At 53.1% G+C, this 69,435-nt stretch overlaps 2 protein-coding genes across 13 annotated transcripts in view; both read right to left on the bottom strand.

Moving 5' to 3' along the window:
* The window catches only part of SEMA4A (semaphorin 4A), a 33,560-nt gene extending 22,726 nt beyond the window's left edge, over positions 1–10,834 (bottom strand). The window contains exons 1-3 of one of the 12 annotated variants that reach the window (XM_009183345.4): positions 10,648–10,834; positions 1,769–1,936; positions 1–57 (exon numbers count right to left, since the gene is read on the bottom strand). The exon at positions 1–57 is cut by the window's left edge and continues 104 nt beyond it. In XM_009183345.4, coding sequence (XP_009181609.2) covers positions 1–57; positions 1,769–1,907 — 196 coding nt within the window. In that variant the 5' untranslated portion in view covers positions 1,908–1,936; positions 10,648–10,834. Of the gene's footprint in view, positions 58–1,768; positions 1,937–2,708; positions 2,948–2,996; positions 3,391–6,982; positions 7,128–7,197; positions 7,356–9,632; positions 9,717–10,647 lie in introns of those variants that run through there. The other 11 variants (XM_009183353.4, XM_003892811.4, XM_031653690.1 and 8 more) reach the window with 11 other exon arrangements.
* A 6,232-nt stretch (positions 10,835–17,066) lies between these two features.
* On the bottom strand, positions 17,067–65,098 carry LMNA (lamin A/C). The gene is made up of 13 exons (XM_021924783.2): positions 65,034–65,098; positions 43,041–43,645; positions 26,057–26,213; positions 22,603–22,728; positions 22,156–22,326; positions 21,822–21,947; positions 21,031–21,251; positions 20,719–20,938; positions 20,126–20,233; positions 19,922–20,041; positions 19,411–19,500; positions 18,403–18,672; positions 17,067–18,078 (listed from the first exon to the last, which is right to left on the bottom strand). Exons 2-13 carry the CDS (start codon positions 43,394–43,396, stop codon positions 18,052–18,054), a joined length of 1,992 nt encoding a protein of 663 aa, XP_021780475.1. The 5' UTR covers positions 43,397–43,645; positions 65,034–65,098; the 3' UTR covers positions 17,067–18,051.
* Between the last annotated feature and the right edge of the window lie 4,337 nt (positions 65,099–69,435).

The following is a 69,435-nucleotide window of genomic DNA, read 5'->3' as shown; positions in this document are numbered from 1 at the left end:
TGTCAAAATCCTGGAGGCCCTTCTGGTGGAAGAAGCTGAGTGCCCTACGTTCATCCCCTGTTGGAGGTAGTAAGAAGGAGAGAGTCATGAGGACTTGGTGGGCAGCTGACTCCTGAGATATAAGTAGGGGAAGGGGAAGGGTTGCCTGAGTGTGCTCCCCGGGCCTTGGCAGCTAGACCCACTCTCCTCCACCAGCAGTTCTCCCCTTCACCCCACCCTGCCGGCAGCCACAAGAGCTTTGTGTGTTGAGCCCACAGTAGAGAGAAGAGGCAGCCAGAGACAGAGTAATGGGGACAGGAAATAAAGTGAGGCACAATGGATGCTCTTCCAGGCCTGGGACAGGGAGGGCTACCATGGGGGAGGATGCCTTGGTCCTCAGTAGGACGGGGAGCAGCAGGCAGACAGACAAACAGGAAAGTGTTGGCAGCCACAAGCAGCAAAGCTACATGCAGACAGGAGGGTGTGTGTCAGAGGGTCCCTCTCGCCACCCCCCAACCACCCCTGCTTTCTTCCTCTTCTGTTAAAGGAAATTCCCACCAGTAGAGTCACCATGAACAGAGAGGAAGCATTTTTCTTCAAAGATCTGTGTGGGCATGGCTGGATGTCCCCTGGGCAGAGATAGTGAGCCAGGTGTGGGAGGCTCATCTCGGTCCTCTCCATGACCTTGGCATTGTGGGGTGGGTGGGGGTGTATGTTCCTGTCCCACTGGCACATCAGCGAGGAGGAAGGAGCTCCTCAGATCCTCTCTTATTAGCACTTGCACTGTTGCATTAGTTAGAAAGCTGACTAGCTAACTGATACGTTTGTAGGCTCAGGGAATCTTACACAGGACAGAGGGGAGGAGTTGGGGAATATGGTGCAGCTGCGGGCTGGAAGGGCTGGCCTCAGGGAGGAGCATCTCCCGGAAGCCAGGCCTCCCCCAGAGCTGCATAAATCCCTCAGTTACTGAACAGATCACCCTGTATTGATGGTCTGCTTGCTCATGTGCTTCCCCCTTTGTGACTGTGAACACCTTGAGGGCAGGGGCTGAGGCTTATCCATGTTTGTACGCCCTGCATCCAACACAGAGGAGGTCTCTGCATCAGTGGGCAATATACGTTTCCTTTACTGATTGCCCCAGAAAGATGCTAAAGACACAGCCACGCCCAGTCACCTACAACTCCTGCAGTGTCTATATCCTTTCCTGAGTCTTCTCCCTAGAGGTGAGGGGACCAGCAGCCTCCACAGTCTCAGTAAGAAACGAGTCAAGCTGTGCTTGCGTGTGGGTTCCAGGGCCCATTCTCCGACCAACCATCCCACAGTCCTGGACATGGTATGGTCCAGCATGATCTATGTGGTTGGCATGGACCTGGTGTGCCCTGGGTCACCGGGTCCACGCATGGTCTTCTAGCATGGGCCTTGATTTTGGGGTACTTGGGAGTGTGAAGCAGTTAGGAGTTTGAGGTGCCCAGCTTGGTGACAGTGATATTTAAGGATGGAAAGAAAAATTACCGATTTTGGAGAACTGGAAGAAGCAGTGCCCGTGGCCCCGTGGCCCCGTGGCCCCCTGTTTTTCTCAATCTGCTCTCCAGTGGCTTTTCTTTCCATTTGGACTTCTATTTCTGGCTGTGTCTCTTTCTCCGAAACCCTCTGTTTCTCCCTGGCATCTCTCTCTGTGTCCCCGTTTCTCCATGTCCATTTCCCCCCTCTCCTCTGTTCCTCTCTCCTTCCTCCACCCACCTCCAGCTCTCTATTGCCATCCCCACACTTGCTGCCATCATACACTTACCTGCATAGTATCTGACCCTGGGCATGGGCCCCTGCCCGCCTCCCCCCGCGGTCATCGTCGGCAGCAGCAGCTGGAGCAGTTGGAAGAGGAAAAGGCCCAGGAGGCTCCAGGGGTCCAGGCCCAGGGCTGGAAGGGCCATGCTCAGCCACAGACTGTCACCAGGGAGCTCTGGGGAAACAGGCACCCGGGCACTTTCTGGGTGAGCAGTTCTTACCACATCCCCCCTGGGGACCAATAGGAGAGCCCCAGGCAGCAGAAGCGTGTGTATTGGTTGGGGCGGGGGGGACATTAGGGCAGGGAAGGTTCCCTATCTAGAAGGGCCCTAAGACAGTCTCACTTTCATCATCCTTCCAAGCCTCAGCCTGTCACCTCACTGTCCCCTGTGGGTGTCCCCTATCCTTCTTCTTCTGCTGTCTTCTCACCAACAGCTCTGGTCTGCCTTTTCTTGCCTTATTCTTAGGACGTCTTTCCTGCCTTTCCTCCTTTGCCTTCCCTCTTCTCATAGCCCAAGCCCAAACCGTTGCCTGGCTCTGGGCAGGGGACATTTTGGGGAGCAGGTTCCTGTACCCAAAATATAAATTCCTCAGACCTTACTCTCCTGTCACTTTCAGATCTGTTGACACCTGTGCCTCTTACTCAGCTCTGACCTAGGTGGGCAGACCTTTGAGTCTGTCTGCTCTAACCTCTCCCCCAGCCCCAGCTGGGCTCAGGGTCTTTGAGGCTCAGTCCTGCCTGGCCTGATTCTTCCAGGGAGGCAATGAGGGTCCATCCCGCCAGGTTGGCTATCAGCATTTCCTGGGGAGCTGCCTGGGCAGGGGTGGCTGGCCGGCTCCCAGCCTCTGCAGCTCCCCGGCCCCCTTGTCTCTTGCTCCTGTGTCTGCCTCCCTGGGCCTCTACATAATCTTTCCCAAGACCACCCACCCCAAGCCACCCATCTCACCTCACATACCCTTGAACCAGCCACAGTGGGAAACTCGGTGTCTGGATTCTAGGGCGGGGGTGCCATTCAGGAGAAAGAAGAAGGGGGATTCCCAGGCCCCAGAAGCAGGGGACAGAAGGCTCAGCCTGGCTGGAACGGGAGTGCGGCCCTCCAGGTGCCCATCATGCCAAAGCCAGAACTGGGAGCTCTGGGCCAGGGAAACCGGAATTTCCACCTCTCGAGTTGTGACAGATCCTGGCTTGGGTGGAAGTTGGTGGTTTGGGAGGGAATAAAAAGAGGTTCACCCACCTCACAAGAGGCACACCTCTCTCTCCCTCCTCTTGCTCGGTCCAACCAGAAAGTTTAAGAGGCCCTTCTAGGTCATTTCAGTGATTCCCCTGTCTCTCCATCATGTCACAGCCAGTCTAACCAGCCTAGCAGTGGTTTCTCCTCTTGCTCAAGATTTCCCAGATAGGGGACATGACATATTCCTCTTTTCACTTACCCACAAGGTGGGGTCTCTCCAATCCTACCTACTGGGAAGTCCCTGCAGTGGTCTAACCTTTAAACCTCCCACTCTCAGCTGGGCCATAATCTTTCTTAAAAAATGAAAGAATTGTATTAGGCTCTTATCTGTGATTTTGCTGAGGAAGTCCCCCTTGTAGTCTAATCTCCATCACTCCTTGACATCAGGCCAATAGGAAGCCCAAAAATCAGGCCAGTAGGAAGCCCAGAACATTTCTCATCTGAACTCATGCTCACTGGACCACACTTTGGAGGCGCCCAACCCCCAAAGATGGCTGCTTACCCCTCCTCAAAGGCTCCAGGGGGAGCCTCATAACGCAGGGTTAATGAGGCATCCAGCGGCAAGAACTCCATGGCCTACAAAGTGGGTAGGTTCCTGCCCACTCAACACGGTCAGCTGACTGCACGTTAAAGAGCACAGACATCCCCGGGCTAATCCAACTCTAATAAATAATCCACTTCCATCTGACATGCACATTCCTCCCTGGCAGGAAGTCCTTCCTGCAGTGTAACTTCCATCCCTCCTGCTACAGCACCAGCCAACATGGGGGATGTTACAGCTCAGGCTACTCCTTATAATTCCTCATCTGAGGTACTCAGCCTTCTTTCGTCTCTCTCAATTTCCCCAGGGGTTGGTCTCAGACATATCCTGCCTAATAATCGTTTCTGTCAAGACTTGCCTAGGACTCCCCCAGACTCTCCCAGAGGCTGTTTGCCAGGTCCCTTCCAGCTTCTTAGAATCAAGAGAAACTCCCATTTATCCAGACCCTACCTTCTGTGTCTCCCCAACCCCCAGCTCAGATTTGGGAAGCCGGTCTTCCCCTGGGCCTCTCTGCTTAAACAGATTGGCTTATTTGGGTCACTGGGAGGAGTTCTGATACGGGGAGGTTGGGGGAGTTCCAGCCCCACATGATGTCCTATTCCCGCCTTTCTGGAAGTGAAAGACTCCATGCCCTGCCCCCAGTTCTTCCTCCAGACATCCAGAATTCTCCCAACTCCAGACGTCCTCTTCCCCAGCCCCTCTAGCCAATATGAATAGTTCACACTATCAGGCTTTAGTCCTCCCAACAATTTTAGCAGCTAGGTACGGACATAATCCCATTTTACAGATAAAGAAGAGAGGTTACACAGCTAGAAGCCAAGTTGAATTCAGATCTGCCTCATTCAATAGCAAATCTCTTAGCTACAAAGACTCTACAGAGTCCTAGTCGTTCAGTCCTCCCTCCTGCCCCAGTCCACAGTTCTGAGCCACTTGGATAGAGAAGGCAAGCGTGGGCTGGGAGGGTAGTGAGCTTTGCCTACTCTAGGTTAAGAAACAAGATCTCTGAGGTGATTTCTGAGGACTTTCAACAGGCCAACACCAGAACATTAAACCAAGCATGGGCTTTTTTTTTTTTTTTTTTTTTAGACAAAGTCTTGCTCTGTCGTCGCCAAGGCTGGAGTGTAATGGTGCGATCTCGACTCACTGCAACCTCCGCCTCCCGGGTTCAAGCCATTCTTCTGCCTCAGCCTCCCAGGTAGCTGAGACTACAGGCATGTACCACCAAGCCCGGCTAATTTTTTTTTGTATTTTTAGTAGAGATGGGGTTTCATCATGCTGGCCAGACTGGTCTCGAACTCTTGGCCTCAAGTGATCTGCCCAACTCGGCCTCCCAAAGTGCTGGAATTACAGGCGTGAGCCACTGTGCCCGGCCCCAAGCGTGGCCCTTATGAGCGTGCTTATTTGGGTCAATAAAGCGTTTCAGAGGTAACAGAAACCTCCTTGAAGGAAGGCTGTGAGTTACCCACCCCTGCCTCTAGCAAGAGCCTCCTGGTCAAAAAGAGCCCAGTGGGAAGGGCACCCTGCCCCCAGCATTGCACCCTTCACACCAAAGTCTCTGGAGTCAGACCCCAAGCCCCACTGCCATCTCCCTTGCTTCAACTGGCAGGGCCCCAGCCAGTGCTGGCTTCACGGGCACGAGACCTGTGTAGCCACACAGGGCCCTGTGCTCAGAAGGGCCACGCTTGGATTAATGCTCTGCTGTTGCTCTGTTCAAAGTCCTCGTAATACTTAAACAAGGGGTTCTACTTTTGTTTTTTTTTTGAGATGGAGTCTCGCTCTGTCGCCCAGGCTGGAGTGCAGTGGCCGGATCTCAGCTCACTGCAAGCTCCGCCTCCCGGGTTTACGCCATTCTCCTGCCTCAGCCTCCCGAGCAGCTGGGACTACAGATGTCCGCCACCTCGCCCAGCTAGTTTTTTGTATTTTTTAGTAGAGACGGGGTTTCACCGTGTTAGCCAGGATGGTCTCGATCTCCTGATCTCGTGATCCGCCCGTCTTGGCCTCCCAAAGTGCTGGGATTATAGGCTTGAGCCACCGCGCCCAGCCCTTTTTTTTTTTTTTTTTTTTTTTTGAGACGGAGTCTCGCTTTGTCGCCCAGGCTGCAGTGCAGTGGCGCGATCTCGGCTCACTGCAAGCTCCGCCTCCTGGGTTCACGCCATTCTCCTGCCTCAGCCTCCAAGTAGCTGAGACTACAGGCGCGCACCACCACTCCCGGCTAATTTTTTGTATTTTTGGTAGAGACGGGGTTTCACCGTGTTAGCCAGGATGGTCTTGATCTCCTGACCTCCTGATCTGCCTGCCTCGGCCTCCCAAAGTGCTGGGATTACAGGCGTGAGCCACCGTGCCCGGCCGGGGTTCTGCATTTTTATTTTGCACTGGGCCCCACAAATTATATAGCAGGTCCTGCACACAGCATCAAAGAAGCTCAGGGCTGACAGGGTATTCAGACATACCCCTCTTGACAACTGTGCAAATGAGGAAACCAAGGCCAAGGAGAAGTACCTTGGCTGGGGATGGTTTCAGGCAGCAGGTCAGGTGGGGTGGCAGTGGGAAGGGGTCAGATGTTCAGGGATCCGCCCACAGGGGCTGTGCTATTTTCATGGCTCTAATCTGGGAGTTCCCCCAGCCCATTTCTCCACAAGTCTTGGAGCCCAGCCTTGGGTCCTGCCATGACAACAACACTGAGTGTACCTTCTGCCCTGCCACAGTCCAGCTCCTCCCCTGCAACCCCTACACAGCATCTGATGGTAGCCCCTTCCTGCCAGGTTCTATTGTGCAGAGGAAAGGTCTAGATGTGGAGGTAGGAGGGGAGATGGAGAGGTTGCTTCCCACCCCTACTCCATGCTACCTCTGAGCTTCAGCCAGCCCCAGGCACTCAGTCTCTTCTGAGCCCCTGCAGAGCATGGATGCTTCACTAAAGGAGCAGCTCCTGGAGCCAGGAGAGAAGCCACTCCTGGCTTCAGCAGAGATCTGGCAGGTCCAGTTTCCCCCACCTCCTTCTCCCTTTCAGCTTCAGGGGCAGCCCACAGAAGAGCCCAGTCCTGGAGAGCTTTGCTTCCTGGCTTCCCTGACTTAGCTCCACCTGCCCTGGCCCTCATCTGCTCTCTTGTTATGATCACAAGCAAGTCAAGTCAACTTATATGTATTGAGTGCCTAGCGTGTGTAGGCACTAGGGACGTCCCCAAACCTCTACGCCCCCTGTGTCCCTCCACCTCTTCCCATCCCCACTGTCTCCCAGCCTTTTTGCCACCCACCAGCTCAGTCCCTCCTAACCCCTTACCCAAGAGCTTCCCAGGTCCCCTCCTCCAGTCTGACTAGCTCTGGAAGGCTGCGCTGAGTATCACACACAATGGCCGGACCCCTCTGTCTGCCCCCTCCTTAGGGCAGAGCGAGCACCAGACAATGGCCCCGCCCTCTCCCTTCAGAACTGTCAGCTCTCCCGCTCCCTTACCTGGAGCTTGGGGATGCCGCTGCGTTTCCCTCCCTCTGGAATGCCAGGCTTTCCGGTCTCCCAGTGCCTCAGCCCCTGCCACACCCCCACCCCCATCCTCAACCCCATCCCGCCTCACTGGTCCTCAGTCACCATGGCGACCGCATCTCTAAGTGGGAGGGACTAGAATCTCCCCATATTCTTCCTCCTCCTACCCGTGTCCCACTGCGCCCCACCTTCTGTGGCTCCTGGATTCGCACGTGTGGAGGAGGAGGGGCTCCAGATGCGGGAGGAGGTGAAAAGGGGGTACAGTAGCTTCCAGTCCCTGCTCAGCTCCCTTGCCCACCTTCAGCAGGCACCACAGTGCACATGTCCCCACCTGGGTTCAGGGGGTCAGCCGGGGCTAATTCCTCTTTACAGCCGGTTCCTCTGGGTTTCCCTCTACCCTGGGAACTGTGTATATGCCAGGGCGACACAATTGGACTGCAGCCTGGCCCCATGCAAATTCAGTTTGCCAATGAGGACACAAGTGAGCCCACAAATATCTATGCAAATACGCAAATAAGCCAAGGGACAGACTGTGTCAAGAACCCCAAGGAGCCCTCTCCTATTCACAGTATCCTGACTTCTGAGGGAGGGGGTCCACTGCCAGGTTCAGGTTCTGCCTCTCCTTCCTAAGCTGCCTGAGAAGAAGGTGACTCCCCCAGAAGCCTTCTCTGGCTAACATCCTCTGAGACGTATTCAGAGGGAAAGGTTGTGCTGTAGAGGGCAGACTTCAGAAAGGACTTTCCAAGGGTCTAGACTAGATGGGCATAGGGAAAGAAAACTGAATTGGATTCTTTCCCATTCCGGGAGGAGAACAGGCAGGCAGTGGTTTGTATGGAGCCTTTCTGGGAGCCAAGCCTGTGCTCTCTCCCAGCCCTGATCCTAAACAGCCTTGTTATTAGAGCTCCCTTCTGTCCCCACTGGGCCCTAACTTCACTGGTAAAATGAGGAGTTGAAAAAGACCCTTCAGGCCGGGCGCATTGGCTCAAGCCTGTAATCCCAGCACTTTGGGAGGCTGAGGCGAGCGGACCACCTGAGGTTGGGAGTTCAAGACTGCCTGACCAACATGGAGAAACCACATCTCTACTAAAAATACAAAATTAGCCGGGCATGGTGGCGCATGCCTGCAATCCCAGCTACTCAGGAGGCTGAGGCAGGAGAATCACTTGAGCCCGGGAGATGGAGGTTGCAGTGACCTGAGATCATGCCATTGCACTCCAGCCTGGGCCACAACAGCAAAACTCCATTTCAAAAAAAAAAAAAAAAGAAAGAAAAGAAAAAGACAAAGCCCCTTCCAGGCTGGCCTCTGTCTCAGCTGGCAGGGGACTAGAAAAGGCACCATGAGTCTGGGATGAAGGGTCCTGGATCCCAGGCCTGGTTGCCTGTAGCCTGCTGTGTGATGCTGGGCAGAGCACCTCCCTGCCTCACATCCATAAAATAATGGCTTTTCAGCCTGCCTGGGAGCAGCATGGCTCTGCCAGACTTCATAGTATTTTTAAGAGGAAGGAAATGAGTGTGCCGGTGTCGGCCCCGGGTAGAGGGTTTCATGGACCAAGACTGGTTCCCCTTTAGATCTGAGTTGGGGTGGTGGTTGAGCATTTGCTTTGGGGTGAGGCAAGGAGGGCATGACATGTGCTGAAAGCAGAAGTGGACCCTGAGCGAGTCTGCCATGTCCCCACTGATTCCTGACACTCCACTCTCATTGCCCCTCTGCATCTCAGCTGTGACGACTCAGAGGGCCTGCTTGTTCAGGCTTCTCTCCCCTGGGACTGGGACACGTGATATGAGATGAAAATGGTGGGGAGTAGAGGACCCTGAACTAGAATGATAACAGGAAGGAAGTGGGTGAACTACAGGAAGCCGTCACACCCCCACTGGACATCCTTGGGTCCCTGCCCCTATTTTCTTCCCTTTTAGGGGAATTGGGCCCAGTCTCTGTGGCAGAGAAGGAAGGAGTTACATTTCTGAAATAATCCAAGGGAATGGGGGAGCCTACAGATCCCACCTGGCTCCACTTCAATCCAGGTCACACAGCCAGACTTCAGGGGCCTCCCCTGGCCTCGCCATATGAGAGTCAAAACTTCCAGAAAAGAGCTAAATGGTCTTGGTGAGAGGGGAGGGACAGAGTCCAGGGTGGTGGCCATAGCCACAGTTAGAAACTCGCTGGAGTGAGCTGGACACCCAGGCCTCCTGTTTGCAGTTCTGTGGGGTGGAGAGGGAGAGAGAGCCTTTCCACAAGCTTATCTCCATTTCTCCTGCTGCAGCATACATAATTCTATTTCCTCTGGTTTGTCTAGCTTCAATTTCCCCACGTGTGGGAAGGTGAGATGTTGGGACCCTGTGTCTTTGATTGTAGGGGGGCAAGGAGTGGCTGATGGAATTTAGAAAATGAAGGCCTTGGGGAAATGAGATGGGGGAGTGGAGGGAGGAGACCCAGGCATCCTGTTCCTTAGGATATGCCCCTCAAGATCCCTGAGGCTGCCCCTCCCCCATTCGAGGCTAGAGGACCACCCCCTGTGTTGTCCATTGGACACTCCATGTCCATAGTCCCAGAGTTCTGGCATCCCGCCCCTCCCTCTTACCCCAGGGACCACAGTCCCCCTTCCCCACCATTTTTAAGCCTTACCCCCAGCCCAGAAGAGGAGACCCTAACCCAGGCGTCCAAGACTTCCAGCAGAGTCTGCACCGGACAGGGGGTGGAGCAGGGCCAGGCATGGCAGGGAGGGGGTGGGGGCCCTTCCAGCCCCCTCCAGTGCCCCAGTTCCCAGGCAGCTCTTAAAGGGACCAAGGAGAATTAGCCAGGGGCAGCTTAAGGGGGTGAATGTAGAGGAAAGTAGGTGGTGGGGAGAGGACTGGACTTGGCAGGGGCAGGAGAGCCAGAGTGGGGACCACCTGACACCTTCCCTACTCCCCTGGAAGACCCCAGGGTCCTCTGCCTCACTTTTCCCTCATCCCATGAGACCCCCATGCAGGCAACCCAGCTTCTGACTCCACCTCCTCAGATCCTGCCCCCTGTTCCCCTTGGGCTCCTGCCCACTTCCTCCCCTCCCCCATATGCGTGCCACCTCAGTCTCCGGTGAGAGCTGCCAGCTGGCACCAACTGGTACTAGGCACGGAGAATCAGCCCAAGAAGTGGAAGGGCCTGAGGCCTGGTCCCAGAAGGCGGGGGGAGGCCAGGACCCCAGAGTCAGTCAGGGGGCGTAGGAGGCACCTTCCCTTCCAATTGCCTCTCCAAGTCTTGTTTTCTCTGCCCCTCTGGGCACAGAGCAATGGGGGCACCGAGGCTCTGAGGAGAACCCTGGCTCACCCGCTCCCTCGGCTTCCTGATGGGCTGTCAGGATTGTGACACAGAAAAGGAAAACGACTTCGTTATGCCAGGAGGGGCTGGGGCAGCTGAGAGAAACCCACGGCAGAAGAGAGGGACAAAGAAAATGGAAACAGAAGATAGCAGACAGACAAATAGCAGAAAGCCTCAATTCTCCTATCAGCCCTCTACTCACAACCCTCCCTGGCTTCCCAGGGCACTGCAATTAATTTCAAACTCCCCTCAGGGTACCGTAGGCCCCTCCCAACCCTTTAGTGCGGGAGTGCTTTTCCCCAGGCAGCCTGGACTCTGCCTTTTTCTGAGTTTCTGTTCCTACCTTATCTTCCACCTGGAAGATGTACTCTTCCGGGATAGTAGTTCTCATTTCCACTTGATGAAACTCTTCTTGTTCTTTCATGCCAAAACAACCCTCTCCTCTGCAAAGCCCCCCTGGTCCTCCCACAGTATTCTGAGTTGCCACGGTATTTTCTAAGAATCTGGAGTCTTGGGTGACTTGGGGTAAACCTCGTCTCTCACTGGGTCTCAGCCGCCTTAATTAAAATGGGAATGGTAATAACCTGCCCACTAGTGGTTCAAGTGAAAATTAGTTCCACTCTTTGGGATGATACTTGGCAGTAGGTCTCAGGTTCTGCAAAAGTGGTCACACAGCTGGGCATGGTGGTGGCACGTGCCTGCAGTCCCAGCTACTCAGGAAGCTGCCAGGAACCCAAGGCTGCTGTGAGCTATGATGCTATGATCAAGCCTTTGAAGAGCCACTGTACTCCAGCCTGGTCAACGTGGTGAGACCTTGTCTCAAAAAAGAAAAAAAAAAAGTCCTCACACTGAGTGATTCAATTTCTAAGTCTATGCATCTACTTTAAATACTTATAAAGCACCTACAATATAGTCAGGCACTGCACTAGGTACTGGGGACTTAGCATGAAAAAAACAACGAAAGACCTGCCCCTCAGATGTATGTATTTTGGTGGAAGACACAAATACACAAGTGTAATGTATGTTCAATAGTGTTCAATGTCCCGGAGAAAAATAAACAAGAAAGGGTGGCTGGGAAGTGGTAAAACTCGGGATGAGGAAGATGCTACTCTTTCATAAAATTTGGTCGGGGCTGGGCATGGTAGTGTAATCCCAGCACTTTGGGAGGTCGAGGCGGGTGGATCACTTGAGGCTAGGAGTTCAAGACCAGCCTGGTCAACATGGTGAAACCCTGTCTCTACTAAAAATACAAAAATTAGCTGAGCATGGCAGCGCATGCCTATAATCCCAGCTACTCAGGAGGCTGAGGCATGAGAATTGCTTGAACCTGGGAGGTGGAGGTTGCAGTGAGCCAGATCGCATAACCCACTCCATCCTGGGTGACATAGCGAGATTCCACCTCAAAAAAAAAAGAAAGAAAGAAAGAAAGAAAAAATTGGTGTGGGGGCTGGGCATGGTGACTTATGCTTGTTATCCTAGCAGTTTGGGAAGCTGAGGCAGGAAGATTGTTTAAATCCTAGGAGGTCGAGGCTGCAGTGAGCCATGATCACACCACTACACTCAGCCTGGGTGACAGAGTGAGACCCTACCTCAAAAAGTAAAATAAAATATATAATATAATTTGGTCAGGGAAGGCTTTACTGGACACTGACATTTGAATAGAGATCTGAAGAAAGAGTGAAAACAAGGCATGCAGATACCTGATGAGAAAAATGGTCCAGGCAGAGAGAACCATTAGTTCAGAGGTCCTGAGGCAGATGTGTACGTGGCGTGTTCTAGGAATATCTAGGCAGCCACGGTAGCTCCAGTGGGGTGAGAACAAGGGAGAATAGTGACAGATGAGGTGGGAAGGGTCATCACGCATGGCTTTGTATGCCGTTGTGAGGACTTTGGCTTTACCATTTTCGTGCTTTGGGAAGACTCTGAGGGTTCTGAGCAGAGGAGTGACCAAACTGTTAAAGGATCCCTCTGCTGCTGTGTGGAGAATAAACTGTACAGAGCAAAGGCAAGAGACCAGTTATAAAACTAATGCCATAATCCAGACAACAGGTGATGGTGGTGGTGGCGGCAGTGATGAGAATGGCCTGAATTCCATTGTATTTTATTTTATTTTGTATTTTTTTGTATTTATTTTATTTTATTGTATTTATTTTATTTTATTTTGAGACGGAGTCTCACTCTGTTGTCCAGGCTAGAGTATAGTGGCACAATCTAGGCTCACTGCAACCTCTGCCTCCCAGGTTCAGGCAATTCTCCTGCTTCAGTCTCCCGAGTAGCTGGGATTACAGGCGCCCGCCACCACAGCTGACTAATTTTTGTATTTTTAGTAGAGACAGGGTTTCACAATGTTGGCTAGGCTAGTCTCAAACTCCTGACCTCAGGTGATCCACCCGCCTTGGCTTCCCGAAGTGCTGGGATTACAAGTGTGAGCCACTGCGCCCGGCCGGATTCCAGACATATTTTAAAGATGGAGTTTTACTAATGGACTGAATGTGAAGTATGAGAGGAAAATGGAAGTTAAAGATGACTCCAGGATTTATGGCCAAAGCAACTGGAAAGGATGGTGCGGTCATCAGCTGAGATAGAGAAGATGATAAGTAGAGCAGACTGGGGGTAGGTGGAAATCAGAGTAGCAGTGTTGAACATGTTAACTTCGAGATGCCGTCAGACCTTCAAGTGGGGATTCCAGTCTGGGGTTCCAGGCAAAGGAACAGGCTGAAGTGTAAAGAGTCACCAACATAGGCACAGTAGTTAAAGCCATAGGCCTGGAGGAACTCTCTTGGGGCCTGAGTGTAGACAGAGAAGAGAATTGAGCCCTAGGGCACTCCATCTCTTAGAGGACAGGGAGAAAAGAAAGGATCAGCAATGTAGGCCGAGGACCAGACTCCTATGACAAACAAGGTCAAGTTAGATGAGGACTGAGAAGTGGTCACTGGGTTAGTAATGTGCAGGGTGCTGGGGGCCTTGACAAGAACAGTCTCCTTGGTGTAAAGCAGGGAACAGGTCAGCAGCTGAGAGTAAAGAGAGAGGCAAAGGTGTGAAATCGCCCTCTGGAGAATGGAGGCGACTGGGTTAGGGATAAGAGTTTGTGTGCGTGTGGTTGTGAAATGAAAGATTTCTAGTAGAGACAGGTTTCACCATCTTGGCCAGAGTGGTCTTGAACTCCTGACCTCGTGATCCACCCACCTCAGCCTCCCTCTCTTAATCTTTTATTTTATTATTATTATTTTTTAAATTTAATAGAGACAGGGTCTCGCTATGTTTCCCCGGCTGGTCTCAAACTCCTGGACTCAAGCAATCCATTCTCCTTGGCCTCCTAAAGTGCTGGGATTACAGGTGTGAGCCACCACACCTGGCCCCCTCCTAAGCTTAAGGACTGATATGAAACTGGGGTGCCTATAGTCCCAGCTACTCAGGAGGCTGAAGCAGGAGGATTGCTTGAGCCCAGGAGTTCAGGGCCAGGCTGGGCAACATAGTGAGGCTCCAAGTCTAAAAAAAACCAAAACACCAATAAACAAAAAGCAATATGAAGAAGATAATCTTGCCGGGCACAGTGGCTCACGTCTGTAATCCCAGTGCTTTGGGAGGCCGAGGCCAGTGGATTGCTTGAAGCCAGGAGTTCAAGACCAGCCTGGGCAACATGGCAAAATCCCATTTCTACTAAAAATGCCAAAAAAATGCAAAAAAAGATTTTGAAAAAAGAAGAAGAAAGAAAGAAAAGGAAGAAGGGAGGGAGGGAGGGAGAAAGGAAGGAAGGAAGGAAGGAAGGAAGGAAGGAAGGAAGGAAGGAAGCTGGGTGTGGTGGTGCATGCCTGTAGTCCCAGCTACTTCAGAGTCCGAGGCACAAGAATCACTGGAAAACAGGAGGCAGAGGTTGCAGTGAGCTGAGATCGCACCACTGCACTCCAGCCTGGGCAACAGAGTGAGATTCTGTCTCAAAAATAAAGAAAAGAAAAAGATAATCTTTCTAGGCCAGGTGAGGTGGCTCACGCCTGTAATCCCAGCATTTTGGGAGGCCGAGGTGGGCAGATCACTTGAGGCCAGGAGATCGAGACCAACCTGGCCAACATGTGAAACCCCGTCTCTACCAAAAATGCCAAAAATTAGCCGGGTGTGCTGGCACATGCCTGTAATGGCAGCTACTCAGGAGGCTGAGGCAGGAGAATTGCTTGAACCCAGGAGGTGGAGGCTGCAGTGAGCTGAGATCAAGACGCTGCACTCCAGCCTAGGTGACACAGCGAGACTCTGTCTCAAAAAGAAAGAAAGAAAGAAAAGAAAGAAAGAAAGAAAGAAAGAAAGAAAGAAAGAAATGGATTTTTAAAAAACTATTTGTTCTTACCTGTTTTCTTTAAAAAATTATTAAAAATAAATAAATAAGGCCAGGCATGGTGGGTCATGCCTGTGATCCCAGCACTTTGGGAGGCTGAGGCAGGTGGATCACGAGGTCAGGAAATCGAGACCATCCTGGCTAACACAGTGAAACCTCATCTCTACTAAATATACAAAAAATTAGCCTGGCATGGCGGCGGGCGCCTGTAGTCCCAGCTACTCGGGAGGCTGAGGCAAGAGAATGGCATGTACCTGGGAGGCGGAGCTTGCAGTGAGCCGAGATTGTGCCACTGCACCCCAGCCTGGGTGACAGAGCGAGACTCCGTCTCATAAATAGATAAATAAATACCCTGAGCAAAATAATAACTTTTTTTTTTTTTTTTTTTTTGAGAGGGAGTGTTACTCTGTCGCCCAGGCTGTAGAGGCTGTAGTGCAGTTGTGTGATCTCGGCTCACTGCTACCTCCGCCACCCAGTTCAAGCAATCCTCCTGCCTCAGCTTCCCGAATAGCGGAGATTACAGGCACGCACGACCACACCCAGCTAATTTTTATATAGTACAGACGTTTTGCCACGTTGGCCAGGCTGGTCTCGAACTCCTGACCCCAAGATCCGCCTGCCTCAGCCACCCAAAGTGCCGGGATTACAGGTATGAGCCACTGCGCCCATCCCTTACCTGTGTTTTGAATTTTACCATATGATATATATTTTTGTTGTTGCTGTTGCCCAAGCTGGCCGAGAACTCCTGGACTCAACAATCCTCCTGCCTCAGGCCAGGAGTTGCTGGGACTACAGGCGTGCGTGTCACCACGCTAGGCCAAGCATGTATTACATTTTAACAACAACAACAATTTTTTTTTACATAATGAAACGTGGCTGCTGAGTGCTGACTTGTGCTGTGAGCATCATGTGAGGTGACCACGTGTGCGGACGCCTTAACTGCTGAGTCCCCGGCTGCTGCCCCCGCTGCGCTGCCAGCTTGTGGGGCAGTGTTTGCATGCGGTCCTATGCCCTCAGCCTTCCTCCTCAAGATCTAGGAACGTCGCCTGCTGCCCCTAGTGTTCACCAGCCCACAATGCCCGTGTAGCCAGCTCACCAGGGTTCAGCTGAGCAGCGAAGGAACCACCCCCCCAGCGCCACCCCCCCAGCCAGGATGCACGGGCGCCACCGTGGTGGGGCTCTGGCGCCCTGAGGTGCCCGGCTCAGGAAGTGCAGGTGGGTGTCCTCACTTTGGGAAACACGGACTCCTTCGCTGACATACATCTAAGACCCCACATCTGTGGGGCCTCAGGGTCTTTGCTGAGGCCTAGGAGAGGAAGGGTTTCCTTCTTGGAAACTGCCAACCCAAGCAGGGACCCCTTCTTCAAACCTCCTTCCTCTTAACTTCCCTTCCCTAAACGCACTGTGGTGGAATCAGGAGTGTCCAGCATGACCTCAGGGGCCCTTCTCCTCTCAGCAATTTTGCTTTCTCACATGTTTTCCCACGATCCCAGCCAGACATGCCCTTTTCTCACTGACTCTTGACTGCAGGCTCAACTCTGCCCAGGAAACATAAACTTCCAGAATCTTGGGATCTGTGCCACCTTTGAGCTGAGTGGCTTGAGTTCCAGGGGCCTAGCAGACAATACCTACCTCTCAAGACAGTACGAAGGCCAAATGAGATGCTGCAGAAATGCTTTGGAAACTAGGAAGGGCCAGAGAAAGGCTGGCTCCTATAGCTCATGTTCTCTGTTTGGGGCTCCTCCCCTCAGTCTGGGCACCTCATTCCCCCAGGTTGGAGCCCCCTCCGAGTCTCCTACTTGGCCTAACACGTCCCTTTGTCTGCAGTCTGTTTTCTGACTCCCACTGGGGTGTAATTTCCCTGAGGACAGTGGGCATCTTGTTTTGTTCATTTCCCAATCCCCCAAGCACAACATGGCACAAAGTGACATCAACTGCTCCTTTCCTCTGCCCTCTCCTGCAGCTTCTGTTCCCTCCTCCCTGGGTGTCCTTGTCCTTACATCCTGATGTCACCACCCTCAGACTGGATCTGTATCATATGTCTTATATTCATGCTTCATTCAGGGCCCAGCACAGAGAAAGCACTCAGTAAATGCTGGTGGATGCAGGAAGTTAGTTAGCAAAAGCCCTCCTTCAGGCTCTGCTTCTCTGAAGGGCTTCCACTGGGAGAGAGTCATACAGTGGGTGGTGATGCTTATATCAAAGCCTTTCCCCCTCAGCCACCACCGAGTGCTCAGATGTGCACCCAAAGTGCTCTGATCTCTAATTGTTTCCCCTGGAGCAGGGCAGGACTGGGCAGCAATGAGCAGGAGGATGCAGTGACCGTGTGGCGCTGTGTGTGTGTGTGTGTGTGTGTGTGCGCGCGCGTGCCCACGAGTCCGCATCTCAGTACACACAGCGACGTCCACCAACAAAGACACCACAGCAGCCAGGGGTAGAAACAACTAGTGTATTGATTTGGGGAGGAGAGAAGGGGTGCAGATGGGAAACGGGAAGGCAAGGGTTCTTTAGTGTTTGCCAAAACCACTGCCACACCCCTCCACCTCCTCTTGCCTTCCTCTTCCACGGTGGGTGCCAGCAGGATCTCCCCCTTTCCAGTGACCTCCCTCTCCCTCCTCCCAGCACCCCACTTGGCTTCAACCTCCAGTGACTGCACAGAGCCCACCCAGGCTCTAAAGCTAGGGAAGGCAGCTCAAACTCACCTTTCTTCTCCCTTCTTCCACCTCCCACCTCATTCCCATCTCTTGTCTAAATAAAATACAGAAAAGCAAGCGCAGCTGGTACCTGGGAGAATGGACTCACCCCGGGGCTGGGGGCAGGGGTGGGGACTGGGGGTGGGGCAGGCAGAGGAACCTCAGCCAGGTGTAGTGGAATCACGGGAGGCCAAGCCCAGGGGCCCAGCTCAAGCTGTCCTCTCTCTTTCTCTCTCTCCCTCCCTCTGGGAGGCTGGCCTGGCAGTGAGCCTGCTGTCCAGAGGAGGCTGGCGGAGAAGCCTCCATGCCTGCCTCTCAGGCACCATGTCACGGGGTCCCCGGGGTGGGGGCAGCAGCCAGGGCAGAAAAGCAGAAGCTAGCCTCTATAAAAGCACCCCTTTCCCTTGGCTTCTAGAGGAAGCCCTCTTTGGTTTTAAGGCAGATGTGGAGTTTCCTGGAAGCAGGGAAAAGGAAGGGAGGAGAAATTAGGATTGAGATAGATGCTGTTTTTTTTTTTTTTTTTTTTTTTGCTTGTGTTTTCCTTCAGTATAAAACCACTGTAGAAAATAACTTCTCTTAGAAAAAAAAAAATACAGAAGAAAAAAACCAAAGGGTTATTTTTCTTTGGCTTTGAGCCCCCTCCCATGAGGTGCAGGGCAGGGGGTGGGCATGAAGTGAGGAGGAAGCAGGAAGCCTCCACCCCTACCCCTGCCTGGCAGGTCCCAGATTACATGATGCTGCAGTTCTGGGGGCTCTACGAGAGAAGACAGAGGAGAGGGGTGTGAGCAGCAGGGCCTGGACCCGGACCCTCCCTCCCCTGGCTCCTACAAGGGAGGTAGCATCTCTCCCATCTCTCACACTCCAGCCCTGACCCTGCCCTCCAGTCTGGGGCTCAGACGAGAGGGGCAGGATGCAGGGGTGGGCTGACTAGGACTCAGGCTCTGGGGAGGAGGCTCCCACTCCCCCGGGCTGCGGAAGAGAAGGCAGGCTCTCCCCCCGGCAAGGCCACCTCGTCCTACCCCTCGATGACTAGTGACCCGCCTGCAGGGTTTGGAGACAAAGCAAAGAGACAACTCACCTGGGTTCGGGGGCTGGAGTTGCCCAGGAGGTAGGAGCGGGTGACCAGATTGTCCCCGAAGCTGCCACCCCCACTGCCCCCCACACTGCGGTAGCTGCGAGTGACCGTGACACTGGAGGCAGAAGAGCCAGAGGAGATGGGTCCGCCCACCTGGGCTCCTGAGCCGCTGGCAGATGCCTTGTCGGCAGGCTGCCCGCAGGTCCCGCACAGCACGGTGCGCGAGCGCAGGTTGTACTCAGCGGGGTCCCCCGAGCTGGTGCAGTGGGAGCCCTGGGAAGGGAGACAAGGCTCAGGCGGGACAGCGAGTCTGGGACTGACCACTCAGGCCCAACCAGGGTCCAGGCTCCTGCAGGCTCCCAGCCACCAGGCAGGAAGGTGGGGTTCTGTGCCCAAGGAGCCAGCGGGCAATAGGGCTTTGGGAGGCCAGGGGCCAGGAGGAGGGGAGGGAAGACATAAAAGGGGAGAAGGCTCAGGAAGACTTGGGGACAGAGAACCAGAGAGGGGACTCTGACTCTGTTCTAGCTACTCTGAGCTTAAGAGGAAAAGGAGAGAGAAAGGGAGCAAGCTCGTAGGGCAGCAGGCATGCACTATTAATTGGAGGAGGGGCAGGAATGAGAGAGAACATTCTTGCAGGAAAAATGAGGGAAATGAGAGGATATGCATGCAACAGGAATGGGGGAGAGAGGCAGGGCAGGCATGCCCCACGTCTGTCCTCCCTTCCCTTTCCCAGGAGACAAATCCAGACTCTTGTCCACTGTTCCTACAGGAATATTCCATGGCATCAGAAAGTTCCCACTCCCTTCCTTACCAGAGTAGGGCACCCAGACACCTGGGTTCCCTGTTCAAGGTATAGGGAGGAGAGAGAAGAAAGGCCAGGCCAGCGAGTGAAGTTCCAAAACATTCTTTAATGAAAAGATTTTTGGCACGGGGAGGCTGGGGAGAGGCTGCCCCCAGGCCTGGCTGGGTGGCCCCAGTGCAGGCTCGGCCTCAGCGGCGGCTACCACTCACGTGGTGGTGATGGAGCAGGTCATCTCCATCCTCATCCTCGTCGTCCTCAACCACAGTCACTGAGCGCACCAGCTTGCGCATGGCCACCTCCTGGCAAGGACATGGGACCAGGCCCAAGGGTCAGGGCCAGGGAAGGGTTGTGCAGCATGTCTACCCCAGTGAACACCTGTAACTTTTCTTGTGGCCTGCCCTTTGTCCGGCCTGCTTCTTACTCTGTCCTCTGTGGTGACGGAGCTAAGGAACTCATTTCCACTCCAGAGGGACACTGTCAAGCTCTCCGGGTAGGAGTATGGCTCTGCCTTTAACAATCCTCACAGTCTAACTTCTACCCCTTGTGCTGTTGAGGAAGCATCTTTTGGTTTGCCTACTTGGTGGGGAAGTCTGGGGCCTGCAACAGAGAGCTCTAGAAAGGGGCCCTGAATTGACTAACTTGGGTTGGGGGAAGCTGGCTCCGATGTTGGCCACCAGGGGGAACCTCGTCCAGCAAGCAGCCAGGCCCAGGCCTACTTACTTCCCCAGTGGAGTTGATGAGAGCAGTGCGCAGGCTGTTCCCGCAGCCCCAGGTGTTCTGTGCCTTCCACACCAGGTCGGTAGGGGGGCTATGGGTGGCCCCAGCTCCTGCAGCCCAGATCTGGAGAGGAGAAAAGGACACTTACCCCAGTGCTCCCATCGCCACCCAAGGCCTCCCCAGAGTCCCAAGTGCCCTGCCACTCACCGTTACCACCTGCCCAGCCTTTAGGGTGAACTTTGGTGGGAAGCGATAAGTCAGCAAGGGATCATCTCCATTCTGGCGCTTGATCTGCCAATTGCCCATGGACTGGTCCTGCCAGGAAGATAGGGAAGAGGAAGGTGGGGGAGGCTCAACCAGGCTTTTGGGTCTATCTTGCTCAAGGGCCCAGCCCTGTGCCCGCCTGCAATTGAGGCCTCTCCTTCCATCTACACCCACCTCTGTCACTGTCCTTCCCCCTGGGGATAATAGCCATGATCTGTGGACACATACGCAGAGCCAGGCACACGGATATCTTATCTTTCATCTTCCTGACAACTCAAAGACTTAGGGATCATTATTCGTCCCCATTTTACAGATAAGGAAACTGATGCTCTGAGAGGTTAAATAACCTGCTCAAGGTCTCACAGCCAAAGAGTCCAGGAGCCAGGCCTGGAACTAGAGTGTGGAGGAGATATACAGGCTCACCCTGGTCCACCCTCTGAGGGGAGGGATGTTCCTCTCTCCACATGCCATCCCTCTGTCTTGCCACTCTCTCCCTGATGCAGCTGTATCCCCTTAGACCCTGACCAGGAGCCTACCTCATTGGACTTGTTACGCAGCCGGACAAACTTGCCCTCCTCGTCCACCTCCTCCACGGCCACACGCCCACTAGTGCGTGCGTGCTGTGAGAAGCTGCTGCGGCTCTCGGACTCCAGCTTGCGCTTTTTGGTGACGCTGCCCCCACCCTGTGTCTGGGATGAGTGGGAGGAAGCACGGCCGCGGCTACGCTGCGAGGTGGGGCTGGGGGACAGGCGTAGCCTGGGAAGAGGGAGACCAAGTAGGGGTCTAGTCAAGGCCACTCGCCGGCCAGAGGACACCGCCAGCACCTCCCTGACATCTCCCCAGCCCACCTCTCCTCCTCGCCCTCCAGGAGCTTGCGGTAGGCATGGATCTCCATGTCCAGGGCCAGCTTGATGTCCAGAAGCTCCTGGTACTCATCCAGCTGCTGCTGCATCCTTGCCCGCATCTCGGCCATCTCCCGCTCCTTTTCCGCTAGCAGCCGCCGGCTGGTGTCCCGCTCACGGGCCAGCGAGTCCTCCAGGTCTCGAAGCTTCGCCTCCTTGGCTGCCAGCTGCAAGGGGGTGGGAGGGTTTGGTGAGCTCCCAAGGGCCCTAAGTATGGGGAAGGAGGGACATGGGTCGGCGTAGGAGACACCTGGCTACCCTCTCCAGGATCTGCAATCAGAGGCTTCCCTAGAGCCCTCATCAGAGCCCATCACAAGCTCTAAACATAGTCTTGGCTGGAAACTGGGAAGTCCTTCCCCTTGTCTAACTCAAACCTCTCGTTCTGAGACTAGACCCTTTTTCTCCTGTCACAAATGGCACAGCCAGCTAGAACAATACTGATGCTTTTAACACCTCACATTGCAGAGTCTTATGGTAACTCTGAGTTGGGGAGATTAAGAACAGCCTCCATTCTCGAAAGTGAAAACCAAAGCCCTGAGAAGTAAAGGTGAGGTAAGAGTGTACAGAAACAGCACACAGGCCATCTGATTCCACATCCTGCGGCCCTTCTCTGTGGTCCTGGGGACACATTTCATCCCTCTTCTCCTCAGGAACCCCCCCGCCCCAACCCCAGGCTTCCGGCCTGCATCCTGCCCAGACTCCAGGCCCCTGGAGGGAGGGGTGAGGTGGGGTATCACCTGCTTCTGGAGCTGGCTGAGCTGAGCGGAGAGGCTGTCGATGCGGATGCGAGACTGCTGCAGCTCCTCGTGGGCGGCCCCCACCAGGTTGCTGTTCCTCTCAGCAGACTGCCTGGCATTGTCCAGCTGGAGGGGAGGACACAAAGTTACAACTGTGGTGACCGGGAGGGGTGTAGGCACAGGCCTGAGTTGGGCATCACTGCTATAGCCTCAGGTCCTGAGCCACCCTGAGCTCCCTGCCACCATCTGCCTGATCCCAAGGAATAGCCCAGCGTGGGCAAGGGTAGGGCTGCCGAGGGCAGAGGTAGTAAGGGAACCAGCGGAGAGCAAGCACCTTGGCGGAATAAGTCTTCTCCAGCTCCTTCTTGTACTGCTCCACCTGGTCCTCATGCTGGGCCCGCAGTTCCTGCAGGGCGTCCGCCAGCCGGCTCTCAAACTCACGCTGCTTCCCATTGTCAATCTCCACCAGCCGTGTCTCATGACGGCGCTTGGTCTCACGCAGCTCCTGGAAGGGTTGGAACAAGGACACATAAACCAAAATCAGAATTAGTTCCTGGGAGGCCAAGACCCAGGGGCGGGGCTCCCTGCCCAGCCCTACTCCATGAGCCACTACCAGCCCTACTTTAACCTGGGAGCTGAATGCTGGCTACCCCCAACTCCCTGTCCACTAGGGCAAGGGACACAGGAAGGCGAGCTCTGCATGCAGCTGGTCCCCCCTAGCCCAGCCCAAGTCTGTCATCACCCAGTCCCAGCTCTCTGGCCTGCAAAGCATAGTCCCCACCTCACTGTAGATATTCTTCTGGAAGTCCAGTTCCTCCTTCATGGTCTGCAGCCTGTTCTCAGCATCCACCCGCCGCAGCATCTCATCCTGAAGTTGCTTCTTGGCCTCACCCAGGGCTGCCTCAAGCTGTGAGAAAGCAGGCAGAGGTGAGGAAAAGGGGTCACAGAACACAATGACTGAAAGGAAGCTGAGAGGTGGGCTGCTGCCCGTGCACCCCTTTATACATGTGGAAACAGGTCCAGGGAAGGAGAGCCTTGGATGCCTGCAGAGGTCAGGACATCTCACTCACTCTCAGCAGGTACTGTGCTAAGAAAGAAAAGATGTATCTAATACAAAAAAGTAGCCGGGCATGGTGGCACATGCCGTAGTCCCAGCTACTCAGGAGGCTGAGGTACAAAAATCACTTGAACCCAGGAGGTGGAGGTTGCAGTGAGCCGAGATCGCACTACTGCACTCAAGCCAGGGCAACTCAGCAAGACTCTGTCTCAAAAAAAAAAAAAAAAGAAAAGATATATGCCCCCTAACCACAGGACTCCCTTCTCTGGCACAACATAGCAAATGCTATAAAGGAGGTATGTGCAAAGTACTGAGGGGACATGAGAGAAGAAACCAAAGTAAGCCTGGGGTAGTTGTGGGGGGCTCTGGGAAGGCCTCCAAGAGGCTAAGACCCAAGGGACAGGCTAGCAGGGCCTGCAGAGAGTTACTGTCATGACTTCAAGGGCAGAAACAAGCATGTACAGACACAGAGGTATGAAGGCATGCATGTTCTGGGGTCTTTGGAAAGATCAGTACTGCTGAAGCCTGAAGTATGGGGTGGGAAGGGATGGGAGAGGTGGCTGGGTCAGTAGGCAGGGGCTGGCTCATGAAGAGATGCCCTTATCTGCCATGAAAAGAACCTGAGGATGTTTGAGCAGAGGAGCACCATGCTTAGATTTTCTTTTCTTCTTTTTTTATTTTTATTTTTTGAGACGGAGTCTTGCTCTGTCACCCAGGCTGGAGTGCAATGGCGCGATCTCGGCTCACTGCAAGCTCCGCCTCCCAGGTTCACGCCATTCTCCTGCCTCAGCCTCCCGACTAGCTGGGACTACGGGCACCTGCCACCAGGCCTGGCTAATTTTTTGTATTTTTAGTAGAGACGGGGTTTCACCGTGTTAGCCAGGATGGTCTCGATCTCCTGACCTTGGGATCTGCTGGCCTCTCAAAGTGTTGGGATTACAGGCGTGCGCCACCGCACCTGGCCTCTTTTTTTTTTTTTTTTTTTGGAGACGGAGTCTCATTCTGTCGCCAGGCAAGACATGCAGTGGCGCAATCTCGGCTCATTGCAACCTCCACGTCCCAGGTTCAAGCGATTCTCCTGCCTCAGCTTCCCAAGTAGCTGGGACTACAGGCACGTGCCACTACATCCAGCTGATTTTTGTATTTTTAGTAGAGACGGGGTTTCACCATGCTGGCCAGGATGGTCTCGATCTCTTGACCTCGTGATCCGCCCAGCCGTATGCTTAGATTTTCATTTAAGAAAGCACAGGCTGGGCTAAGTGTGGTGGCTCATGCCTATAATCCCAGCACATTGGGAGACTGAGGCAGGAAGAACTCTCATGGCCAGGAGTTCAAGACCAGCCTCGACAACATAGAGAAAACACGTTTTGCCGGGCGTGGTGGCTCATACCTGTAATCCCAGCACTTTGGGAGGCTGAGGTGGGCAGAACACCTGAGGTCAGGAGTTCAAGACCAGCCTGGCCAACATGGTGAAACCCCATCTCTACTAAAAATACAAAAAGCAGCTAGGCGTGGTGGTGGGCACCTCTAATCCCAGCTACTCAAGAGGCTGAGGCAGGAGAATGGCTTGAACCCGGGAGACGGAGGTTACAGTGAGCCGAGATTGTGCCATTGCACTCCAGCCTGGGTGACAGAGTAAGACTCCGTCTCGAAAGAAAAGAGAGAGAGAGAGAGAACATGTCTCTATTTATAAAGAAAACAGGGCGGCCGGGTGCGGTGGCTCACGCCTGTAATCCCAGCACTTTGGGAGGCCGAGATGGGCAATCACAAGGTCAGGAGATCGAGACCATCCTGGCTAACACGGTGAAACCCCGTCTCTACTAAAAAATACAAAAAAACTAGCCGGGCGAGGTGGTGGGCACCTGTAGTCCCAGCTGCTCGGGAGGCTGAGGCAGGAGAATGGCGTGAACCCGGGAGGCAGAGCTTACAGTGAGCCAAGATCGCACCACTGCACTCCAGCCTGGGCGACAGAGCAAGACTCCGTCTCAAAAAAAAAAAAAGAAAGAAAGAAAAATAAAAACAGGGCAAGGAAGCACAGGCTGATCAGTGCATCCAGGAAGGGCTGGGGGAGGGGTACAACTGGGAGGCAGGAGACCAGACCCAGGAGGAAGGTGGCCCAGCCTTGGTTTGGTGGCTTCTCCGGGTCTTTCCCTGGTACACTGTGATGTTAGGGCCTGGGAAGGGAAAGAATCCAGGATGGAAACTTGGCCACTGACTCTCATCCTGGCCCCGCTATGAACAGATGAGACTGTGAAATTAGGAATAAACTGCTTTTTTGATTCCTAGCTTTTATTTATTATTTATTATTTATTTTTATTTTTTTAATTTTTTGAGATGGAATCTCGCTGTGTCACCTAGGCTGGAGTGCAGTGACCCAATCTTGGCTCATTGCAACCTCCACCTCCCGGGTTCAAGCGATTCTCCTGCCTCAGCCTCCCAAGTAGCTGGGATTACAGGTGGGATTACTGGTCTCCAACTCCTGACCTCAAATGACCCACCCGCCTCGGCCTCCCAAAGCGCTAGGATCACAGGCATGAGCCACCACACCTGGCCCAATTTCTAGCTTTTAACATGATAAACTGGAGAAGAGTGTTTTGAAAGTAAAGGCCACTATATATACACAAAGCATTATTAACACATGTCCCATATGTAGTTAGCCATCCACTTCTTTTTTTTTTTTTTGAGACGGAGTCTCGCTCTGTTGCCCAGGCTGGAGTGCAGTGGCGTGATCTCGGCTCACTGCAAGCTCCACCTCCCAGGTTCACGCCATTCTCCTGCCTCAGCCTCCCAAGTAGCTGGGACTACAGGCGCCCACCACCATGCCCGGCTAATTTTTTGTATTTTTAGTAGAGATGGGTTTCACCGTGTTAGCCAGGATGGTCTCGATCTCCTGACCTCGTGATCCGTCCGCCTCGGCCTCCCAAAGTGCTGGGATTACAGGTGTGAGCCACCACACCTGGCCTCCTGGATTATTTTAAATTCACTGTGGTAGATCCCATGGGCAGTCAAATTAGGATAAGATGTGGCCTCAGTGGCTGAAATGACTCTAGGACAGGTGAATGGCTCTGAAATCGGGTGGCAGGTCAGACCAGGCACCACATGGGGGAGGGCCTAGGTAGAAGAGTGAGTGTACATGTGTTAGGTGGGGCCATGGGCAGGCCCTGCAGGGTGGCCTCACCTTGGCCACCTGGCCCCGCAGATCATGCAGCTCGCCCTCCAGCGTGCGCTTCTCACTGAGAGCAGTGCTCAGTGCGGCCTCCTTGGAATTGAGCAGAGCCTCCAGGTCCTTCAGCCGAGCCTGAGCAGCCATCAGGTCACCCTCCTTCTTGGTATTGCTAAAGAAGAGAGGGGAGAGTGGATTTAAGAGAAGGAATCTGCGTGCCTAGACAGTGCCAGGCTCCCAAGAGGTCAACCATGGGGGCTGGCGCTGCTGTCCCTGCAACTACCAGGAGAGGGCATCCTTGCATTAGGTTGGTTTGCATCTGCTTGCCTCTGGGGCTGGGCTCCCACCTCCCCAAGGTCCCTGAAAACCCCCTTCCTGCTTCTCCACCCTTCCCATGAGTCAGGGCTCAGGAACGTGCCTGGGGCCAAGGGCAGAGCTCTACCCCGTGATATGAATGCTTTTCCCTCTCTCTCCTCCCATTCTTTCCCAAAGAGACAGGGGTACCTTTGTCTCCTGCCCCTTCCCACACAGGGCCTTAGCCTTCTCCCTGGACTCCACCCACTTCCCTTTGGCCAAGCTTCCCTCCCTCAGAGGAGCCTGACAACTAAGCTCATGGCCCACTTGTCCCTAGCACTTCTCGGTCTGAGCCCCAAAGGTACTGGTCACCTCTCCTAGTCCCTTTTACACATGTGGGACTGTGGGGAAGGAAAGTCTGGTTAGAGTTCAGAGGGACCTCAGACAAGGACAACCAGGCACAATATTGACCCTTTCCTTTCTCAGGACCCAGTCTGGGTGCCCTGATCTGCACTGAACAGAGGGGTCCCTGCCTCCGTCCCTCCTGCCTCATCCATGCCCTGGGAGAAGGCTGAGCCCTACCCATCTACCACAGCCTCAGCATCTGCCTCCAGGTGTGGATCCCAGGCCTCCAGGTCTATCTGGGCCCCAGCTTTAAGCCTCCCTGCTCCTCAAAGTGGGTAAAGCTTTAGCTATAACCAGTCAAACGGAGCTGTCTCTGCCACCTCCTTCACCTTTTCTGGGCCCCTGATTATTTTTGCTAGTGGACTGGAGAAATAGAAAGGTCTTATTTTCTTAAAAACCTCCAGAGAACCCAGGAACTTTCTAGATGTTACAATCCCTTCACAAATATAGGGTGAGAGAAAGCAGCAGACCCAGGGAGTGGAGGGAAAGATCCAAAGGACCTGGTTCCAGCTGCCATCTGTAACTCATCAGTGCTTAAGCATGAGCCCACCACAGCAGATGGAAAAAAGGAAAACCAAGCGTGGGCAGAAGGAAAAATCTATCCTGGAAAGGAGAAAAGCAGCCCTGCCAACATTTTTCTCCTACCACAAAAGCCCTAAACTCCAAGAGGCCCAGCAATTCACTCTGAAGAGGGAGAGGGAAGGCTAGATGTGCAGAAGCTCTGGAGGACGAGCCCCAGGCGGTGTCCTACCATCGGCTTAGGAGAGTCCAAAAAAGGAGTCACCCCCACCTCCCCCACCAGGCAGAGAGGAGGATAGAGTGACACTCAGAGGGGCAGGGGAAGGACGTGAAAAGTCAGAGGGAGCTCCCCCAGCCTGCACACTTGCTCAGCCCAGGCTTCTGGCCACACCTCAGAACCTAAGTTGTTTAATGCAAGTGTCTGTCTCCTGCAAAAAAGAGCCCCTTCCAGAACCGGAGAATGTATTCCCTCCTCTGTCTCAGTCAGAAAAGCTAAAAATAAAGTCAAAACCCAGCTCAGGTTTTGGCTGCCATCCGGCCCAGCCCCTGGCTGGGAGCACAGCCCCAACTTTCCATGACTTCAGAACTTTTCCGAAGCTGAAGCAGCTGCAGGGGGAGGAGGGAGAATGAAGAAAAACCGCTGGTAAAGCGACTGGGGCAGACTTAGATTCCGAGCTCCTTGGGCTGACTCCCAGGCTGGCTGGGGCTTCCCAGAAGAGGCCTCCCTACCCTGAAGGCTAACGGCTGCAGCTGGCTGTACTGGGAGGCTCTCAGAATTTAGAGAACTAGAAGGAGCTTAGAGTTGGTTCAGCTCAACCCTCTCCCTTTTATAGATGAGGAAACTGAGGCACAGAGGAGGAAGGTGAATGGCCCAGTGTCAATTACCGCAAGCCAGCAGCAGCATTCCAGTCAATTCTAGCTGCTGATCTAAGGTTCTTCCTTCTCCACCTCACTGCTTTCCTAAGCCACAAGTTCCAGAGAGAACGGAGAAGCCAGGAGGAGGAAGAGGGCAGACACTATGCCACAAAGTGTTCCCCCGACCAGCCAGCCTGAGCTGAAAGCTGTAAGGCAATGGGATGATTTCCGATGTCTCAAGGGCACCTCTTCCCTAGTCCTGTCTCCCCAGCCTCCTTAGGTACCAGGAGGAATTCCAGGAGTTCCCCCTGGTAACAGCCTTTCCTTGCCAGTGCCTGGCAGATACCAACTGAGGAAAACAGAGATGCACGGTCCCTGTGCCCTGCGAGCTTATGGGCTGATGAGGACAGAAGTTTTCTCTTCAGGCTAACCTCTTCACCTTCTGCTGCTTGCAAAAGTAGTGGTGGCAGTGATAATAATAACATAACAGCAAACACTTACATAGAGCCTATTAGGTACCAAGCACTGCTCTAAATATTATAATGTTAATTCATGTCATTTTCACAGCTACCCTATGCGATAGGTGCTATTCCTATGCAATTGAGGAAACAGGCACAGAAAGCTACGTCCAGGGTCCCGCAGCAAGTAGACAGGGGAGCTGGAAATCCATGCTATACCACTTTGGCACAAGCCACAGTATATGGTCTCCGAAGAAAGTAAGGGGGCTGACTGGGCGTGGTAGCTCACATCTGTAATCCCAGCACTTTGGGAGGCTGAGGCAGGTGGATCACTTGAGACCAGGAGTTCGAGACCAGCCTGCCAACATGGTGAAACCTTGACTCTATTAAAAATACAAAAACTAGTTGGGCATGGTGGTGCACGTCTGTAGTCCCAGCTACTTGGGAGGCTGAGACATGAGAATTGCTTGAGCCTGGGAGGCAGAGGTTGTAGTGAGTCGAGATTGTGCCACTGTACTCCAGCCTGGGCAACAGAGTGAGACTCTATCTCAAAAAAAAAAAAAAAGTAGCTGGGTATGGTGGTGGGCACCTGTAGTCCCAGCTACTCAGGAGGCTGAGGTAGGAGGATCACTTGAACTCAGGAGGCAGAGGTTGCAGTGAGCCAAGACTGTGCCACTGCACCACGGCATGGGTGACAGAGTGAGACTCCGTCTCAAAACAAATACAAAAAGAAAGTAAGGGGGGTATATATCTTTCCCTCGTGGAGGTTTTGACTATCACTGCAAAGAGAGGAGATTAAAGGACTAAGACACACCCTGCAGATGAGAGAAACCACGAGCAGAGAGGGAAGCGAGGAAGAACCTTTGTGGTTTTCTTAGTCAGGCACAGGGAGCTCCCATCTGCAGGGAAGAAGCCACTATCACCCATGGGCTCATGACTCAGACCTCAGGAGCTCTGTGGCCAGGGAGCCACACGCACACCCCAAGAAATGACTAGGGATACAGTAGAGCCCAGTGTCTCTCCTCCCTCCTCCCTGCCCCTGCCCCCAAGCGCCATTTCCTTCCTAGGAGGGGCCCTCAGACCTAGCAGGGACCAAAGTAGACCCTGGCCAGGCATTCAGCCCCAGGATGGTGGTGCAGCCCAGTCCACTGGGGGCTGGCATCAGGAAAGCTGGGCACATGCTGAGTGCCGTCCCCATGCTGGGTTGGCAGGGAGGACAGGGTGGGGCAGGCCAGAGGAGCTGGGAAGGGTGGGAACCTGGGCCCCTCAGGTGATTCATGCTCAGGCACACAATACCCAGGCAGGGGTCGGGAAATCCTCTAGTGCTCACAGGGGAGACCCTGGCTTTGCGCGCGTCCTGCCCCAGGCCGGGTGCTGTGCCAACAGAGCGCCAGTCCTTTCCCTTGCATCCTCCAGGTTCCCCAAGCACAGGAGTGGCTGCATCCCAGCGGCCTCGTGAGGCGAGAAGGGCTGGGCATCCTGTTTCTAACTCTTCCCATCACTGGCAAATCTGATCTCAGAAAGAGGGAAGAGAGGGGGTAGGGAGGGGAACAGAGAGGAAAGAATAAGGTAGAAATGAGAGCTGACACTTGCAAGTGTGACCCAAAGCAGTGGTCTGCGGGGTTGTGCCTGGTGGGACAAGGAAGCCTGGCTCCCGGGCTGCAGCAGGCCTGGGCCCTTGGGGCTGTTTGGGGAAGAAAGGCACCAGCACAGCAAAGGGGCTGGGTGGGCACCAGGCCAGGCACTGACCCACCCTCTGAGTCACCCTGCTCAGCCCAACTCTGATGCCAGATATGGAAGCCAGGGCCGGCCACAGGCCTGTTTGGGCCCAGTTGCTGGGGGCAACATGCTAGGCCCGAGGGAGAGGCCTCCGTTTCCTCTTCCAGTCTGGGGGAGAAGCAAGAGGGGCAGACACTGTGGCTAAAAATAACAAGTGGGAGGGGAAGACAAAGGGGAGGTGGAGGAGCTGGCCCAGCCCTGCAGGGACTCCTTAGACCCAGTCCCCGGCACCCCTGCTCACCAGCCCTCAGAGTTCCCCATCGCCAGGCAGCACACAGGAAGGGAGCAGAAGAGCAGAGGGTCTCCCAGCCCCTGGGCATTTCTTGTCTCCCAGGAACGTCGCCCCCTGTGGCCAGGTGGGTACAGGGAGTCCGCCTGGTGGCAAATGCTCTCCTGTATCCTCCTGGGCATCTAATTTTTTAAATTTTAATTTAAAAATTTTTCATTTATTATTATTACTACTATTATTATTATTTTGAGATGGAGTCTCATTTTGTCACCCAGGCTGGAGTGCAGTGGTGCAATCTAGGCTCACTGCAACCTCCGCCTCCCAGGTTCAAGTGATTCTCCTGCTTCTCAGCCTCCCGAGTAGCTGGATTACAGGCCTGCACCACCATGCCGGGCTAATTTTTCTATTTTTAGTAGAGACAGAGTTTCACCATGTTGGCCAGGCTGGTCTCAAACTCCTGACCTCAGGTGATCCACCCGCCTCTACCTCCCAAAATGCTGGGATTACAGGCATGAGCCACCACACCCGGCCTCTATTTTATTATTTTTTCTTTTTCTTTTTGAGTCTCGCTCTGTCGCCCAGGCTGGAGTGCAGTGGTGCGATCTCGGCTCACTGCAAGCTCCGCCTCCCAGGTTCAAGCGATTCTCCTGCCTCAGCCTCCTGAGTAGCTGGGACTATAGGTACCCGCCACCACGCCTGGCTAATTTTTGTATTTTTAGTAGAGACGGGGTTTCACTGTGTTTGCCAGGATGGTCTCAATCTCCTGACCTCGTGATCCACCCGCCTCGGCTTCCCAAAGTGCTGGGATTACAGGCGTGAGCCACCACGCCCGGCCATTATTATTTTTGAGACAGAATCTCGCTCTGTTGCCCAGGCTGGAGTGTAGTGGCATGATCTCGGCTCACTGAAACCTCCACCTCCTGGGTTCAAGCAATTCTTGTGCCTCAGCCTCCAGAGTAGCTGGGATTACAGGCGCCTGCCACCACATCCAGCTAATTTTTGGCATTTTTAGTAGAGATAGGATTTCACCACGTTGGCCAGGCTGGTCTTGAACTCCTGGCCTCACATGATCCTCCTGCCTCAGCCTCCCAAAGTCCTGGGATTACAGGTGTGAGCCACTGCACCCAGCCCCTCCTGGATACCTAGACCTCTGCCCAGGCTGACTTCCTGCCATGTGACGAGGCGTCTTCTGCTGACACCCCAAGTCAGTCTGCATGCTCCTACCACCCCTCCTCCTTTGGTTCCAGCAACTCCTCCTAGTGCAATATATCCTCCTTCCCTCTGTCCCTCCCTCTCATTCACCCAAAACCTCCCTACCCCTTATCCTACTTGAGCTTGTCTCAGCTCTGCCCTGCTGATTTCAGCCAGTGTTGGGGCTTTTTCTGTGTGTCCCCCAAATACCCTGAGACTAGACGGTTCACAGGCTCAAGGCTTCTAGAGGAACCTTCTCCTGAACCAACTCCTATGCTTTTACAGGGGGAAACTAAGGCCTGGAGACTGGTAGGCTCAGGCACTAAAAACCTGCCCCCAGGTCACCTGAGGACATTCACAGCAGATTGGTGCAAAACATAGAAAATGGCACGATACACACAGACACTGCAGAGAGTAACACACAGAGATCCAGTAAGACAGTCTGGGAAGTGTGTCTGCCTCTGACTCACGTGCTGGGAGATACCCCAGTCAGAGAGTGACACGGAGGCCTAGTGAAACTGCCACTCCCACCCACACTCAAATATACACATACCCACACCTTTGGGTCATGAGGTTTGATAGCTCCTACCCACCCCCGCAAAGTAACGAGTGCTTGGTTTCCTGGCTAGTCTGTGGGTCTGCGACCACTCGGGTAAGGGCAGGATATGGAGACTTCCCCTCCCTGGCATTCGAGGTGCTATCCCTCTCTGGAAAGGAGACCTTAAAGAGAGGAACTGAGGCTGGGCGCGGTGGCTCATGCCTGTAATCCCAGCACTTTGGGAAGCCAAGGTGGGTGGATCACGAGGTCAGGAGTTTGAGACCATCCTGGCCAAGATGGTGAAATCCCATCTCTACTAAAAATAAAAAAATTAGCCAGGCATGGTGGCGGGTACCTATAGTCCCAGCTATTCGGGAGGCTGAGGCAGGAGAATTGCTTGAACCCAGGAGGCGGAGGTTGCAGTGAACTGAAATCACGCCATTGCATTCTCGCCTGGGCAACAGAGTGAGACTCCATCTCAAAAAATTAAAAAAAATAATAAATAAATTAGCTGGGCATGGTGGCACATGCCTGTAATCTCAGCTACTCAGGAGACGGAGGCAGGAGAATCACTTGAACCCGGGAGGCGGAGGTTGCAGTGAGCAAGATCGTGCCACTGCACTCCAGCCTGGGCAACAGAGCGAGACTCTGTCTCAAAAAAAAAAAAGAGAGAGAGAGAGAGGGGAACTGAGGGGGTCAGCTGTTCCAGAGGCTTAGAAGCCCTTTGAGCCTTCCCCAAACCCCAACCTGTGAAGTTCTGCATATCGTACACCTCAAAAGCCCAGGATGGAACACCCCGACCTCCTCACGCAGGCACGTGCACCCACAGCAGGCATGGCTCTGCTTCCACACGCTTCCCTTGGGCGTGCGTGACACCTGCCAAACAGTCAAATATGCCAGGGTCTGAGGTCTCTCAGATCCCCTTCCAGAGCCACCAGGCTCCCAGCTGTCCTCCCCTAAGACAAAGCCAGGTCTTAATTCCAGGCAGAGGGAGGGGCTGAAGTAGGGAGAACTGGTGCTGAGAGAGGGATAGGAGGCCTGTTGACATGTTCAGACGCAACTCCAGTAGAAGCGCTGGGCCTGGCAGGGGGCCAGGCCTGAGTCACAGCTGCTGGGCGTATCAACATGGCATTGTACAGAGGCAGGAGAAGCCTGAGGCCAGAGGCCAGGGCACTGGGGTCCTGGACAATGGGTGACTGGCTTCCTCACCAGCCGCCCCCTGCAAGGTCTCCTGCCAAGTGCCACTTTTTTTCTTCCTGGCCTCTCTCTCCAGAAGTCATTCCTGTGTTGTCACAAAAATGCAGGGGTGGGGCTTGGGGATAGAGCAAAAGAAGTCGTGGCTGGTGGAGGGAGGGATGGCCTAAGAAGATAGTAGAATGTCCTGAAGCGGGAGGGAGGGAGGCCAGTGACCAAAAGGAGGGACATTTAGGGGATTCTCTTCACAAGAAGCCAATTCAGCAGCCCCTTAACTCTCCATCTGGTGGCACATAGTTATTAAACCTGAGGACACTGGGAGAGAGTGGAAGCCACACCCCAAGGTCAGGAGAAGAACTGGGGGAGGACCTAGGCAGTCTGGTCTCACTGCATTCCAGCTCTAGCCTCAGAAGACACAGCTGTCTCCTAGCCGGCAGAAGGTGGCAGTGTTAGAGCTTTGGGAAGAAAGGGGAACCTTGGTGACCCCAAATAGCCTCCTCTCAACTGCCCAGAACCTAGACCCCTTGAAATGAAGTCTAGCTCCCCTGAGCCAGCCCTAAAAGGACTCATGTGTCCTATCTCCCTTCCATTTGTCCCCGTCAAATTCAGACCACGGTCCTTCTTGCTGCAACTTGAATGTAGTTCTCAAGAAAAGGCCACGCCTCAGCCTCTGCTTCCCTGACTAGACAAGCTTAGGGTCTCCTGTCCACTCTCCACTCTGCCCTCTACCGTGACTCAGCGCCCCTGCCGGGCCTGGGATCTCAGCCAGAATTATTCCTGGCTTCGGCAGGCGGGATTCCGGCTTCCTCTCTCACAACTTGGGGGAGGCAAGGGTGAGGGGAGGACTCCCCTTCCCAAACTCTATCCCCTTCCTTAAGGGATTGGTAGGGGCCAAGACCTCCTCCCAGCCCAGCCACAGGTTGGGGGAGCCAGTATGGGTGCCGGAAGGGTGGAAGGTGGGCAGCCCAAGGTCACTGTGCCCCTCCCCCAGGTTCCAGGCACTGTTCTCTAATCCTGGCCAGCTCTAAGGTAACAGTCCTGCCTCTCCTAGGCCTTCACCCTAGCCCCCAACGCGGGTCAACGGGAGCCATTCCTGTGCCGAGTCTCCCTTTCCTACTCTATGACACAGCCCTTTCTACCGTCTAGAAGAGAGAGGCATTGAAAACGAGTTGTCCTTTCCTAGTAGCAATGAAAACAAAGCATTTGCCAAGAGGGTAATATCACAATTTAACCATTTCTAATAAACTTTCATGAGGAAATAGAGAAATGTGGTAGTATTTTTAATTCCACAGCTTGTGGGAAACATTTCCATTGAGAACAGCGTTAGCTATTAACTATATTCACATTATTTATATTTGATTTTACTATTAATAACTTGGCATTTTAGAGGACTGTTTTCCCACTTTGTGGGTCACTGTACTACTTTGGAACCTAAAAGGTCTCTGGAGAGTTTCTGCTCCAATCCCTTTCTTTTACAGCTAAGGAAAGCCAGAGAGGGGAGGTGATTTGCTCAAGGTCACACAGCAATTTAGTGAAAGGGCCACGCCCAGAACTAAGGGCACTGAGGGCTAGGGTGTCTACTATATCACAATGCCTGTCATTTTGTTGGTGGATCACCTTGTCCCTTATTTATTTATTTATTATTAGTATTACTTTTTTGAGATGGAGTCTTGCTCTGTCACCCTGGCTGGAATGCAGTGGCGCGATCTCCTGGGTTCAAGCAATTTCTGGCTAATTTTTGTATTTTTAGTAGAGGCAGGGTTTCACCATGTTGTCCAGGCTGGTCTCGAACTCCTGACCTGAAGTGATCTGTCCCCCTCGGCCTCTCAAAGTGCTGGGATTACAGGCGTGAGCCACTGCGCCTGGCTTGCCTTGCCCCTTATTGAGGGATAAGAGACCCTGCAATCTTCCAGAGATCTCCTATAATATTAGAGCTCGGCCTGTCAGTACACTGGGCCCCCAAGGAGGTGAGAATGGAATGAACCCTGCCCCTGTGTCTGGCCCTCTGAAGACTTGGTCTTGGCTGCCGCAGCTGCTAGGGGCGGCGAGGGGCTGGGGAGGAGGGAAGCGAGCGGGAGGGGAGCAGAAAGCACAGTTGGTAGGTGAAGGGATCTCCTACCAGTTGTCGGCCCAGCTGTCCTGGGCTTCAGCGCAGACACTAAGCTACTAAATCACTGGGGGGTGGACCTGGGAGTGGGGGCAATGGGCACATCCATGCAAGAGTAAGTCTCAGACTCCTGGAGGCCAGGGGAAGTGCCAAGCAAGGGCACTAATAGTGGGAAGGCAATAGGGGGTCCTAGTGAGGAATTATTCTCTTTTTTGTTTCTCTTGGGCTCTTTAAGTACTTCTCACCCCCAGGTTTAGCTGCACCCTTCTTCTTTCTCTTTGAATCAGAATGTGGATTTGGGCTGGGGTGCAGTGGCTCTCACCTGTAATTCCAGCACTTTGGGAGGTCAAGGTGGGTGGATTGCTTAAGCACAGGAGTTCAAGACCAGCCTGGGTAACATGATGAAACTCGGTCTCTACTAAAAATAGAAAAATTAGCCGAGGCCAGGCGCAGTGGCTCAAGCCTGTAATCCCAGCACTTTGGGAGGCCGAGGCGGGTGAATCCACGGTCAGGAGGTCGAGACCATCACAACTGTCTGGTGAAACCCCGTCTCTACTAAAAATACAAAAACTAGCGAGGCGGTGAAGCCTGTAGTCCCAGCTACTCAGGGAGGCTGAGGCAGGAGAATGGTGGGAACCCAGGGCCGGAGCTTGCAGTGAGCTGAGATCCGGCCACTGCACTCAGCCTGAAGCTGACAGAGACTCCGTCTCAAAAAAAAAAAAAAAGAAAAATTAGCCGAGCATGTGGCACGTGCCTATAGTCCCAGCTACTTGGGAGGCTGAGGTGGGAGGATCACTTGAGCCCGGGAGGTGGAGATTGCAGTAAGCCAAGATCATGCCACTGCACTCCAGGCTGGGCCAGAGAGCGAGACTGTCTCAAAAAAAAAAAAATTTGGTAGTGAAGGGTTGGAGAGGTAACACCAGGAGGTACCCTCAGATAAAGCCCAGGGCCCATGCATCCTCAAAGGTCTCCAATCCCATTAACTTAATGGGCCTGCCAAAAGGCACAGCTTCCTTTCAATCCAGGTGGACAATTCCCATGACAAGTCTCGAGATAGTCTCAAGACAAGAATCACGAGCCTCCCAGGGCTCTGACGGTCTCACGACTGGGGGCTAGCAGGGGTCCTGGGTCTTTCCAGGTATAGGCTGGAGCAAAGGCTATTGATCATATGCTAACAGGCCCTGCAGGAGAGCAGTTTTTTTTTTTCTTCTTTTTCAGAGACAGGGTCTTTCTCTGTCTCCCAGGCTGGAGTGCAGTAGTGCAGTCATAGCTCACAATAGCCTCAAACTCCTGGCTTCAGGTGATCCTCCTGCCTCAGCTTCCCGAGTAGCTGGAACTACAGGTGTTGACCGGCTAATTTTTTTGTACAGAAGGGGGTCTTGCTATGTTGCCCAGGCTGGTCTCAAACTCCTGGCCTCAAGTGATCCTCCTGCCTTAGCCTCCCAAAGCACTGGGATTGCAGGCATGAGCCACCAAGTATGGTCATAGAGCATTAAGGTGTCACTGGCCCCAGAGCAGAATTTCCAGGCTGCAGAAGTGAGCCTCAGCTACCTGACTTCACCTTACCTCACCCTCTAGATCCTCCCTCCAACCTGTCCCCCAAGCTAGAGAAGTGAGGCTTAATGGTAAGAGCACACCCAACTGGAAGTCACAAGGTCTGTGCTCAAGTGCTGACCTATCACCCCTTTACTGTGTGACATGGGAAAAGCCTCTGTGCCTCTGTGGCCTTTGCTGTTCTTGTCTTCATCAGAGGCTACATGAACTGGAGCCTGCATCTCCCTGCGTGTCCACACTGGGGCTGCAACAGTGGGCAATCCAGGAAGTTGTCGAGCACCAGGGCCTCGCTGGGGTGGAAGTAGTGCTTCTGCTTTGTGGACCTGGGATCTCCCCACTTCTGACTCAGCCTTCCTCCATCAGTTTCACATGGGAAGGCACAGACCCTGGCACTATCCTGCAGCCCAATCCATAGCTCTGAACTCAACTCTGGATTCTAATTACTTGTGCCTGTTGCCTGTCTAGAGAGAGCTATGGTTCCAGACACCACCAGAGGGTCTAAGGAAGGAGCCAGGCAAGGGACTCCAGGATGCAATGGGGAGGGGGGCAGAAGATGTAGACATTCAGACCACCATTCCTCTCTTTAAGACAACTGCTGTCTCCACCCTGTCTCCTGCTGTCTCCTGTAAAGCCACCGGGGGCGGGGGGGGGGGGGGGGCAGCATCTGAGTCATCCACCCAGTTGTCTTGCCTGGGGTGGGGCCCAGCTGCAAGCCTGGACTCCAGATGGGCTTCCCTGGTGCTTACAACCTTCCCATTCTGCCTGCACTTGGGTATCCAAATCCCTTGGGCTACAGACTAGAAAGAGACAGAGAAGGGGCAGGGGGGACCAGGTATGGTAGCTCATGCCTACAAATCCCAGCACTTTGGGAGGCCAAGGCCAAGGTAGGTGGATTGCTTGAGCCCAGGAGTTCGAGAACAGCTTGGGCAACACGGTGAAACCCCATCTGTACAAAATATATAAAAAATTAGTGGCCAGGTGCGGTGGCTTACGCCTGTAATCCCAGCACTTTGGAAGGCCAAGGCGGACAGATCAAGAGGTCAGGAGTTCGAGACCAGCCTGGCCAGCATGGTGAAACCTCGTCTCTACTAAAAATACAAAAAATTAGCCGGGCGTGGTAGCAGGCGCCTGTAGTCCCAGCTACTCGGGAGGTCGAGGCAGGAGAATCGCTTGAACTTGGGAGGCAGAGCTTGCAGTGAGCCGAGATCATACCACTGCACTCCAGCCTGGGCAACAGAGTGAGATTCCATCTCAAAAAATAATAATAATTAGCTGGGGGCTGGGTGCGGTGGCTCACGTCTGTAATTCCAGCACTTTGGGAGGCCGAGGCAGGTGGATCATGAGGTCAAGAAATGGAGACCATCCTGGACGACATGGTGAAACCCCGTCTCTACTAAAAATACCAAAATTAACTGGGCATGGTGGCATGTGCCTGTAGTCCCAGCTAATTGGGAGGCTGACGCAGGAGAATCACTTGAACCCAGGAGGTGGTGGTTGCAATGAGCCGAGATCGCACCACTGCACTCAAGCCTGGCGACAGAACGAGATTCTATCTCAGAAAAAAAAAAAAAAAAATTAGCTGGGCATGGTGGCACACACCTGTAATCCCAGCTACTCAGGAAGTTGAGGTGGGAGAATCACCAGAACCTGGGAGGTTGACGTTGCATGAGCTGTGATCACGCCACTGCACTCCAGCCTGGGCAACAGAACGAGACCCTGTCTCAAAAAAAGGAGAGAGAGAGTACTGGGAAAAGGGGTTTCTTCTTGGAGCCTATAATCCAGCCAAACAGAAGGTCCCCCAAACTCCTGAGCGTGGTTGAGGTACCCAGGCTAAGTCAAAAATTGCTACAGGATCTCACAAACAATTCTCCATCCCAACTCCAAATCTGGCCCTGAACTCTGAGCTCTAATTAAACATTAAACCAGACAACACCCTTTCTCTAGGCTTTGGTAGGAGGGGTTGGGAAAATGCCTTTTTTCCTCTCCCAAATTCTTTACCCACTTCTCTACCTCACCCTGAGCACAGCAGACCCAACAGGGAGTGACCAATCCTGGCTCCTCCTACTGTGGCCATAGAAGAGGACAGACACTCCAGTCTGAGTCCCCTTTGTCTTCACCCCACTTTCTATCAGCTTGGGATCCAGGTGTGCAAATCCACCTCTCTTTTCCGGAAGCCCAGCCTTCCCAGCCAGGATCAGTGGGGGAGAACAGAGGCAGGTGGCTAAATATAACAAGTACACACAACACCCCCGCCCTGCCCCATGTGCGCACATACCCGCCTGGTGTCCCAGGCCTGGACAGCTGCACTAGGAGGCAGAGGAGACAAGCTGGCGTGGTTGGATGAGCAAGAGACTATCGAATCCATTCAACCTGTTTCCTGATCAAAGTTTTAACCAGAAAACTGCTAAAACTGCTAAAAATGTCCTTCACAGGGATTTAGTAGTTGAGTGGAATGGTTAAGAATGCATCAAATTCTCTGGGTCTCCCCTTCCTTGCTTCCTATCTGTCTTGCTAACTAAATTGTTCGTATCACTAGTAGAAAAACGACAGGCCTGGCGTCAAGCCCGGTGGCTCATGCCTGTAATCCCAGTGCTTTGGGAGGCCGAGGCAGGAGGATTGCTTGAGGCCAAAACTTCAGAACCAGCAGAGCAACATAGCAAGTTTCCATCTTTACAAACAAAAAGGAAAAAAAAAAAAATTAGCCAAGCGTGGTGGTGCCTGCCCTTAGTCTCAGCTATTTGGGAAGCTGAGATGGGAGGATCACTTGAGCCCAGTAGGAGTTCCAGGCTGCAACAAGTTATGATTGCACCATTGCGCTCTAGCCTGAGCAACAGGGCAAGGCCCTGTCTCTGAAAAATACAATAAAAATAAAGAAAAGGGGCCGGGCGCGGTGGCTCAAGCCTGTAATCCCAGCACTTTGGGAGGCCGAGGCGGGTGGATCACGAGGTCAGGAGATCGAGACTATCCTGGCTAACATGGTGAAACCCCGTCTCTACTAAAAATACAAAAAACTAGCCGGGCGTGGTGGCGGGCGCCTGTAGTCTCAGCTACTTGGGAGGCTGAGGCGGGAGAATGGCGTGAACCCGGGAGGCGGAGCTTGCAGTGAGCCGAGATCACGCCACTGCACTCCAGCCTGGGAGACACAGCGAGACTCCGTCTCAAAAAAATAAAATAAAATAAAAATAAAAAATAAAAATAAAAATAAAAATAAAGAAAAGGACAGGTGTGGTCTCCTTCAGCAGAAATAAAGTTTGAGGTTGGGCCCAGTGGCTCACGCCCTGTAATCCTAGCACTTTGGGAGGCCAAGGCAGGAGGATTGCTTGAACCCAGGAGTTCAAGAGCAGCGTGGGCAACTTGGCAAAACCCCATCTCTATAAAATAATACAAAAACATTAGCTGTGAGTTGTGGTGCTTGCCTGTTCTCCCAGCTACTCAGGAGGCTGAGGCAGGAGGATGGCTTGAGCCAGGGAGGTGGAGGCTGCAGTGAGCCATGACCTTGCCACTGCACTCCAGCCTGGGTAACAGAGTGAAACCCTATCTCAAGAAAAAAAGAAGCCAGGCGCAGTGGCTCACACCTTTAGCCCCAACACTTTGGGAGGTGGAGGTAGGCAGATGACTTGAGGTTAGGAGTTCGAGACCACCCTGGTCAACCTGGTGAAACACCGTCTCTACTAAAAATACAAAATTTAGCTGAGTGTGGTGGCAGGCACCTGTTGTCCCAGCTACTTGGGAGGCTGAGGCAGAAGCATGGCTTGAACCCAGAAGGCAGAGGTTGCAGTGAGCCAAGATCACACTACTGTACTCCAGCCTGGACAACAAAGCGAGACTCCATCTCAAAAAAACAAAATAAAGGTTGATGGCCGGGCATGGTGGCTCACGCCTGTAATCCCAGCACTCTGGGAGGCTGAGGGGGGTGGATCATTTGAAGGCAGGAGTTTGAGACCAGTCTAGTCAACATGGTGAAACCCTGTCTCTACTAAAAACACACACACACAAAAAAATTAGCTGGGTGTGGTGGCTCACGCCTGTAATCCCAGCTACTCGGGAGGCTGAGGCAGGAGAATCTCTTGAGCCTGGGAGGTGGTGGTTGCGGTAAGCCAAGATCGCACCACTTCATTCCAGTCTGGGTAACAGAGTGAGACCCTGTCTCAAAAAAAAAAAAAAAAGAAAGAAAGAAAGGTTGAGCCTGTCTTCCTACACACAACTTCCACTGACTCTTCAGGAAGAAGGGCGATGGGCCCGGCATGGTGGCTCGCGCCTGTAATCCTAGGACTTTGGGAGGCCAAGGTAGGTGGATCACCTGAGGTTGGGAGTTCAAGACTAGCATGACCAACATGAAGAAACCCCTTCTCTACTAAAAATACAAAATTAGCCCAGCATGGTGGCACATGCCTGTAATCTCAGCTACTTGGGAGGCTGAGGCAGGAGAATCGCTTGAACCTGGGAGGCAGAGGTTGCGGTGAGCCGAGATTGTGCCATTGCACTCTAGCCTGGGCAACAAAAGCAAAACTCCATTTTCAAAAAAAAAAAAAGGGCGATGGATCTGCCACACCCACCACACCTAGCAAAGGGTTTTGGGAAGAGCAGAAGTTTGGAGTAGTTGATAAAAGGGAGAGAAGAAGTCAAAGCCAACAGCCCTTTATGGCTCTCCAAGCCCTGTTAGTGCTCTTAGCCTGGGTCTGTATAGAGAAAGGGAAGGCAGGAAGAAGGGAACCAAATTTTGTGGGGACTGGAAGAGGAAGGCCTGTACTTCCAAGCTCCCAAGGCTTTTTTAGGAAAGAAGAAGGTGGAGTTGAGCAGGGTGGGGTAGGGTGGGGCAGGGGTGGGTAAAGTAGGAGTGGCCTGAAGCTTCCAACGGCTGGATTTCAAAAATGTCACTGTATTCCAGCACTTTAATAAGACAAAGATCAAAACGTCAGCAGCTAAGAGGATGGGCCTGAGCAAAGACTGCCTGGCCTGGCTGGGAAAATGAAAGTGGCTCACTCCAAGGAGGGAAGGACAGTGCCCCCAACCCTCGAAGACACTAGGCAGTGGGCCAAGGGAGGAGTGCGGCCAGACCTGGGCATAACACAACTTCCTGAGCTGGGAGCCTCTGCCCTCTGCCTCCCTCCCTCCTTTGCATTCCTGGGCCAAGCAGGCCAAGGGCTGTGGGAGCTGCGGGGGAGCCAATCTCCCGATCTCCCATCTCCGGGAGCTCTTTTGGTGGGCCTGTCAGAGCCCAAGGAAGGTCCCAGACACGCAGAGTGGCAGAGTGAGGGACAGCTTCCCAACCCTTAGAACCCCGGACAAGGTCATGCCGAGGGGGCCACCACCAAGCCCTCGGGAGGGAAAAGGGGGATTGCCCTGCCTTCCTCACCTCTCTCCAACACGCTGGACAGATGCCAGCTTGGGAGTCATGTCTTAGTGGGCATCATGTGTTCAGAGCCAGCTTGGGCAAAGCTGGCACAGTGCCAAGCCCGCCAACAAAGTTCTAACAGGACCCTTTCTGCTACTCATATGTGTCCTGGGTGCCCAGAGTTCTTCGAGCTGGCAGGGCTAGTTCTGTTTTGCTTAAGCCCCTCCCGCAGGCTCCAAATAGCTGGCAAATCCCAATCTGACCGGGCAGGCCCCAGCCCTAACTTGTCCCTGATAGCCCCACCATTCCTTATATCCCCCCCACCCTCTCCCAGAGACCACCTCTTCCCTCTCTGTCCTGTCCTGACAATTCCCCTTGACACTGCCAGTCACTCGCTGGGGGCAGTTCCGGGAAGGGAGGAGACTATGGCAAAGTTATCGGCCTCCAGGCCCTCTCACTCCCTTCCTGCAGTCGGCCAGGGGCGCCGGCCAGCCGCCCTCTCCACTCCCCGCCAGGCACGCAGCCACCTGGGCGAACTCACCGCGCTTTCAGCTCCTTAAACTCCTCACGCACTTTGCTCAGCTCCAGCTGCAGGCGGGCACGCTCCTTGGCCACTGAGTCGAGGGTCTTGCGGGCATCCCCGAGCTCGGCCTCGTAGGCGGCCTTGATGCCGGACACCTCGCGGCTGACCACCTCTTCAGACTCGGTGATGCGAAGGCGCAGCCCTGCGTTCTCCGTTTCCAGCGAGCGAACACGGTCGATGTAGACCGCCAAGCGATCATTGAGCTCCTGCAGGTCCTCCTTCTCCTGCAGCCGGGTGATGCGGGTGGGCGACAGCGGAGTGGAACTGGCCTGCGCCCCGCTGCGGGTGGCGCGCCGCTGGGACGGGGTCTCCATGGCCGGCAGGTTGGCAGCGCTGCCCGCGGGGCAGGGGTCCCGGAAAGGGCTCGGGGCTCGGGCAGAAGGACGGAGACTGCTCGGAGTCGGAGTGCGCCGGCCGGCTGGCTCTCGGCTTGCTACTGGCAGGCGTGGGGATCTGGGCCGGGCGCTGTTGGACCTCGGGATCTGGGTTGGCTGGTGTAGGTGCTGCGCTCCCGCGAACACTGAGTCACCGACGCCGGGGCAAAGGCTCTAATAGGTCCTCGTCTGAAGGGAGGAGTGGCCACTGCTCTTAAAGGGGCAGTCCCAGATCCATGGGGGTGGGGGCAGGAGTGGTGAGGAGGGGGAAAGACCGTTGGGGTGTGGCGGAGTCGAGCCCCACCCTCTCCAGCGCACCCCTAACTGCGTGAGGCTTAAGCTTCCCCTCTCTTGGCTCCTGCCTGCTCAGTACTGCCGGCTCCAAGCTTGCCCCCATTGCCTCAGACCTTCTGGGCTAGAGGGCAGAGCCAAGGAGGGAGAGTGGGTGGGCAAAAGGGTGGGGGAGAAAGAGAGGGAAGTGGGTGCAAAGCAAGGGAGAGGGTCAGGCAGGCAGGGCTGGGAGCCAGGAAAGTGGGGGGAGGGCTGAGGCTGGTGCCCATCAGTGTGACTCACCCTTCTTCCACCACTGGCTCCCCCTGTCCTCCCAGTAGTAATAGTGAGTCACCCCAACCCCCCCTCCACACGTGGGCAGCCCATTCAGAGCTGCATCTCAGTGTGCCAGGAGTGGGGTGGAGAAGGAATGCCTGGGTTCCCTGGGGGCAACAAAGTTCTGGAACCTGAGTTCTTTTATGCCCCCAATTTGGGGCCAGGGATCAAGGAGTTTGGGGGTCCCTTTTTTGCTTTCTTTTGCCCCAATATATCTCCCTTCAAAACCAAGCATTCGTTTTTAGACCCAAGCAACAAGCCACAGTCCCCTAAAGAAGGCCAAGAATAGGAGCCAGGCACTTCCCCCTTCCATCTCCTGTCCCCTTCCTTTGGACCCAAGCACTGCTTGGGTTCCTTCCCCCTTCAGTCCCTTTCTACTGCTTACCCCACCCAGTCAACTTCATTTTTTTTCCCCAGAACTGTACTTATTTTAATGGATAATTTAAAACAGATACCAGAGCTGTGTGTGCATTCATTATGTTGCCAGGACACTAGGTCCCAGATTTCTGTGGTTCCCAGAGGGGCCTGAAAGGGGGAGCAGGGCTGGGGGCTGGACAGCCAATGTTGGGTCTCTATCCTGGTTTCAGCCAGAAAGAAGGTAGTAGGGGGCAAGAAGGTAGTAGGGGGCAGGAACAGCAAAGACCCCACAGCCTTGCTGGCTGCAAAGGCCAGCACCACATTCATCTCTACTTTCCTCTCTGGCCAGGTCCATTTTGCAGCTGGCTCTGGGGAGGGGCCAGGCTGTCTCACAAAACGAGATCACCCAGGTCCCCAGGGTTCGCTAGCTCAGGCTCTGGAGCCTCCATCCTCAGGCCTCACCAAGGACCCTTTTGATAAGCCTTCCACTCCCCTCCCCTCATCCTGGCCCCTATTCTGGTCCCATCAGCCACCTCATCCTCTATTTTTTTTTTTTTTTTTTTTTTGAGATGAAGTCTTGCTCTCTCACCCAGGCTGGAATGCAGTGGCATGATCTCGGCTCATTGCAACCTCCACCTCCAGGGTTCAAGAGAGTCTCCTGCCTCAGCCTCCTGAGTAGCTGGGATTATAGGCACCCACCACCTTGTCCAGCTAATTTTTGATTTTTATTTTTATTTTTAATAGAGATGGGGTTTCACCATGTTGGTCAAACAGGTCTCAAACTCCCGACCTCAGGTAATCTGCCTGCCTCAGCTTCCCAAAGTTCTGGGATTACAGGTGTCAGCCACCACGCCCGGCCCACCTCATCCTCTCTAAGAGGTGACAGCACTGAGGTCTGGGCCCCATCTGCCTGCATGCCCTGCCCAACTGCCTCCCACAGCTTATCCTCCGATGAGCAACCAGGAAAATCAAATTACGTTGCTACCTTGTACAGCTCCAGGATATCAGGGCTTCTCTCAAACACAAGGAAAGCAGGGCTGGACAGGCCCTCAGTTCTGGGTTCTGAAGCCTGGCCTTGGGGTGGATGAGGGACTGGAGTGGGATTAAGGCAGGAACTTTGGTTATTAGGGGAGGAGAATAAGGAAAGTTCTCATCTCAGTGAGGGTGCCTGGGCAGCATGGTGAGCATTAGGGATGCACCCGGGTGAGGGGGCCCAGAATATGGCTTCTCTGCCCCAGGGCGTGGCACCCACCCTCAGCTTCCCAGACAATAAAAAGTCTTGTTCTTCTCCAAACCAGAAGCAGAGGCAGGAGGGGTAAGAAAGTGAAACATGAGGGAAGGGCTCATGCTGTTCCCACTGCCTCAGCCCCTCCGGGGCACTCAGTGCCCCCCGTTTCCCCTACAAAGCTGCTCGGCCTGGCTTCCCTTCCAGGCTGGAAAGCAAAGCCACACTTAACCCTTCCTATCCTAGACCTCCCCCCTCTTTTTTTGAGAATCTTGCTCTGTCACCCAGGCTGGAGTGCGGTGGCAGAATCATAGCTCACCGCAACCTTGAATTCCCGGGCTCAAGTGATTGTTTTATCTCAGCCTCCTGAGTAGCTGAGACTATAGGCTACCATGATAGAGATGGAGTCTTGCTATGTTGCCCAATTTGGTCTGTAACTCCTGGCCTCAAGTGATCCTCACCTCAGCCTTCCAAAGCACTGGGATTATAGGTGTGAGCCACTGTGTCTGGCCAGACCTCCCCATCTTGTGGAAAAGGTGCAGGAGAAAGAAGGAGGGCTTTCACCCCACATTTCACTACAAGCTCTTTCTAAAGGTTCCCTGCCACCACTATCAAAATGGCCTTAATCCTAAATCTGAACTTCAAAGTGAACCCTTATCCCGAATATTCAATCCTAACTCTGGACCCCAGATGTCGTAAGTCTGCTCTCCCTTTGCCAGGGCAAAAATCACCAACCCAGAAGCAGCATCCAGGTCCAGAGGAGCTGAGCCTGCTGGAGGTGAGAGGTGATGGAAGTGGTGACTAGAGGGTGACCAGGTTCTAATCCTACCTCTTAATTGCTGGGTGATGCTAGATCCGCTACTGAATTCTCTGGACCTCAGTTTTCTTACATGTAGTATGGGCACAGTGGCTATCAAAGACAGGGACTGAGCTCCTGGGTGTGCAAGAGTTCTGCACATTATGCCACAGGGTAATGGCAGTACTATGCTTGCTCTCAAGGGAGCCTCCCACTAGTGGGGAAGACAGAAGGAGAAGCAAAACCAACAAGTACAAATGATTAAAGTGCAGTGGAGGACTCTGAATTGGATGAATTCCAAAGGGATCCCAGAAGTCTGGGAGCTGGAGCATTCATGAGTGAAATCAGAATACAGTGGTTGGGTCCAAGGGACAGTTTGAGCTTTTTTTTTTTTTTTTTTGAGACAGAGTTTTGCTCTTGTCACCCAGGCTGGAGTGCAACAGTACAATCTCAGCTCACTGCAACCTCTTTCTCCCAGGTTCAAGTGTTTCTCCTGCCTCAGCCTCCCGAGTAGCTAAAATTACAGGCGTGTGCCACCACGCCCGGCTAATTTTTGTATTTTTAGTAGAGACGAGGTTTCACCGTGTTGGCCAGGCTGGTCTCGAACTCCTGACGTCAAGTGATCCCCCGCCTTGCCTTAGCCTCCCAAAGTGTGAGATTACAGGCGCGAGCCACTGCACCAGGCCTGGGCACTTTATCTTGAAGACCAATGATCTTGGTGGGGGTGGGGGGGCTTCTCTGTGTTCTTATAGCATCCTGGTCTTCCCTCTGTGACACAGCAGGCACTCGGTGTTTCTATTCTTTTTTTTTTTTTTTTTGAGATGGAGTCTTGCTCTGTTGCCCAGGCTGGAGTGCAGTGGCACAATCTCAGCTTACTGCGAACTCTGCCTTCCAGGTTCAAGCGATTTTCCTGCCTCAGCCTCCCGGGTTGCTGGGATTACGGGCACCCACCACCACACCCAGCTAATTTTTGTATTTTTAGTAGAGACGGGGTTTTACCATATTGGCCAGGCTGGTCTTGAACTCCTGACCTCAGCTGATCTGCCTGCCTTGGCCTCTCAAAGTGCTGGGATTACAGGCATGAGCCACCGCACCCAGCCTCTTTATTTTTTTAAGAGATGGGGTCCCGCTATGTTGCCCAGGTTGGTCTTGAACTCCTGGGGTCAAGTGATCCTCACCTCAGCCTCCCAAAGTGCTGGGATCACAGATGCCAGTCCCCATGCCCAGCCGTCTCAGGGTTTCTTGGATAAACAAATGCATCTGGCCCTGCCAGTTTTCAGGCAGTGACTCTAGACAAGTTTTTGCATTTGTTTCTGCTTTAGTTTCATCATCTGCAAAATGAGGATGTGCAATAACTAAATAAGGTAACATATATTTCAAGGAGGGCTTCTTGGAGAAGGTAGATTTAGGGGCTTTACAGAGTTGCCTTATACATAGAGAATTCACTCGTTCAACAAATATTTACTGAACATTTACTATATACCAGGAACTATTCTAGACACCAGGGATACAGTGAATAAAACAGACAAAAATCCCTACCCTTATGGAGCTGACATTCCAGTGGAGGGAGACAGTCAATAAACCAAAAAAAAAGTTATAGTTTGTTAGAACATGGTAGGAGCTATGGAAATAAAAATGTAAAGCAGAGGCTGAGCATGGTGGCTCACGCCCATAATCCCAATGCTTTGGGAGTCTGAGACAGGCAGACTGCAGATTGTTTGAGCCCAGGAATTCAAGACCAGCCTGGCCAATATAGCGAAACCCCATCTCTAAAAGAAAAAAAAAAAATTAGCTGGGGGTGGTGGCACGTGCCTGTAGTCCCAGCTACCCAGGAGGCTAAGATGGGAGGATCACCTGAGCTTAGGAGGTCGAGGCTTCAGTGAGCTGTGATTGTACTACTACACTTCAGCCTGAGCAACAGAGTGAGACCCTATCTCAAAAAAAAGTTAACATATATATGTGTGTGTATATATATATACACACACACACATATACATACACATGCACACATTTAGCAGAATAGTGCTCACACAATGAATAACTTACATTTTAACAATCTTTATAGTTGTTGCATGTTTTCATACATTCTCAACTGGGTCCATAGAACAACCTGGAAATTATTTCCCTGCTTTGCAGGTGAGGCTGACTTTCCTAAAACTAGGCCTTTTAACAGGCCCAGTGCAGAACTGGGACCAGGTAGTCTAGTCTGGTCCAAATCCTGGACATGCTTCTCTGTCTTCTGCCACTTTGGCTGGAGGAAGTCTGTGCAGAGGTGCTGAAGTGGGAAAGAGCTGAGTGTGCTCTGACCTGCCGAGGGGCATGGGGAGCCACTAGAGGTAAGGCTGGAAAAGTGGGAAGAGAGACGAGAAGGGAGAAGTGGGAGGTGGAGGCAGGGACCTGGTGCTGGGATGGGGCCTGAGGGAGAGGCTTCTAGCTTCCTGATAGGCCTTGAGGTCAAGGAGAGAAGGAAAGCATCAAGACTAGTGAAGAAAGGGTCAGAAGCACTGGCCTTGGCAAGAAATAAGCCAAACTAGGGTCGGGTGGGCTCAGCTGAGTGATGAAGCCAGGAGGGATTCCAGAAGCATGCTAATAATGATTAGTGTAAGGAATATTTATGGACTACCTTTATTATTAGGCACTAGGTACTTGCATTATTTTTTTGGACCTATACAATAGCTCTATAAGGTAGATACTATTAATAGCCCTATTTTACAGATGAGGAAACTGAAGCCCAGAAACGTTAAATTATTCATTTAAGGTCAGGTTTCTCAACCTTGGCACTACTGAATTTGGGGCCAGATAATTCTTTGTTGTCAGGAAAGGTTCTTTGTACTCTGAGATGGTTTGTAACATCCCTAGCCTCTCCCGACTTTTGGCCAGTAGCACCTCCCCTCCAGTTATGACAATCAAAAATATCTTCAGGCATTGCTTAACATCCCCTGGGGGATAAAATTACCCCCTATTGAGAATCACTTGTCTAAAGTCATATGGTTAGTAACAGAACTGGATTTTTTTTTTTTTTTTTTTGAGACAGAGTTTCGCTTGTTGCCCAGGCTGGAGTGCAATGGCATGATCTCAGCTCACTGCAACCTCCACCTCCTGAATTCAAGCGATTCTCCTGCCTCAGCCTCCTGAGTAGCTGGGACTACAACCATGCGCCACTACGCCCAGCTAATTTTTTTGTATTTTTAGTAGAGATGGGGTTTCACCATGTAACTTCTGACCTCAGGTGATTTGCTCGCCTCAGTCTCCCAAAGTGCTGGGATTACAGGAATGAGCTACCACGCCCAGCCAGAACTGAAAATTTAATACGAGTTTGCCTGAATCGGAAAGCCAAGATCTTACCGTCAGGTGGCTAGAATCCTGGACAGGTAAGAGTCAGAGAAAGGTGACTCTTTGGAGGAGGGTCTGAGGAGGTGGAGGTGACTTGGAGATCCTAGGACATGATTTGGGAATCTCTTTACAGTGAGTTCTTGAGAGAGGGTCTTATTCATCCTTTGACTACAGAGTATTAAACAACGATTGAAGTGCTAAGTCACTTGTGTGCAGGTGATAGTTATCATGTTGACAGTGGAAGAGTGTGCCCATTCTTTAAGTGGCTGCCATGTGTCAGGAACCAGGCTAGGGGCTATGTGGAGGTGATCCCATTTAATCTTCACCTCAGTCTTATGAGGTAGGTATTATTATCTGCATTTTATGTGTCAAGAACCCAAACTCCAGCTGGGAGCAGTGGCTCACACCTGTAATCTCAGCATTTTGGGAGGCTAAGGTGGGTGGATCACTTGAGGTCAGGAGTTCAAGGCCAGCCTGGCCAACATGGTAAAACTCGGTTTCTACCAAAAATACAAAAAAAAAAAAAAAAAAAAAAATCAGCTGGGCGTGGTGGCATGCACCTGTAATCCCAGCTACTCAGGGAGCTGAGGCAGGAGATCAAGCCACTGCACTCCAGCCTGGGTGACAGAGTGAGACTCCGTCTCAAAAAAAAAAAAAAAAAAAAACTCCACAAGGTTGAGTAATTGACCTGAGGTAGCACAGCTGAGTAGATTTCTTCTCACACAGGCTCAGCAAGGGGGAATGAGGCAGGCTTATAGGTGATGGCGGGTGAGAAGCGGGCCCTTAGATGGAGCCAGTGAATGACAGCTATTTGTAAAGTCAGAGATCCCCCTTGCTCAAATGAAATCTCCCCCAAAAAGCACAATCTACTAAATGACAGGCAGAGCTTCTCTACTTACGGAGCTTGAGGCCCCTGCCTCGTTGATCCCCCCAGCCCCGCTTCCAGGAGGCCCCTGGGCTCTGAGGAATAAGCCCCTTTCTTTATAAGTGGACTTCTGAGGCCAGAAGAGGAAAGATTTACCCAAAATCACACAGACAGGCAGGGCCAAAACCTCCAAGACAGCACTCCAGCTCAGTGCCATGCTGCCACGGGAGACAGGGCAGCCACACTGGACAGATGACAAGGACCTGGTCCACTTAGGGACTGGCATGGGTTCCTGCAATGTGGGGAAGTGGCTGCTGGGCTCACTGAGCCAGCTGGGCTTGAGGGGCGACTGGATAATAAGTAGTAACCGAGCCCTCCCACCTGCCTAGGTCCCCCAGGTGACAAGCCTTTCACAATCAAGGTTACTACCTTAGCCTTCTCAAATTTCTTTGAGGTGCACAGGCAAGCGCCATTATCTGCATATAACAGCTGAGGAGACAAGAGGCTTGGGCAGGCTAACTGATTGTCTCCAGACCACACAGCTGATAAGTGACAGAAGCAGGCCCAAACCCCAGGTTTCTGCCTCCAGGTTAAATATACTCCCTCCCTCTTTGACCCAGATCCCAAGGAACCCAATCCAACAGCGGAATCCTACAGTCTCCCCAGGAGCTCCATTCCCGGCATTCCAAACCACCTCCCCCACCCAACCAGGCCCAAATCGCCACCCCACTTGTGAGTCTCAGGCTCCCTGAACTGTCACAATAGACACCAGACTATCGCCAGTCAAATAGAAATCGGGCAGCAGGCAGAAGGAAATTCAGCAGAAATTCAGCAGTGACATCTCCTTCCTTTCTCTTGTCCATCCCCCAGCTTTGGCCCCTCACCATCTAGGGGAAGGTGTTAATGGGGGGATGGGGCGGGGCCTTAGAGGCGTGGGTGGGGCCATGTGGGCCGGCGGCGTCCCAGGCAAATCAGTAGGGGCGGGTAGTCGGACTGGACTCAGGCGGGGCTATTCTCCCCACTCCACACCCCGCAGCCTGGCAGCGAGGGCCTGACGGCTGCTGCTGACGCAGGCGGCTGCGTGTGGGCGGCCGCGTGTGAGTCTGTGTGTCTCTGTGTGTGCGCGGTTGCTGGGGCCTCCCCGGCCTCCTAAATGGGGGTTTCCTTTCCCTGTTGCCAAGGAAACAAACAGAAGCGCCACAACTCCAGGACTGGAGCTGGAGGAGAAGGCCCCCTCGCCACACGGCTCACGCCACTACACATTTCCAGGAAGTGAGGCGGAAAAGGATTCCCTTTCTCCCTTACCTCCATCCCGGTGTAAGACAAATGTCTGTGGAGTCTGAAGCTAGGGTGGGCAATTGCCCTGGGTTTGCCGGGGACCTAGGATAAGGGATTTTTATTTATTTTTTTTTTTTTGCTCTGTCTCCCAGGCTGGAGTGCAGTGGCGCGATCTCGGCTCAGTACAAGCCCCGCCTCCTAGATCAACGCCATTCTCCTGCCTCAGCCTCCCTAGTAGCTGGGACTACAGGGGCCCGCCACCGCGCCTGGCTATTTTTATTTTTTATTTTTTTGTATTTTTTGTACTTTTTTTTTTTTTAGTAGGACGGGGTTTCACCGTGTTAGCCAGGATGGTCTCAATCTGCTGACCTCGTGATCCGCCCGCCTCGGCCTCCCAAAGTGCTGGGATTACAGGCATGAGCCACCGCGCCCGGCCAGATAAGGGACTTTTAATGCTAAAATAGAGACAGTTGTTCATTCAACCTGAAGTGCATACAATTTTGTGGGGAGGTCCTCTTTAAGAAATACAAAATGATCTTTTTGCAAATGTTATGGACATGGGATCATGTGGAAAGTTTGGCAGGGCTCCTCTTGGGGCCTTGAAAGGGCCCATGCAACTGAGAGGCCCTGAAGCTTCACTTTCCTTTGCTGCATGGTGAATCCACCCCAGTCCACAGCCCATGCAGCCCCCACACTCCTCAAGGTCCCCTTTGAAGGCACTCCTCTGGCCTCAGGCCAGGGGGTCAACTGGGAAGGTGAACTCCCAGCCAGGAGGATGGTGGTGAATCTGCAGATTTCCTGGCAACTAGGGTGGAGCAAGGGGCACTCTCAGGAGGAGTGGGGAGAGGGGCTGCCAAGTAGGGTAAGGGGATGGCCGGGGTCTCCACCCTGTGGGATGGGGAAGGGACTGCACTTGGGCCAGCGTTTCATCATTCATTGCCTAGAAGTAGAACTTCTGAGCTGGGAGGAGTCTTAAGGCATCATGCAGCCCAACCACCTCTCTTCTAGATCCACATTAGTCCAACTCCCCAGATTCCCCTGTCCGCTATCCCTAAGCCAGCCCACAGGCCCGCCCCAGAGGAGCACCCCATTGGCCCTCTTTGCCGGGTGAGCTCAAACCTTGCACGGCACACCAAGAGCCCACCTCACTTTGGCCTTGACCTCTGAGGGGGCTCTCCATCAGTGACAGGTAATGAGAAAACCACTGGGGGAGGAGGGTGACAGGGGTCTGGCTGGGAAGGACAGGAAGACAGGACAGGAAGACAGGCTAAAGCTGGCATGCTCTCAGGTCCTGGCCCGCTCAGGCTACCCAGGGAGGAGCTAAGGGGGCATCTGTTTCCTCTTGGCCACGGTCTCCTCAGTCCTACACCAGAGGAGGTGAAAATGGTGCTGGCTTCCTGATGCAGAGCTTCCTGGCCTGGGAATGCATTATGGGGTCCAGCAACACATTCTCATACGCCTTCTCTTCTCTCCCCTCGGAGCTTGGTGGAGCTAAGGTTTAGAGGTGGAGGGTGTGTTGGGGCTCACTGAGCACCAACCACGTACTAGGAGCTGTAGCCAGGCTGGGCTCCCAGCGAGATGTAGTGGGGAAGAAGCAAAGGACCTGTGTGGCTTAGGGGGTGGGACCTCACTCAGGTCCCTTGGTGAATGGATCCAGGAGTGGAGGATGGACCAGAGAGACCTGGGCACAGAGGGTGAGTGGGGATGAAGGAGAGTAAAAGGGGGAAAGGGAGGAGGTTGGGGAGGAAGTCAACCATGAGGGAGGGGGTGAGGCCCACATTTAGAATCCAGGCCAGGGGGCTCTGGAAACAGAGGGGAGGCTCAGAAATTGAGGAGTGGGCAACTACCTCGGCTGACACCAGTGCTCCAGCCCCAGATCCTGTTGGGGCAAATATTTACCAGATGACAACAGTTGCTAAGCAAGGAGGAAGGAGGAGGGAGGCCAGTAGCTGCAGGCCCTTCCAGGCTCCTCCCCAACAAAAGCCAGCCTACACAGGCGTGAGCCACCTGCTCCCCACCCCAGCTGGGAGGCTGAGCTATACCCCTCCATACACGCACATCTTGGGATCATCCTGACCTCCGCCCCCCAACACGCCCAAGCTGGCAATACGCCAGAGGGCTGGGCTAGGGGAAATTAATCCCTGGGCTGCCAAGCCTTCCCTCTACTCTGGGACATCTCTTGGGGCTCAGACCTTGCAAAATGCCCCTTTCCCAAACCCTCCTTCAGTGGGGGCTGGGAATGGGGGAGCCAAGGAGTCTGGAAATGGTGAGGGAGGGTGCACTGAAGAATGGAGCCAGGATGTCCCAGGAACTGAGGCCGGGTTCGGGGAAGGAAAGCAGTGACTCCACTAGAGGCTTCGAAGGGGCAGGGAAGCAGGACTGGTGGAGCCAGAGAAGGGGGTCCAGAGGGCCACTCCCTACTCCGGTCCTTGCACAGTGGAGGGCCGTGAGGGATAAAGAAGGGGGAGGGTGGGGTATGTTCAAATGGAGCCAGATGTGGCCCTGTGATGTGGGCTGTTGCTGGCACAGGCACAGCAGGGGCAGGATGTGCCACTGCCGATGGAAAGGATTAGTCAGAAACTGGGAGGGGGCAGCCCCCGGAGAGGGGACAGAGGAGAGCTAGTCCAGGACCCCTTCCTCTTCCCCGCCCCAATCAGGGCTTGCAAGGAGGGGTTGGCTAGGGGTATGTGCTGCCCTCCCATCTCCTCCTCAAGGGGGCCACCGTCTGCCCACCATCCTCAAGGTTCCCACCCATTTTCCTGGCTGAGCCTCAGCTACTCTATGCAAAATAGGGATCCTGGCACCCTCCCCACGGCTGTTTGAGGAGTCCCAGACAGAGGAAGTGTGAGGGCCCAGCACACAAGAGGGGTATACTGGGGATCCTCTTCCTTGGTGGCCTTATTAGGGTGAGGACCCTCCTCTGCAAGGCTTCTCCCTGGGGGTCGATCGCTGGCTTCTCATCCTCAGCCACAGGCCCTCTGGAAATTGGGATGCAGAGATGGGCGGGAAGGACTGGTAGGGAGGACACAAAGAGGAAGCTGCGGGGGTGGGAAGGAGGTTCCTAGAGCCCAGGGCTTCCTAGTGCCTATGGCGTTCTCCAGGGTTGGAGGGTTGGCCAGAGCAGCTGCAGGGACAAAGTCCCCAGCTCAGCTGCAGCACCCATGGGTCCACTTTGAGGCAAGGATAGATGAGGGCTTGGCTGTGAAATGAAACCAGGGGAGAGACGGAAGCTGCACCACAAGGAGGGACTTCTCAGTGCCTCTGCAACAGCACAAGTCCCCAGGGAGAAGTGGGAAGAGATCCCAGGAAATAAGGCAGACCCGAAGGGTGGGCCAGGGCGCAGCAGTTACTGGAAGACCTATAGAAACAGCATGTGGGACCCTTGGAGAGCCGGGGCCAAGCTGGCAACCAAAAGACTGTTGTTTTCCAAACTCCCATCGGAAAGTTTGAAAAATACACATGGAAACGTGACTCACTGCCCCCTCCCCATGGCCCCCCTTTCCTGGTTTCTGTGATTTTTCTCCCAAGAGTTAATTCAAGTCACATTCCCACAGAAACCAAAGCTTAATGAGGGAGCACAAAGAGCCGGCTGCAGGAGGCCAGAGGCGCCCGGGAGGGGCTGGAAATGGAGATGAGCACTGGGTGGGCCAGGGCCGACCGGGCTGTGACGTTCTGCCCACTGTGGAACACCTCGGGTGGGGGAAAATTCAGCTCTCTCGAGGGTGGAGATGGAAGGGTTCATTCACACCACCTAAACCAAACCGTCTTGAAGACCCAGTTTTAAGGCAAGAATGAGCCCTTGGGTGCTCCCAGGCTTCTAACCAGAGGTGACAGAACCAGGACTGAAACCTGGGTGCGCTTGCCCTGCCTGGGTGTCTGCGGTATGTCAACTGCACCTTGCTGCCCTCTGTACCCCAGGCCCAGAGAACTTGCTGTCTGGCCTCTTACTCAGAATCCATTCATGGGGCCACAACTGAGGCTAGAAGTCCAGGATAGGGGAAGTGAGGAACACCCCTGAATTCACTCACCTCCACTCCACTGTCCCGCCCCCGTGTATCACGGAGCAGGTGCACAGGCACGTTCCTCCCTTTGGGCTGGGGAGCATCAAGGCCGGCCTGCCCCAAGAGGGTGTTTCTGAGCCAGGAATTCCCAGCCTGTCCCAGAGAGGCCAGGGAAGGTGAGGGCTTGGCACTGGGCCAAGGGTGAGTGGCCTTCCACTCTTAAGAATTCTTAGAAGAGGACCCCAAGTATTCCCAGGCCAGGAGTGATTCCTAAGCATCCATAACTCATCATCACTGCTTGGATATCTCAGATGGAGTTCACGTCTCCCAACACACAGCTCCACTATGCTCCTCCTTCCTCAGCCTCTCCTCCTTCATCTCCCTTGGCCAATGAGCCCCCAAGTCCTTGTGGTTCCTACCTCCAGAATTGTTATCTGTTCTATATACTACCTCCAACCCTCTGGTTTGCTCACCACCAACGCCCACCTAGGTAACTGCAGCAGCCTCCCAACCAGTCTCTCTGCCTCCACCCTTCCCTCTGCTCCCGTCCTTTCTCCTTCTCCTCTATAAACTATAGTGATTCCCTCCCTCCCTCCCTCCCTTCCTTCCTTCCTGGGTAACTGCGGCAGCCTCCCAACCAGTCTCTCTGCCTCCACCCTTGCCTCTGCTCCCATCGTTTCTCCTCCCCACAGTGATTCCCTCCCTCCCTCCCTCCCATCCTTCCCTCCCTCCCTCCCTTCCCTCCCTCCCTCCCTCCCTTCCTTCCCTCCCTCCTTTTGAGACAGGATCCTGCTTTGTCATCCAGCAGGCTGGAGTGTATTGGTGCAATCACAGCTCACTGCAACCCAAAATTCCTGGACTTAAGTGATCCTCCTGCCTCAGCCTCCTGAGTAGCTGGGACCAGGTTCATGCAACTGCACCCAACTAATTTTTTTATTTTTTTATTTTTTGTAGAGATGGGGTCTCACTTTGTTGCCCAGGCTGTTCTCGAACTGCTGGGCTCAAAGAGATCCTCCCACCTTGACCTCCTGAAAGTGCTGGGATTATAGGCATGAGCTGCCACGCCCAGCTCACAATGACCTTTTCAAAACGAAAGCCTCATTTTCTTTCCAGAAGACTTTAAACTAACAGTGGCTCCACATTGTATTTAGGATAAGTCCAAATTCCTTGACCTGATTTGTAAAGCCCTCCGCGACCTGGGCTCTGCTTGCATCTCTAGCCTTATCTAAATTGCAGCAATCACAGTCTCTCTCATTGCTTCCTAATTTTTCCAGACATGGCACTTACTTTACCCTCTGATCAACTCCTACTCATCATCCAGGCTCAGCTAAAAGTGCCACTAAGTCTGGATGAAGCATCCCCACTCGCCACCAATATCCCTTGTCACACCGTCTGTGACATTGTCTGTGTATGTGTGTCTTCCCCCATTAGAGGGACTCCTCGAGGGTAGAGGCTGGGTGGATCTGGTGCTCTGCCAGCACCTGGCACAGTGCCTGGTGCACAGAAGGTTCTCAATACATATTTGAGTAGCGTATCCTCATTATAGCCCTGTCACCAACCAATACCCTCAACGTGCTCTACTCCTTCCTCTACTCTTCCCACACAGCTTACTCCTCAGCACCTCATTCTAAGCTCCCCTTCCTCCTGCAGGCCCCACCTTCACTGCCTCCCTTTGTCTGAGCTCCCTGTGCGCTGAGCTCCCTGTGTGCACTGCAACCAGGCCTCTCTCCAACCTAGCCTGGGGCACAGTCACACTAACAATAGTTAAGGAGAGCTACTGTTTACAGAGCACTCACCATGTGTCAGGACCTGTTCTAGGCTCTTTCCATTCCTTGGCTCATTTCATAACCAGCAGGAGCTATAAAAGGGGGTTGGCCCTATGACCTAACTTGTTTGATGGTTCATGACAGGTCCCTCCAGGAGATTATTAACTCCATAGTCATCATGTGTAAAGGAGATGGGGTATGCGCTAGGCCTCAATAAAAGTTTATCAAGGGAAGGAACAATATAATTGCCTCCCTTTATAGCAGGTCCTACCACTAGTAAAACATTATGTCTGGGCAGCCCTGGGAGGTGAGCATGGCAAGGTCATTATTCTCATTTTATGGAGGAGAACTCCCTCTAAAAGTGGGGAGGGACCTGCTTCCAGCCACACTGGTGGTAATGAGCTCTATTCCAAAGTGTAGCACCTCCAGGGCTATGCAGAGGGGTCCTGGGTGGTATGTGACAGGGAGGTGCTGTGCCAGGCTGGATAGAGCCCTTCCAGACCATTCATCCAGTGATCTCAGCCCTCACTGGGCACCAACATTGCTTGGAGGAAGGGGGCTTTCAAAACTGTCAATGCCCAAAGTCTTGGATATTTTGATTCAGTAATTGATCTGAGATGACACATGGGCATTTTTCTTTCTCTTTCTTTTTTTTTTTTTTTTTTGTCACCCAAGCTGGAGTGCAGTGGCACGATCTCAGCTCACTGCAGCCTCTGCCTCCTGAGCTCAAGCAATTCTGCCTCAGCCTCCTGAGTAGCTGAGATTACAGCACTACGCCTGGCTAATTTTTGTATTTTCAGTGGACCCTGTAGGGTTTTTGCCATGTTGGCCAGGCTGGTCTTGAACTCCCAAGCTCAGGTGATCCACCTCCTCAGCCTCCCAAAGTGCTGTGATTACGGGCATGAGCCACTGTCCCTAGCCTAAGTGGCAGTGGGGTGCTGGCTCAGGCCTCATGATCCCATTTGGAGGCAGGGCAGGCGGAGGTCCACAGATGGGAGATGGACATCCACGGACAGCAACAGTGAAACCCATGCTCAAGTAGGACCAACAGAATGGCGGCCTGTCCAACCACTGGGAGCTGAGGCAGGAGAACAGGCAAGCCGGAGGGCGGGCACTTGCAGTGAAACTGAGATCCAGCTCCTGCCTCAACAAGCGACAGAGCAATCCGTCTCACTTTAATGGGGTCTTGGCAGACGCAGTGGCTTACACCTGTAATCAAGCACTGGGAGGCCGAAGTGGTGGATCCTGGGAGTCAGGAGATAAAGGGTGCAGTGAGAGCCAATCTCTACTAAAATATAAAAATGGCGGTAGCGATGGCTCAAACCCTGTAATCCAAAAGCACTTTGGGAGCCGAAGCGGGTGATCAAGGGAGTCAGAGGTCAGAGACCATCCCACAAGCTAACATGGTGAAACCCGTCTCTACTAAAATACAAAAGCTGCTTGGAAGAGGCGTGGTGGCTGGCCTGGTGTCCGGAGGCTGAGGCAGGAGAATGGCGTGAACCTCAGGAGCTTGCAGTGAGCCGAGATCGCGCCACTGCACTCCAGCCTGGGTGACACAGCGCGAGACTCCGTCTCAAAAAAAAAAAAAAAATAAATAAAAAAAAAAAAAATAAAAAAAATAAAATAAAATAAAAAATAAAAATATAAAAAATTAGCCGGGCGCGGTGGCGGGCGTCTGTAGTCCCAGCTACTCCCGGAGGCTGAGGCAGGAGAATGGTGTGAACCCGGGAGGCGGAGCTTGCAGTGAGCCGAGATCGGGCCACTGCACTTCAGCACTCCAGCCTGGGGGACAGAGCGAGACTCCATCTCAAAAAAAAAAAAAAAAAAAAGAAAAAAAAAAAGAAATGGGGTCTTACTCTGTTGTCCCTTACTGCAGCCTTAAACTCCTGGGCTCAAGCAATCCTCCTGCCTCAGCCTCATGCGTAGCTAGGATGGAACTTTTATTATCAGTTCCATTTTACAGGTGAGAAAACAAAGCACGAAGGGTCCAATGTTGCACAATTAATAAATGGTGAAGCTGGGATTCAAACCCTAGAGACCTAGCTTCAAAGGCCACATTCCGAACCTGGACTCCATAGCTGTCAACCCCAAAGTTGCAAAGGAGCCAGTGGTAGAGCTAGGCCCAGAATGTAAGTCTGCTCTGGGCAGAAACGTCAGAGAGTCAGTGAAAGTGAGTAAACCAAGGTCAGAAAAGCCACAATCCAGGCCTAGAAGCCTAGTAGCTCCTAGGAGCTAAGGAGCTAAGGCCTAATTGCTAAGGAGAGGGCTCCAGGGCCCTCTCCTTCAAAGGGGAGGAAGGGGCTGACAGTGGGGAAGCCTTTGCCTGCCTGCCTCCCTCCCTGCCAAAGGGGAGCCCTGACCAGCCCCAGCTGAGTTCTCACCTCCCTGTGCTAATTGATGCAGCCTCCTAATTGCCCATCACAAGGAGGCAATTAAGCCCCGATTAGAAAGCCAGAGCTAATTAGTGCTCAGCTTCCCACAGCCTCTGGGCACCCCAGGGGTCTACAGGAACCTGCTGCCCACCCCCAGGGAGGAGAACTGTTGCTTGTATCAAGCATACTGGAAGTTTATGTTCCTCCCTTTCTCTCCCAAGGATGGGGGTGGGAGGTGTGAGCATCTTGGCTTACCCCTTACCTTTGCACTGCAGGGTAGCTCTATCTCTCAGTCCCACTAGACATGACTTGCCTTCCCTGACAACTGACAACATTCATGTCACCCCACAGTTCACAAGTACTCCCCCACCACCCCCTCCATCCTCCCTACAAGCCTGCAGGTAGGGTATCCTGAGTTATCACTGGGGCTCAGAAAAGGTAAGTGATGTGTCTGGGATCACGCAGCCCATTTTGATCACAGATCTTGTACTCCTAACTTACATATGTGAGAAGTCCTTCCCATGATCTCACCTCAGTTATTCCTATGTAACATGGTAGACAGTTGGGCCGAGTTGTGTACCTTCTTTTCACATGGCATTTTATGCTAGGTTATCCCATTTCATCTGTCTCACTCCATCTGTTTATCTACCTGACTCCCATCCCGAGAACTCAATGCCCATTTCAAGAAGTCCTTTCTGGGATTATAGAACCTGAAGTCTGCGGACAGGGAATCTAGTTCACTCTTCCATTAACTTGCTCTGTCACCTCAGAAAAATTGCTCCCCTTCTATGAGCCTCGGTTTTCACACCTTCAAAACAAGAGAACCAGACTGGAAGATTTCTAAGGTCTTTCCAACCTCCATCCCTTCTACTACAAGGGAATAGATGATGAGGGCCTGAACTACCCTCTTGCATGCTATCAAGGCCTGGGGTGAGATGGGCATACCCCTCTTGTACTGAAATTGTGTGGGCCCCAAAGCTGAACAAGAATGAAACTATCCTGACAGGGACTAAGAGAGGCTGGGAACTCCCAGGCTATAGCAGAAGCTGGAGGATGGGGTGATGGTGGTGGGTGGTGTAGACATGATGATCACACACACACACACGCACACGTACCCCTGTCCCTAGGACCAGGGCAGAGAGAAAATGGTGGGGGAGCCGCCATCCAGTTGGATGGAATGGAACCGGGGCCTACTCTCTTGGGTTTGGAAGAGAGTGAGAGGTAGGCTGGCTGCCCAGGTTCTGGCCCATATTAGGCCATGCAGTTTGCCAGCTTCCCTCATCAGTGTTGGGTTCACACAGGGCAAGGCAGGCAGGGAGGCTAGGGGACTTGGGGTCCATCTCCTCTGGGGTCTGAACCGTCCTCTAACTCCCATGCTCCTGCTCCTCCTTTTCTGCTTTCTGGGCCTTCCCAAGCATGGTAAAGAGTCAGGCTAGCCTGGGTTCCAATCCTGGCTCTGCCACTCATGTCCTGCCCATGGCACCATGGGCCAGGCTGAGAGTTTCCTCTTTGGTAAAACAGGGATAACAGTCATTCTATAGGGCTGTCGTGAGCAATAAGTGATATGTGCATGTACAGCATGGAGCAAAGCGCCTGCCCCTTATTGGGGCTCAGTTCTGCCATCCCTCAGTTTCCCTGCCAGTACCTGGCAGAGATCCAGGGCCTGGGCTGGGGGAATGCATGCTCAGCAGCGAGAAGGAGCCACAAGGCATCCGGTCCCCAGCACCAGGTCCCTCTGCAGCCTTCCCTTTCCTGTGGTGAATCACTGCTCGCGGGCCTTGGGGACCCAGGAGTCCCCAGCTTGCCACAAACACTACCATTGTCATGGAAACCGGGCCTCCCCTTCCTCTCTCGCTGATTGATTTCACCGCAGCTTCTCCCACATTGTGTCTGGTTCCTAGATCTCAGCTTTTGACTCACTGACTGACTTCACCGCCTCTCATTTCATGTCCTCAAGAGAATAGCAGCCTCATCAGGACCCCCAACCCCTCAGGCCAGTCCCTTTCCCTGGTGGCCACCACTTCCTTCCCTGCCATGTTAGGCTGGACATCCCCTAGGAAAACATCTTTCTGGGAGGGGTGAGCGAGAGTCTGCCCCCGAGCCCCAGGGCCTGGAACTTTGCCCAGGCCTCAGGATCCCATCTCTCCTGCCCCAGCAGAGAATCCTCATCGCCCAGGCATGAGATGAGCAAGCGCAAGGGAGGTGGCCACGGGGAGAGACCGACAGGCGCTGGCGCCACCTGCTGGCCCAGCTGAGACCAGCCCCACCTTCTCCTTCCCTGTGGGTGCGTCCAGGCTAGTCCTGAGTGGCAGGAGGCCCTGGCTGTGTCCTTCCAGAGGAGACAGTCGTCCACATTATTCATTCACAGATATTTACTCAGTGCCATCTGGGTGCCAAAGACAGCTTTCATCTTCATGGAAAAAGTAATTAATGTGTGATGAGTGCCTCCAAACGCTGAGGAGCAGAGAACCCAGCACCTAACCCAGTCTGCGGTTGTGTGGCAGGCCTGTCTGAGGAAGGGATGATTAAGCTGAGTCCTGGATAAGAATCACCAACATTTATTAAGCACTTTCTGTGTACTAGACAGTATGTCAGTACTTTACATGTCTCTTCCCACTAACTGCACAACGATCCCATGAGGTAACTGCTACTATTAGCTTCACTTTATAGATGGGAAAACAGGTTCAGAGATGTGCAGCAATTTGCACAGGGCTCACTACACAGGGCACTGCCACCCACCTACAGGATCCTGCTTGAATAGCCAGGCAGAAGGGGAGAAGCAAGTGTGTTCCAGGCAGGGGAAATGGAGTGGGGAGCCCCTGGCTGTGCAGACACAGGAGGAGAGATGGGTAAAGAAGACCAAAAAGGAACACCCAGGAAGGTGGAGACAAGCCAGGGAGAAAATCAAGAATTCCGAGGGAAAGGAGGCATGTGTTGGGTCAGAGGTCAAAAGCAAAGCTACGTAAAAGCTGAGACTAGACTCAGCATCACTCTCAGGGAGCCCTGGGCAGTGTGGGAAGGTGGGGAGCAGAAACACAGGAGGCCAGAGTAGATCACGCCTCTGCTCAAGTCTCAGTGCCAGGGCTGGAGCCAATCCATAGCCCCTGAGTAGTCTGTGAAGGCTGCCTGGGAGAGACATGTACAGTTACGCACCTGGGAGGGCACGCAAGTGCCTCTAGGATATGGGCAATAAGTTGAACCAGGCAGCCTGAGTGTAACTCTCTAGGTTCTGAGACTGAACACAAGAATTAATTAGAAGTATGGGGAGGTAACAGAGTGGGGAGCAGCCTGACCTCTAACCCCCAGACTCCTGGGGGAGCTGGAAGAGGGCCTAGTACAAGGATGTTGGCATTAGAAGTGTCTTGGATGCCGGGCGCAGTGGTTCACACCTGTAATTCCAGCACTTTGGGAGTCCGAGGCGGGTGGATCACCTGAGGTCAGGAGCTCAAGACCAGCCTGCCCAACATGGCAAAACGCCATCTCTACTAAAAATACAAAAAAAAAAAAAAAAAAAATTAGCTGGATGTGGTGGCAGGTGCCTGTAATCCCAGTTACTCAGGAGGCTGAGGCAGGAGAATTGCTTGAACCCAGGAGGTGGAGGTTGCAGCGAGCCAAGATTGCGCCACTGCACTCCAGCCTGAGCGACAAGAGTGACATTCCGTCTCAAAAAAAAAAAAAAAAAAGAAGTGTCTTAGAGGTCATCTAGCTCAAATTACTCCACCTGCAGGGGCTTGCACCTGCTGGTGAGAGCCCACTGTTCACATTGAAATCAACCATGGTGAGAGAATTTACCCAGTGGAAATTGGCAACTGCCACAAACCAGGACTTTCTCCACCCTGGTTATTAAACATTTACCAGCACACCACTGTTCGCATTCTCCTACCCTCCCACTCTTTTGAGAAAAGGAAACTGAGATGGGGAGTGACTCATTCAGTATCACATGGTCATTTTTTTCCTTTCATTCATTCAATCAATCATTTACTCAACAAATTTTTATTGAATGCCTCCTCTATGCTAGGTTTTGGAGAGACACATCCCTTATTCATGGAGAGCGATCAGTCTGAGTAACACAAATACACAAACTGGCTTTGAAAGCACTGGGAGTTGGCTGGGCATGGTGGCTAATGCCTGTAATCCCATCACTTTGGGAGGCTGAAGAGGGCCGATCACCTGAGGTCAGGAGTTCAAGACCAGCCTGGCCAACATGGTGCAACCACATGTCTAATAAAAATACAAAAATTAGTCGGTAGATGGGCATGGTGGTGTGCGCCCGTAGTCCCAGCTGCTCGGGAGGTTGAGGCAGGAGAATTGCTTGAACCCGGGAGGCGGAGGTTGCAGTGAGCCAAGACTGCGCCACTGCACTCCAGCCTGGGTGACAGAGCAAGACTCTGTCTCAAAAAAAGAGGATATGACTCCTCCACTTCAGCTCAGGTCTGAAGGATGAGTGGGAGATAGCCAAAATGAGAGAGAGGGTTCGAGGCAGAGAGAACAGTGTGTGCAAAGCCCTAGAGGATGGAGAGGGACTGTCTAGGAGCATGTGACCCATGTATACTTCTCTTGATAGACTCATTTTACTAGCAGTGACTGAGAGGAGGTGTATGCATGCTTAGGGATCCCTTCTGAGCCATCCACCAAGTCACATCAGTGAGTTAGCAGCACTATTGAGTTCTTGCTGTGTACGAGCCCCAGACCAGGTGCTGGAGAATAGAGGAACCCAGTGATGGGATATACTAAACCTCATGCAGACAGTAGCCCCTTGGAGATCAGATGAGGGCAGGCTGTGAGGGCCCAGGTGTGGGAGTGGGGATGGAAGGGGAGAGGAGAGATGGAGCTGGATGTGGGAGTGAAAGGTATGCCAGAAAAGCAGGGGGAGAAGTGGAATATTTGGCAATGTATGGGCGAGGGAGAGGGTGTTCAAGAGGGAAGGATGGATGAGCACACAGAGTTTCTGAACGGCAAACATTTATTAAGCACCTACTTTGTGTTGGGTGCTGAGAATACAGGAGTAGACTAGATCCAGTCCCTGTTCTCAAAGAGCTTCCAGTGTACTGGGGAAACAGAAGTGTAAATATGCAGTTACAATAGAGCATAATGAATTGTAAGGGATACCAAGAAATGACCAGGGGAGATTATGTCACTAGGAAAAAGTGTCATGTACCTGGGTGCAGTGGTTCACACCAGTAATCCCAGCACTTCGGGAGGCCAAGGCGGGCAGATCACTTGAGCTCCGAAGTTTGAGATCAGCCTGGGCAATATAGAGAAACTCTGTCTCTACAAAAATTACAAAAATTAGCTGAGCATGGTGGCGCACGCCTGTAATCCCAGCTACTTGGGAGGCTGAGGTGAGAGGATGGCTTGAGCCAGGAGTCAGAGGGTGCAGTGAGCCAAGATTGTGCCACTGCACTCTAGCCTGAGTGACAGAGCCAGAACCTATCTAAAACAAAGAAACAAACAAACAAACAACGATATGTAAATTGAGTCCTGCAAGATGAACAAACATTAACCAGGTGAAGGGTCAGGGAATAGCAGATGATGATAGCACAGGCCAAAGCCCTGAAAGAAAGTCCATGTGGGCTGGGTGTGGTGGCTCACACCTGTAATCCCAGCACTTTGGGGGGCCAAGGTGGGCGGATCACCTGAGGTCAGGAGTTCGAACCAGCCTGGCCAACATGGTGAAACCCTGTCTCTACAAAAAATACAAAAATTAGCTGAACGTGGTGGCAGGCATCTGTAATCCTAGATACTTGGGAGGCTGAGGCAGGAGAATTGCTTGAACCCAGGAGGTGGAAGTTGTAGTGAGCCAAGATTGCACTGCTGCACTCCAGCATAAACACGGCAAGACTCCTCCGTCTCAAAAAAAAAAAAAAGAAAAGAAAGAAAGAAGAAAGTCCATGTGGCTGGAGTACAGAATGGGAAGGAGGGGCAGGATGGGCTGGACAGGTGGGCAGGAGCTGGCCAGGACAAGGACATCATCGCCATACTAAGGAGTGTGAATCTAATGGCAATGGGGAACTAAGACGGTGCTTTTAGCAGGAGCATTTCATGATCACATTTTTTTTTTTTTTTTGTGATGGAGTCTCGCTGTGTTGCCAGAGCTGGAGTGCAGTGGTACGATCACAGCTCACTGCAACCTCCACCTCTCAACTTCAAGCAATTCTCCTGCCTCAGCCTCCCAAGTAGCTCTGATTACAGGCACCTACCACCAAACCCAGCTAATTTTTGTATTTTTTGTAGAGATGGGGTTTTGCCATGTTGCCCAGGCTGGTCTCAAACTCCTGACCTCAGGTGATCCACCTGCCTTGGCCTCCCAAAGTGTTGGGATTACAGGTGTGAGCCACCACACCTGGCCTCTTTTTTTTTTTTTTTGAGATGGAGTTTTGCTCTGTCACCAGGCTGGAGTGCAGTAGCGCAATCGTGGCTCACTGCAACCTCCACCTCCCGGGTTCAAGCAGTTCTCCTGCCTCAAGTGAGGTTTCACCATGCTGGCCAGGATGGTCTCAATTCCTGACCTCGTGGTGATCTCATTTTTTAAAAAATGATCTCTCTGGGCTGGGTGCAGTGGCTCATGCCTATAATCCCAGCACTTTGGGAGGCTGAGGCAGGGGGATCACCTGAGGTCAAGAGTTTGAGACCAGCCTGGCCAACATGGTGAAACCCCGTCTCTACTAAAAAATTAGCTGGGCATGGTGGCGGGCACCTGTAATCCCAGCTACTCGGGAGGCAGAGGCAGGAGAATCGCTTAAATCCAGGAGGCGGAGGTTGCAGTGAGCCAAGATCGCGCCATTGCACTCCAGCCTGGGTGACAGAGCAAGACTTTGTCTCAAAAAAATAAAAATAAAAAAATAAGTGTCTGGCCACTGTGTGGAGAATGATTTGAAGGGGACAGGGGAGGCAAGAGTGGGAACAGGGGAGGCAAGAGTGGGGGCAGAGCAGGCAGAGGATATTAGAGGCAGGAGGTGAGGATGGCTTGGATCAGGATGGTAGCAAAAGGTGAGAATGTTATGGACTTGGGAAATGTCTTGATCCACAGTTGAAAGGACTTGTTGATGGACTGGATGGGAGGAAGTTTGGGGAAAGGGAGGAATCATAGATGGCTCCAGATTTCTGGCTGGAGCAACCAGGTGGATGGTGATGTCATTTACCGGAAGCTGGAGAGGAGCCAGTTTGGACTGCTGTGGGCAGAGCCAGCACTAAATATTCAGGGCTCCTAGTTCCCAAACCAGCAGCTGCTTTCCCTGGGGGCTGCTGGACAAAGCCATGGAGAGAATTCAGGACAGATGAAAGGGAGTGTGGGGAAGGAGTGGGGCAGAAGCAAAGGAAGCAGACTAAGAGTAACAACAGCTAACTAATGCTGGTATAAATTCTCACATGACCATCCTTTGTTTCATTTTTTAATTATTTTATTTTATTTTGAGACAAGGTCTCATTCTGTTCCCCAGTCTGGAATGCAGTGGTGCGATCTTGGCTCACTGCAACATCCACCTCCCGGGTTCAAGCAATTCTCCTGCCTCAGCCTCCCGATAGCTGGGATTACAGGTGCACGCCACCATACCCAGCTAATTTTTTGTATTTTTCGTAGAGACGAGGTTTCACCATGTTGGCTAGGCTGGTCTCAAACTTCCAACCTCAAGTGATCCACCTGCCTCGGCCTCCCAAAGTGCTTGGATTACAGACAGGAGCCCCTGCGCCCAGCCTTTTTGTAAACCCTACTGACTCATTTTTTTTTTTGTTTTTTTTTTTTGAGACGGAGTCTTACTCTGTCGCCCAGGCTGGAGTGCAGTGGCCGGATCTCAGCTCACTGCAAGCCCCGCCTCCTGGGTTTACGCCATTCTCCTGCCTCAGCCTCCCGAGTAGCTGGGACTACAGGCGCCCACCACCTCGCCCGGCTAGTTTTTTGTATTTTTTAGTAGAGACGGGGTTTCACTGTGTTAGCCAGGATGGTCTCGATCTCCTGACCTCGTGATCCGCCCGTCTCGGCCTCCCAAAGTGCTGGGATTACAGGCTTGAGCCACCGCGCCCGGCCCCCTTTTTGTAAATTTTTGAATAGTGATGGGATCTCGCTCCATCACCCAGTCTAGAGTGCACTGGCACGATCACAGCTCACTGTAACCTTGAACTCAAGTGCTCCTCCCATCTCAGCCTCCTAAGTAGCTGAGACTACAAGAGCACCTCACCATACCTGGCTAATTAAAAAATATGCTTTTGGCTGGGCACTGTGGCTCATGCCTGTAATCCCAGCACTTTGGGAGGTCGAGGTGGGTAGATTACCTGAGGTCAGGAGTTCAAGACCAGCCTGATCAACGTGGCAAAACACCATCTCTACTAAAAATACAAATATTTGCCAGGTGTGGTGATGCATACCCATAATCCCAGCTACTGGGGAGGCTGAGGCAGGAGAATGGCTTGAACCCAGGAGGCGGAGATTGCAGTGAGCCAAAATCGTGCCACTGCACTCCAGCCTGGGCAACAAGAGCAAAACTCCATCTCAAAAAAAAAAAAATTTTTTTTTTTAGCGATGGGGTCTCGCTATGTTGTCCTGGCCAGATAGCATGACCGTCCTTTCTAAATTAGCCACCTCAAACCTTTCTGCCCCCATATCCTGGTTTATTTTTCTTTGCAGTGATGATCACTACCAGAAAGTACATTATCTACTTGACTACTGTCTGCCTCCCTCCCCCATAGAATATCAGCTCCGTGCAAGTAGGGACCTTGTCTATCTTGTTCTCTGGGGTATCCAGGGCCTAGAATAGTTTCTGACACAGCATGTATTTGATAGATATTTATTGGATGAAAAGCTGTTTTTTTTGGTTTTTTTTTTTGAGACGGAGTTTCACTCTTGTTGCCCAGGCTGGAGTGCAGTGGTGCAATCTCGGCTCACCGCAACCTCTGCCTCCTGGGTCCAAGAGATATTCCTGCCTCAGCCTCCCGAGTAGCTGGGATTACAGGCATGTGCCACCATGCCCAGCTAATTTTGTATTTTTAGTAGAGAAGGGGTTTCTCCATGTTGGTCAGGCTGGTCTCCAACTCCCCACCTCAGGTGATCTGCCCGCTTCAGCCTCCCAAAGTGCTGGGATTATAGGGATGAGCCACCACACCCGGCCATGGATGAAATGTTTTAAATCCTTACAAGGTAGATATTATTTCCCTTCAGACCCAGGTCAGTTGGACTCAAATGCCTGTTTCCTCCTCAGCCTGTCCCATGAACAGTGTCTCCCAGAAACTCAGACGGGCGCTGGACATGAAGCCAGGTTTAGGCAACTGGAGGGGTCTCTGGGTAACCTGGGGAGCTGCTCAGACCCACGGGGATTCCCAGATCTCAGCTACCTGGGTGTTCGTCCCGAGTCAGGAATAGACTGGTAGCATCATTGTCCCCCATGTGT

The sequence above is a fragment of the Papio anubis genome, chromosome 1, assembly GCF_008728515.1.
Source record: "Papio anubis isolate 15944 chromosome 1, Panubis1.0, whole genome shotgun sequence".
Classification (NCBI taxonomy): domain Eukaryota; kingdom Metazoa; phylum Chordata; class Mammalia; order Primates; family Cercopithecidae; genus Papio; species Papio anubis.
The sequence above is the reverse complement of the archived record's forward strand: the minus strand, read 5'-3'. Positions and strand labels throughout refer to the sequence as shown.

Excerpts from the sequence above, each read along its gene's own strand:
- LMNA (XM_021924783.2), bottom strand. The coding sequence starts at position 43,396 with ATGGAGACCCCGTCCCAGCGGCGCGCCACCCGCAGCGGGGCGCAGGCC. Across the intron at positions 22,327-22,602 it reads AGAAGAATATCTACAGTGAG|GAGCTGCGTGAGACCAAGCG; the intron begins GTGGGGACTATG and ends CAACCCTTCCAG. Across the intron at positions 20,234-20,718 it reads TGCGTAACAAGTCCAATGAG|GACCAGTCCATGGGCAATTG; the intron begins GTAGGCTCCTGG and ends TCTTCCTGGCAG.